The 66,243-nt window shown below is 48.3% G+C and overlaps 5 protein-coding genes across 5 annotated transcripts in view; 3 read left to right on the top strand and 2 right to left on the bottom strand.

Annotated features, from left to right (window-relative positions):
• The first annotated feature begins 13,285 nt into the window (after nucleotides 1-13,285).
• LOC135815383 (sphingomyelin phosphodiesterase-like) lies at nucleotides 13,286-15,211 on the top strand. The gene has a single exon (XM_065328673.1). The coding sequence runs from the start codon at nucleotides 13,568-13,570 to the stop codon at nucleotides 15,191-15,193; it is 1,626 nt and encodes a 541-aa protein (XP_065184745.1). The 5' UTR covers nucleotides 13,286-13,567; the 3' UTR covers nucleotides 15,194-15,211.
• A 30-nt stretch (nucleotides 15,212-15,241) lies between these two features.
• Nucleotides 15,242-24,188, bottom strand: LOC135815384 (DENN domain-containing protein 10-like). The gene is made up of 9 exons (XM_065328675.1): nucleotides 24,003-24,188; nucleotides 23,676-23,875; nucleotides 23,320-23,352; nucleotides 22,651-22,849; nucleotides 21,651-21,762; nucleotides 19,911-20,080; nucleotides 18,923-18,961; nucleotides 17,699-17,793; nucleotides 15,242-15,934 (listed from the first exon to the last, which is right to left on the bottom strand). Exons 1-9 carry the CDS (start codon nucleotides 24,043-24,045, stop codon nucleotides 15,758-15,760), a joined length of 1,068 nt encoding a protein of 355 aa, XP_065184747.1. The 5' UTR covers nucleotides 24,046-24,188; the 3' UTR covers nucleotides 15,242-15,757.
• A 204-nt stretch (nucleotides 24,189-24,392) lies between these two features.
• On the top strand, nucleotides 24,393-26,261 carry LOC135815382 (protein N-lysine methyltransferase METTL21A-like). Its single transcript, XM_065328672.1, has one exon. It carries the CDS (start codon nucleotides 25,030-25,032, stop codon nucleotides 25,750-25,752), a length of 723 nt encoding a protein of 240 aa, XP_065184744.1. The 5' UTR covers nucleotides 24,393-25,029; the 3' UTR covers nucleotides 25,753-26,261.
• A 137-nt stretch (nucleotides 26,262-26,398) lies between these two features.
• On the bottom strand, nucleotides 26,399-41,105 carry LOC135815381 (pleckstrin homology domain-containing family A member 2-like). Its single transcript, XM_065328671.1, has 11 exons — nucleotides 40,412-41,105; nucleotides 34,370-34,429; nucleotides 33,882-33,921; nucleotides 33,472-33,563; nucleotides 32,415-32,588; nucleotides 31,575-31,793; nucleotides 30,455-30,523; nucleotides 29,540-29,601; nucleotides 28,857-28,917; nucleotides 28,288-28,386; nucleotides 26,399-27,712 (listed from the first exon to the last, which is right to left on the bottom strand). Exons 1-11 carry the CDS (start codon nucleotides 40,592-40,594, stop codon nucleotides 27,704-27,706), a joined length of 1,068 nt encoding a protein of 355 aa, XP_065184743.1. The 5' UTR covers nucleotides 40,595-41,105; the 3' UTR covers nucleotides 26,399-27,703.
• Nucleotides 41,106-61,412: 20,307 nt separating this feature from the next.
• Nucleotides 61,413-66,243, top strand: part of LOC135815379 (B-cell linker protein-like) — a 15,469-nt gene continuing 10,638 nt past the window's right edge. The window contains exons 1-5 of the mRNA XM_065328670.1: nucleotides 61,413-62,563; nucleotides 62,734-62,796; nucleotides 64,489-64,541; nucleotides 65,248-65,319; nucleotides 65,578-65,606. Coding sequence (XP_065184742.1) covers nucleotides 62,507-62,563; nucleotides 62,734-62,796; nucleotides 64,489-64,541; nucleotides 65,248-65,319; nucleotides 65,578-65,606 — 274 coding nt within the window. The 5' untranslated portion in view covers nucleotides 61,413-62,506. The remainder of the gene's footprint in view (nucleotides 62,564-62,733; nucleotides 62,797-64,488; nucleotides 64,542-65,247; nucleotides 65,320-65,577; nucleotides 65,607-66,243) is intronic.

Raw genomic sequence — 66,243 nt, 5'->3', positions numbered from 1 at the left:
TTCAAAACTATAGACGCGTAGGGTTTTTGAAATATTTCAAATTTGGCTGGACCTTTTTGAGAATAGTTTTCGGAATATTGCTCAGGATCGCTCCACAATTACTCTCATATAGTTTCTAAAGGATTGGATAACAGACGCCCAATTTGGAAAAATGTATGCACAAAGTGATCACAGATTTTATGTGGTATAGATGCTGGCATAACGGTTTTTGCCTAGGTACGCGTCTATAGTTTTGAAATGGACTGTAGTGCTACTACAGCTAGTAGTAGTCTAGGCACTTCAGGCGATTTTTTCAAAACGAGAAATACGCGTATTTCTTTTTTGTATCCGATTCAGATAGGTTTAGGAAGACTCCACAGAAAATTTGAAGCAAAAAGAATAACTAACTAACTTGGCACAGAGATATAGCCACCCAAAGTCGGAGAATTGAATAACGGCATTTTCAGTATTTCGACGGCACCAGCAGCATATCAGAAATTGGCAGAACTTGCTTCAGTGTCTATAGTGGCAAAATACCAGGCTCGCTGGAAGCAGGTCAAAATAACCAGATGAATGCAGAAACAGCATGGTTTGGAGAAACTTCGGATTTTTCATCTGTCCGGCAGCTCCGACGAAGATATCGGGTGTGGTCACCATGGCAACTCCATAGCAACAGCATAGCAACTCCATCGCAACAGCATGAAAACAGTGCAGAGAAGCCTTTGGAAAAGCATAAAATGAGACTTTGAGGTAAGATAAAGTAACTACAATAATTCAGTGCCAGAACACATTGTTGCTACATGTACAGTACAGTACTGACGTGGTGACGAGTACGGAAGAACAATGAGCCGAAGACTGAGAAAAATACCGGGTATTTGACGGAAAGAAATGACAAACTATTACATGTAGAACATCGTCTGCAAATTTTTGGGACTACTGAAACTTCAGCAACTCCAGCATGAGAGATTTTGTGCATAGAGTGTGTGCTGGATTCTTGGTACAATATCACCGTCAATGCTTTTCTTGGTCGCTGGAAGCCACCTGCTGATCAGCTGACGATTTGTTCCGAGCAGGCCGTTTTGATGTCAGCTCTCTTGGTCCAGTCGCCGAAGTATATACTGTCCCACTCGTCGCCTGCAGGAGAGGACGACTGCTCCGATGCGACTCCAATAACACCTGGCAATATTTCTTCTTGCGCAGCCATGCGCATGGGCTCCGACGAACAAGGACTATTGCCGGGAGGACGCCTGTCGCGGTTCGCTTCCAATAACACCTCGCATTATTTCTCCTTGCGCAGCAATGCGCAAAGTGTTGGACGAACGAAGACAACTGATTCCGAAAGGAAATACGACGCTGAAGACGATGAGCTACATGGCAAATGCGTGCAACCAAGTGAAATGCCCGAAAAATCCTTGCCGATTTTACTCGAACTGTACGTGAGTTCAAAAAATTGCCGCATCATGACGTATGTGGGCTCAAACGAAAGCTGAGGGCCTCAGCTACATGCTGCGCCACACGAGAAGGCCCTGTGCAGCTTCCGTGTAGCTACAGATCGATCTATGCATGCGCCTTTCCTTGGTGCCATCATATCAAGAGTACATAACCCCCCAGAGTGTGCAACTCCACTATGGGTGCTGTCCCGACAGAATTTCAAGTTGACGTCATTTTGATGATGCAATGCGCACTGTACACGGATTATCAGACGAATCCGGAACCTGTGGTTGACCGAAGCCGATCGATCCTGTACAAATTATTGCAAAGAAAAACGTGTGATGCGTTGACACCCGTACACATGTTGTAAATCACTGCTGCAAGGAGCATTGCGTCATAAATAATGACGTCAACTTGAAATTCTGTCGGGACAACAGGGTACGAATCCGGAACCTGTGGTTGACCGAAGCCGATCGATCCTGTACAAATTATTGCAAAGAAAAACGTGTGATGCGTTGACACCCGTACACATGTTGTAAATCACTGCTGCAAGGAGCATTGCGTCATAAATAATGACGTCAACTTGAAATTCTGTCGGGACAACAGGGTAAGTATGTTAGTCCGTGGGCCAAACCTGAAAAAAGGCCTCCTAGAAAAATCTCGTTCCGACTTTTGGGCACCGCAATTTTATTGGCCACGTCTACTCTAGATACCTTACTGAGCAGGATTCCGGTTGTTGTCACTCTGACAACTTTCTGAAAGGTATTCAAAAATCGGCTTTTCCATGTTGAAAATTTCTCTCTCGGCGGCCATTGTTTTGTATGCATTCATCAGTGCATGCACGTTGTGTGTGGTGCTGTGAAATGTGATTATGCACCAGAATAGACGAAAGTACACGAATTCAGTGTTACCTGTCATGTCAAGTCGTGATCTGGTACGATCTGGTACACTGCACACTCTCTGCAGGTGTGCACCCGGACCCACAATTCTTTCTCTCTGCACTGCAGCACGGTGCAGGCGTGCACCCACTATACTTGGCATCTTCCTTCTCAGTTTGAACTTTCATTTCGAGATTGGTTTTTGGTTTCAGTTTGTACTAGTATGTCTGTGGTCAAGTAGCACTAGAAGTAAGCGTCGTGATGAGTTTAAAGTGTCTCATTCAAGTTCCGGAGTGCGGTGAGGAGGTGAAGCCCTTCACCCAGACAACGTGGAAGAAGGTGTGTGAAATATGCACTAGTGAAGCTGTTGCCGTAGAAAATTTAGCTGAGCTCAGGGAGTTATGTCGTAGTGATGTTTGGCCTGAAAACGGAGGCTTCCACAGAAAATGTTACCAGAAAATAACGAATATAACCCTCCGACGAAGGCAGAGTACCCCTCATCTAGCCATTCGGAAGAACTGTCTGTGCCGGAGTCGATAGAGCCAGAAGCCAAGCGCCGCCCCAGCACGCGCGCCGCACTAGCCGCGCCCGTCGTAGCTCCAGGCATGAAGGGCTGCATATTTTGTGGGAAGGAGAGACGCCAGCAACCTGGCCGGAAGAATTGAAGTCCAGTCCACAAGCAGGTGTGAATACGCACACGCTGCAGCGAAGCTGTTATGTACATGTTATACGCAGTAAACGTCAGAAAAGACGAAAAGGTCCAAGTTGCAATTGGTCAATCCGTCTCTGGAATGTTTGCGCGCGAGGTTAACTACCATAAACAATGCTACAGGAATTACACGAGAGCTTAGTGCCCCTGTTTGCGAAGCCATGGTGGGGATGCATGCCTATACAGGTTGTGACACAACCAGTGCCTTCAGTGGCAGAGGGAAGAAGCTAGCATTTCAGCTGATCACCAAGCAAACCCCAAAAGGCGAGCTGGCTCGAAAGGCTATGGCAGCACTCAGTGCATCATTTGACGCACTACCAGCTGACATTTTCGCTTGCATCGAGCAGTTCACTTGCGGTATATACGGCTTCAACACCGCCACATCTATCAACGAAGTGCGATACCAGATGTTCTGCTCTCGCTCGACGCAATCCAGCTCCCTTCCTCCTTGCCAAGATGCGCTGCGCAAGCATGCTGCAAGAGCAAATTACCAGGCCAGTATCTGGCACCGTGCTCTGGAAGCTTCCGCGGATGTCCCACCACCGCATAGCCCTGGTCAAGGGTGGACCATTGATTCTGGCGGTGGTTTGGAAGTGGACTGGCTCAGCTTGGCACCAGCACCATTGAGCCTGATGGAATTTGTTTCATGCGGTTGCACGACAGGCTGCAAGCACGGACATTGCTCCTGCCGGAGACAGCACCTCAATTGCACGGATGCTTGCAAGTGCTCTCACTCGGGCCAGGAGTGTGGGAATGGGCAACCACTGGAGCTTCAAGTAACTGCAGAACTCAGTGAAGACGAGGATGAATAAGAAAAAGAATGCCCATCCTGACAGGTATGTATAATGTGATTGAAGATTGAGTGTTCATTAGAGTTCAGTGATGCACATTGTACAATCATGAACATGTACGTGACTGTACATCATGCCCAATTCAAGTCCTTCTGATGTTTGCCCAGTGTTCAGTATCAATATCACATGTGGACTAAAATCAATGTGGGAGATATAAAAATGCACGGGAATGATCATTGCGATTATTTTTCATTGCCATCGGCTTCGGCCTCATTTCCTCTGTGCTGCGCTGATGAGTCCACAGAGGACGAACTAGTTCTGTCCACACGTTGGGTGATCATTGGAATTGGAATTGTGTATTTTCTGTGACCTGATTATTCTCTACAGGTCGACCTTTTTTGGCAACATAAGTCAGTGTTATGATGACGAAGTCTCCCTCGTACACAGCTGCAACAAACGTAGTCTTCTGGGGTCACGCGGTCCTTCAGGTCTGGTCTGTCAGTGACCTGTGCTGATGGTCACAGTGTTGTGATCCTTTCTCTGGACTTTCAGATTATTCTGCAACCCATATAATAACTATGCAATGCATAAATGCGGCTGTGTGTTCTGCCTTATATCTGTATAATGTACACCATTTTTGTATTGAACGGTCTGAGATATTCTTAGATCAGACATAGTATTCTGCAATGTACAGTACCTGCATGCCACAGCCAGTCCTATTATGACCTGATAAAATGGTATACAATGACTCGAATGATGTTTCGAAGTAGTTACAGTATTGTGCTCGACACACGCGGTCTTCTTGCACACGTCTGTGTACATGAACAATATGGACGTGTTGGGCATTTTGTTTTTCTTTATTTTTCATGTTATATCATATTTTTCTCTTTCCAGTTGAATCTGGGAAGGAGGCACTCTGGATATATGACCCTGTGGAAAAATAATAATACCAAAAACATTGTAATTAGCCAGAAAATCCAATTTTAGGTTCTGGTTACCATGGCAACCGGTGCTGATTTGTATTTCACTCGCCGTGCAACCCTTGGACAAATTCAGGAATGACAACAAACGGGTTTTCAATGTATGCCAGTCCATCTATCGACTGGGCCAAAAAAATTGCGGTGCCCTCTTACTCGGAACGAGAATTCACATTTTTGTCACTTGGCCCACAGACTATGTGGGAGTTGCACACTCTGGGGGGTTATGTACTCTTGGTGCCATGCATGTACGCGATTCAGCGTTAGCACTTTTTGACAGGTCATGTCACGTGACTGAAGTGCCTACTACTACTGTACTAGTACAGTTGCTGCTGCTGCTGGTGCGACTACTGGCAGTACTGCTGCTGACATGACACCGCGTGGCCAGGCTGTGTGTGCTTGTGCATGTGCATGTGGAAGCAGTTCACCCCACGGTGCGTGTACATGTGAGTTACCTAGTACTAGTGATGACAGTGATTATGTGGCGTGTGGTGTTGAACCCAATCTACCGACTGTAGAAAACGCCACCAACACTGATGCTGAGCAGTACAACCTGGAAGATGAGCTGCTGCCCAAGGAGATTAGTGATGTAACGGAGGAGTTGGAGAAGAGGTATCGTGCAGAGGTCGTGGCCGACATGGCACAGCGACAATGCCTCCCTAATCCAACAAAAAAGCATGTACAAAATAAATTATTATACAGTGTTACCGCCATGGTCAACTCTCAGCTCAAGCTTGTGCGTCGCCGGCCATTTCCTGATGGTGAGGCGTCGCTCCATGAGATCAATTGCCTCGTGTATGCTGGTGCTTGCGTTTGCATATCGACTATCCAAGGCAGTCAGAATCATCCGACTGGCAATGCCAAGCAAAACGGAAGTGACAAGGACCATCCGCCGCAGTGGCAGATCCGATTGACAAAGGAAATCGATCAACTCCGCTCGGATGTTTCCCGACTCACCAGCCTGCTACGATATCCATGACTTCTGGAGGAGATATGGAGGAGATATGAAGTTGAAGTACTATACGTCGGAAACACAGACGAGTTGGAAATGAAGCTACAGTACAGGGAAAGAAAGATCGACTTCTTGCGCTAGCAGCCAGGATGCGTCGATACCGAGAAATTAGAAAATGAAAAGGCCAAAAAAGCCAACAAAATGTTCCAAATGAATGAGCGTGCTTTCTACCGGACGCTTCGGGAGCCTGCACACTCTAGTGGTGCTTCAAATCGATTGGAGACGCCGCAATTTCCAGAGGCGGGTGAAGTCACCGAATTCTGGAGAGATCTTCTGTCTACACCTGCGCCGTTCACCGCTGGTGAGTGGTATGTAAGGCAAGCAGAATATTATGAAGAACACGTCCCTGTGCAGAGTAGCGCAGTTATCACCCAGGAGTCAGGACATCCTGGCTGACTGCCTGCGCAAACTAGCCTTGTGGAGGGCTCCGGGCCATGACAAGTTGCATGGGTACTGGTGGAAGAGGCTGACAAGCCTGCACTCTTACCTTCGGAGAGCCTTCCAGAGGGTGATAGATGGCCACAGTGACATTCCGGGATGGTTGACGTCTGGCGCTACTACTCTCCTTCCTAAGACTTCTCCACCATCGGCAATGCCCAAAGATTACAGACCAATTACGTGTCTTCCGATACAGTACAAGCTCTTTACCGCCGCCATATCGAAGATTATGTGGCAGCACATCAATCAACATGAAATACTTGCACCGGAGCAGCGCGGTTGTGCAGCAGCTGGTCTTGATTGCAAGGAGCACCTGATGGTGGATAAGATGGCCCAACTTCTGCGAAAACCAGGCTTAGGGTGAAAATCATTTTTTGAGAAAAATGATGTTTTGTAAAAAGGTTGTGTCGCGTGGACTCTCGAGTGCAGTGAAGTGGAACCAAACAGAATCTCGCTTGTTTGAAGAAGTAGCAGTCATGGCAGGAAGGGTTTCAGCAGTCAGGGAAGTCAAAGGGCTTCCGGTAGAATATTCCCTGCTACTCCTCTAGTCACAACGAAGAGTTTTTGAGCTGATCGAACGGATTCCATCTCCTTCAGTGAGGCTTCACTCAGGGATGGCGAAATGTTTGCGCTAACTGCTGCTTGTGGAAAATGGTGAAGAAATCGTCTCCAGTTAGAGTCATGATGGCGATAGCGAGGAGAACCTGGACCCAGCCGACAGAAGTACGGAGGTACTAGCTTTTTTTTGGGCTTCACGCGAAGGGAACACGGGCAGCAGAGCTCGTACGTTTGCAGCAAGTTCACGAGGAAAAAGGCTAGAAGCGCAGTGTGAAAACTGTTTTGAATTGAAGTCCTTGGCGATGAAGTGCTACTGAATGCCAAGCGAATGAGCGAGCAGATCGAGAGGCCTCCACTCGAGACTTTCCTCGCTCGCGCTGGACAACTAGCTGCAAGGGATTGTACGCGTATATGGCGTGCCGAGATTTCACTTGCTGGTCAGCACCAAGCAGACACTGCAGCATGCCAGCACATTATGCGCATACTAGGAACAGTGGAACGTTTGAAAGGCCGTATTCTTGCTTGTTTTTGAATAGTTGTGCTAGATTCACCCTTCAAAAGGTGCCATCTCAACTGGAGTCGGGTTTCATTGTGGTGTGTAGCGCCAGAACATTCCAGTAGATGTATGCAGCCCCAGAATGTGCTGTGTAATAAGGAGCAAACAAAATTCCTGCAGAACTTTGCATGGCCAGTACAGCCTGCAGCACCAAGGGGCCACAACAAGCCTGTCCCCACATGCCTACCTTGTCACGTCACCTCAACAAAAATCATCCATGTCTCTTCATTCACTCTGGTGGATCTCTCTTCATTTCTTTCCTGTGAAAACAATTTGGTTTTTTTTCGATTTTTTAACACAATACCCTGGTGTGTTTGAGATACTTTTAATACCACTATGAGTCGACCCACACCTGTAATATTTTGTCTCCTGACCTCCCATGCCCAGTAGAAGCTGAAAATGGGAAAAAGTCATTTTGTGAAATTTCACCCTAAGCCTGGTTTTCGCAGATTCTGGGCCAGATGATTCTGGAGGATGCCCATACGAAAGGGCGAAATCTGGTCATGGCATACCTGGACTTCAAAAAGGCGTTTGATAGCGTGTCGCATGAATGGATTCTACATGCTTTGACGATGTATCGATTCCACCCGTCTTTGGTCACAACTATTGCTCGTAGCATGCAGAACTGGAGAACGACAATGCACAAATGCGACCAGGGAAGATGCAGGGTCACTACCGGCAACATTTCTATAAGAAGAGGCATATTTCAAGGCCCTGTGACAGATTATCCCCGTTACTGTTTTGCCTGGCGCTAAACCCAATCAGTTTTGAGCTCAACCGATTGCCTTTGGGATACAGAGTGAGCTGCAGAGACGCCGAGTTGTCTATCAATCACTCTTGGTACATGGACGACATTAAACTCTACGGGAAAACTACAAAGGATGTGACTACCCTCGTGTCTACCGTGTGTGGCGTTGGTGGTGACATCGGCATGAATCTCAACCCGGCCAAGTGTGCCGTGCTGCACGTCAGGAGAGGAAAACCAGATGAAGGCTGCTCTATCCAGGTTGACGATGAGACCATTGCAGAGTCGCTACGACTCAATGAAACATACAAGTACCTTGGAGTAGTGCAAGCAGCCATGATACCTCACCCGCAGCTCAAGACGCAACTCGCTGCAGAATACAAAAAGAGATTGTATTTGCTTCTTAACAGTGGATTGAATGCGCGAAACTTGATCAAGGCCATCAATACGTATGCTCTGCCTGTTATGACATATAGTTATGGAATCGTAAATTGGACCGAGGCTGAAATCAAGACCACAGATCGAGCGACAAGATCAGCCTTGACTGCGTCTGGATTTCACCACCCCAAAGCCTCAGTCAACAGGCTCTACATGAAGAGGGGAGATGGAGGCCGGGGCTTGGTCTCTTGTGAGGATATGCACGGCCGGAGCATGTGTGGCCTGGCCCGCTACATGAGTACCAGCCCAATAGACAGAATAAACCTGCTTTATCAGTATCATCAACAAAAACCTACAACAAAAAGCCACTCAATAACTGCAAAGGCCGCTAAGTTCCTGTCGAGTTTGGATCTGCCAGCAGCTGGACCAGCTTTACCCAATAAGCATACCATTAAACAAGCGTGCGCTGAGCGAAAATCCAAAACACTTTCCACTATGCCGCTGCATGGGAGATATTGGAGCCGATTGGAGGAGAATCGCCTAGATAAGGAGCTTACCTTCATGTGGTTGAAATCAAGGACACTGAAACCTTCAACTGAAGGCATGATTATGGCAGCACAAGACCAATCCCTCAAAACGAAAAATTACCAATACAGTCAGACCTCGCTTATCCGGTCCTCTTTTATCCGGATACCTCGCCATCCGGAAGAAAATCACTGGTTACGGATTTACAGCATATGCCATGCATACATACAGTGTGTGTGTTCGATTATCCGGTTCCCTCGCCTATCCGGATATTTTTGTGGAAAACGGATGTGTGCGGTTAAGCGAGGTCTGACTGTACGCCATAATGAAGTCAATTGCTCGAACAGATGCCAATTGCAGGCTTTGCAAGGGCAGCTTAGAAACAATTGACCACATTGTCAGTGCCTGCCCAGTTCTTGCTCGGACCAGCTACATTGAACGACATAACCGGATACATGTAGTAAAGTATGTGCACTTCGAAATGTGTAGAGCACGAGATCTACCTACTGGTGCTTCACGATTCGACCACCAGCTCAAGGCATTGGTCAAGAGTGATCGGTATCGCCTCTATTGGGAGTATTCGGTCCCAACTGACCTGAAACTATCAGCAAACCGGCCCGATCTGCTCCTTGTTGATGACAAAGAGCGCATCGCCTACATTATAGACATCAGCGTTCCTGGTGAGAACAACATCAATAAGAAAATGGCTGAAAAGCGCTCGAAATATTATGATTTGAAGCGGGAGATTTCAAGGATTTGGTCCCTCACCCAGGTTGACGTGGTCCCTGTGGTTGTCGGTGCCCTGGGAGGCTTGGTGGGGGAGACTCCTCAATGCCTTCGGACTGTGCAGGGAGGAGACCTGGCTATTGTGCAACAGGAGGCTATACAAGGTTCGATTAAAATACTATCCTTAACATGTAGATGCACCTCTGCTGCGTTTGCATGTTCAATAGCTAAGAGACTTGAATAACGACCGTCTAAAGACTGATATTTCCTTTGTTACTACTCCCTTCATTGGTTGATGTATTTTGCCTGTCGCTGCAAATTCTTTATTATTGTTTTGATGTTGGAGTTCGGATTGAGTTTCTTTCCTTTCTTCCTCTTCCTTCAACTATTTCTTGTCCCTTTGGTTTTTAGGTTTTATTTATTTATTTATTTTTGTTTTAGTTTTTTCACTTTCTTTTTGCTGTCCCACCCATGGAAATATTTCCCGGTGGGTCTGGCTTATCGCCTTCGAAAGAAGTGAATAAAGGAGAAATAATAATAATAATAATAATAATAATAATAATAATAATAATACCACAGCACGCGTAATAATATAATTATGTGGGTATAATTATACGTTCCGCTTCTGTCCTATCTCCTATGATCAAATTCCATTATCAAGATAATTATTAACGCGGCGCAATGATGACCTGTGACGCCAGATCATGGGTTGTCGGTCAGATTTCTCCATGTAGGCTTGTCCAGAGCGATGGCCCTCACATTCCCCAGCTGACTGCTGCGCTTCAAGCTGATGTTCCTCCTCTGTAAGTCGCTTGTGATGCGCGTCGCAATGGATGTCCTTGGACGTCCACGCCCAGCCTTGGCATCTCCTGCAAAATAGCCCGTCAGCGCGATCCATGGCGGCGCATCCCTGTCCATACGGAGAATATGGCCGGTTAGCTGCAATCTTCTCCTGTCCACGATGTCAGATGTATAGTGGTTCCGTGTTGCACCTCTCATACAGCTCAGTATTTGATATCCTGGCTGGGTAGACTATGCCAATGAGCCGTCGGAGCTGCTTCCGGTGGAAAACGTTAGCGATTCTGCTTGTGCTGCCGTGATCCCCCATGCGCCGCAGTTATACAAAAGAACGGGCAGTACCAGGGCATCATACAGTCGGATGCGCCTCTGCTCACTGACCTTCCCACGCCTCAGCCAGAGGCTATACATCCTGCAGTATGCACTCGAAGCGAGGTCTTTCCTCCGCTCCAGGTCCTCACTGTCGCCAATGAGGGACCCTAGCTGCCTGCCGGACCGCCAGGAGTCTGAAGTTGATGTCAGATGCAAGAATTCGGTCTTGGTCTCGTTTACTGTAAGGGACCAATACCCGAGTTCTGCGCTAATGATGGGGAGGCTTCGCTTCAGCCACTCCTCACTGGTTGAGTACAACGTCACATCATCGGCGTAACCTGTTTCTCCGGGTATGTGACGGTCGGCGAAAGGGCGTTCGGGAAGGTTTGCTCTCACTTGGCGCAGTGCTGCCTCCAGGTAACAAATAAAAAGAACAGAGCTCAGGCCATCTCCCTGGGGGGTGCCGATGGTGCTGAGAAACGGATTGGCAGTTGCCTTTCCTACTTTCACTGATATTTGTGTGTGGAACAGTAGGTGCTGGATCATGCGCACTTCATCGGGGCCAGTAGCTAATGCCATGACGTCTAACAGTTTGGTGCGATCGATCGTGTCGAACGCACGGGACATGTCAATCCCCAGCATGTGGCATTCCCAGTTGTATCGAGTCGCCTTGGCCGCAATCCAGCGCTGTGTCCATACCACATCTGTTGTACTTCGGCCTTGTCTGAAGCCAGATTGAGTTGGACCAACATAACGAGCAACGTCCTTTGCGATTCGGCAGAGCACTACAAGGGAGAAAACTTTTTCGGATGGTGTTCAGGAGGACAATGGGACGCAGGCTAGTCACGGGTCCTCTAGGTTTTTTTTGGTTTTTGTAAAGGAATCAGTGTGCCAAGTCCGATGAACGATGACATGTCGGCACCCTCTGCTACGCTTTGGTTGATGATGTCTGCCGCTACGATGGATAGCTGTGATGTTCCATACTTCAGTAATAAACTTGGGCATGGTCGACTGAAAACCTTGACCCACAGGGACAGGATACTGGCAGTGGCAGGTTGTCCAGGGCCGGAGCCGGATATGGTCGTGCTAGTACATACACAAATAGGAGATCCCCCAGATAGGCGTTAGCCTTTGGGTAATCCTGAAATAAAGATTATTATTATTATTAAAGTCCGCCTTCACATCAAAGGTGAAACCGTGCTCAGCCATAGGGACGGTGGTCAGGGCACTGGACCCGCCGGCCTTCTCGCGTGCCAAGGACATTGCTTGCTGTTGACTGTTGTGGCTGCGGCAGGCGGTCTTGGATGTCGGTATACATGTATATAGCAGCTGTTGCTTTCAGCATTGCTCGGTGGCGAATCCGCATTGCCGATTTGGTAGCCTGGTCTAGCCGAACGCTCTCCAGCAACTCCGATCCGCCAGGTGGGTAGTGCACTCCAAACACGCAGCGTGCTTGCGCGGAGAGTCCTCAACAGGGTTGCCTCCATGTCGAGCAGGCAGAGCCACCATCTCCATCTCTCTTGACGCGCTTTGTCTGTGCAGACGCCGAGACCACCAAGGTCGGCTGAGCAGCAGGGCCCCGCCACCACTTCCGCATTCATTCGGACTTAGTAAAAAAATCTCCAAATCGCTCACTTCATGCTTGGTCAGAGCTGGGTACCATGCCATGCGTCCAATGGTACATGGTGGGGATGTCGCGTCGTAGACCTACCAAGACTGGCAAGAGGGGTAACTTATGTACTCTTGGTCGTACTCGTACAGTCATGTACATGTAGATCTACGATCGTGTTCACAACAAAAATAATATTAGAATTATTGTTGTCATGACAAATGGCGCAGGAAAGAACACGTGCCGGTTGGTTTCGCCCAAAATAATAATATAATTATATTATTGGCAAAAACGAGGACATAATTGCATACTAGTTATATTACTACACTAGTATACTAGTACTACTAGACTGCTGTCTGTACATTATGGTATTAGTATCTAGACTAGACTAAAGCGTACATTACAAAGACAAGCGTAGAGTCTACCAGGTCTACTAGTACGCGTTTTGTGTACGGGGACTAACTGGCCTGGTTCTGGCTATCAGTAGATCTACGTAGTACATGTATCACCAAGACGGCAAGAGTATCATCAGCACTCAGCAGTATCTGCATGCAGTGATGACTGATGTGTGCGGGTGGTCGGCCACACTGCACGGAGGCGCGACTCGGCTGTCGACAAAACCAGGCGAGGCTGGCATATGTACGGTACGGGGTACGGTACCGTCACCGCGTACCGGTGTATGTGTACATTCGTGCACGTGTAGGTCTACGCATATGTGTGCGACAAGTCACGTCATCTGGTCAGCTGTCATCAGAGCGTTGGACTATCGCCGTATCGGTAAATCAGTAGATCTATGTTGGCTTGCGGAAAAGTCAGAAACAACATCACCTTGCCATTTCCGCAATAAAGCACTCTATCTATATCTATGATCAAAAAGACTTGGGTACGAGTCGAGTACAGTCGACTACTAAAGTTGATCGTAGTTCTTTTGCTTTTTCGTTCACGTCGCAGATGATTTGATTGTCTTGGGAATTTGTGGCATAGAGCGAAGATGAAAGCTGTATAATCCTTGTGGAGTACTAGTACATCAGTTACAGTTTGTCGCTTGCTTGTCGCCGTGTGCGGTGGTGCAGGTCAAGTAGTGTTTGTTTGTTACTTTTTCCACCAGTAGGACAATTACTAGCTGGCCGTCTTGGACGACTAAAATGGCACACATTAGGTTTTGGGCGTTGGCCTTCATTGCCTTGAGCATTTCTGCCACATGCTCGGGATTCAGTCTGCCATGCGATATGTGTGAAGGCGTGTTAAAATTAATTCACGAAGGAGGCGAGCACAATTCCAGCGAGAAATTTGTTGTGGATGCAGTTGAGGTGATATGCGTCTTGTCGGGGCTATCAACGCACCGGATATGCCGTGCTGGTGTCGAGGAGTTCTACCCGTCTCTCAGAGCTGTCATGCGCCGTACTCGTCTGGACAGCAAGGCGATTTGCTCGGAAATCCTTGACAAGTCGTGCGGTAGCACATTCACATCGAACTGGACTGTGAATATCCCTCCGGGTCGAACAGCGTACGTTCCTCCTCAGTTACCCAAAACAGGCTCGCCAGTTGTGCGCGTCCTACATTTAGCTGATCCACACATTGATCATCACTATGCTCCAGGTTCTGCTGTAGATTGTGGTGAGCCCCAGTGCTGCCGTGCGTGGCTCGGCAAGGGAAACGCCGGCAAGTGGGGAGAGCCGGAATGCGACGTGCCGCAAGCTCTTGTTGAGAATATGCTGCAGCACATAAATCGAGCAGACAAGTTTGACTACACAATCTGGACAGGTGACATTCCTCCCCATGACGTATGGAATCAGACCAAAGACGGCCAAATATCGATGATTGTGTCGATAACCAAGCTAATCCAGCAGTACCTGCCGGATAGGCCAGTCTATCCGGCTGTGGGTAACCATGAAAGTGTGCCTGTCAATGTGTTTGCCCCCGAGTCGGAGAAAGGAGAGTTCTCGTCACAGTGGTTATACAATACCCTTGCCGAGACCTGGAAGGACTGGCTCCCGGCAAGCGCACTGGACACCGTTCGCCACGGTGGCTTCTACTCACTGCTGCACTCCGCAGACCTGCGGATCATTTCAATGAACTTCAACTTCTGTGGGGTTCTGAATTTCTGGTTATACGTGGAGGATCGAGACCCGTACGGTCAGTTAGAGTGGCTGGTTGGCGAGCTGGAACAAGCGGAGAAACGTGGAGAGAAAGTGCACATCATCGGTCACATTCCACCGGGTGGCTTTAGCTGCATGAGAAGCTGGAGCAAGGTGTACAACTTGATTATCCGCCGTTTCCAGAACACAGTGAAAGCACAGTTCTATGGTCACACGCACAAGGATGAGATGGAAGTATTCTTCACCGAGGACGATCCCAAGATAGCCCAGCCCAATAGCATTGCGTACATTGCCCCGAGTGTGACTACGTACACCGGCCACTTCCCAACGTATCGTATTTATGACGTTGATGGCGGCTATGCCAATAGTAGCTGGACAGTGCTTGACCATCACAACTACATGTGTAACCTGACGGAGGCCAACATATCCAACGAGCCCAAATGGGAACTGGAGTACAGTGCCCGCGAGGCGTACGGTATGAAGTCGGTGTTCCCGCGCGACTGGCTTGAGTTTGCCAGGCGACTGACTTTGGACGATGATCTATTCAGCCTGTACGTCAAACACTATACGCATGGTCCAAAGCCAATTCCCTGTGACTCCAAGTGCAGACAGAAGTTTATATGCAAAATTCTAACGTCTTCATACGGCGACTATAGCCACTGTTTCATTTGAAGTTGTTCAAACCTCCCTGTCTGTGTTTGGACATATGCTGACATACCGTAAAGGACTACAAGACTTATAATCCAACAAGATAGTTTCCAGAGTAGTACAGTATAATATTTGGTGGCGATGAACGCGAGTGGGAAATCATGTCTTCTAGTGAACAATTAATTCGAAGTAGAAGTATTTCAATGCAAATCTAGTCTGTAACTTTCTTTTCTCTTACCATGTCTGGTTGCAGCGGGCTTCTTGTACCCTGGTTTTTTTTAATCTATTTCATAGGTGTTCAAAAATATTGTCTATAGTATATTCCAATTCTTGTATGTTGAAGTCGTAAACATGTGATCAATTTGAAATAAAGAGGATGACCGGAGGGTGCAATTCGAAATATAGAGGATGTAAAAGTTCAGTCCTAAGAGATACTATTGATGTGTTGGTATGTACAGTGGTAGCATTTCGCTCGCACGGCATAAAGTAGAAAGATATGTAATTGTTGCGCAAGTCTCTTCCTTCTTCTGTATTTTACCCTTGATATTAGCTGATTTAGCTCTGTGGATGTGCACCTCTTGCGGGCAGTCAGAATTTGACCAGGCCCTCCGCAGAAGCCAGGTGATACAGGAAGTTCTCCATTGCTGGTGTGAGCTTGCGGCCTCGCAGGGCATCGGGTGTGACGACCGGCTCTCCCGTCTCCTCATCTTCCACCGCCAGGCTTTTCAAGTTATTGATCAGGTCCTTGGTCTTCAGGGCAATCTCCTGTACGGATCAAACATGGTACGTAGAGCAGCAGCATGGTGTGAGTTAGGGAATACGGGTCTAATGTTGAAATGACACGCTGTGGAGAAAACCAACCCTGTATATTGTGTACAGCCATTGCATTAGAGATAGGTAGTTTCAGTTCAAGGACCCTAAAGTTGAGAAAGTTGGGTTGGTTACATGTAGCACACGATTGTGAATCGATCTGATTCCTTGCGCAGTACACACATTGCACTGTGCCCAAAACACCTCTCACATGACACCACCATAGGCATGAGAGCTACACACACACGCACATGTACCACTATAAGAAAGGAGCGCACTTTTTTAGATTTCCTGTACTTGATTTACACCGACTAATGGAAATATCGCACACTGGCGTAGTGGGTAGCCTACACTATGCAAGGCAACAGCAGATCACACTAAAGGGCAGATACCGTATATTCTCTATTATAAGCGCTGTGCTTGTATTCTTTCAACACCCCTCTACCCCGTGCTTATATTGGAGACCGCGCTTATATTTTTTCAACCAATACATCCATACAGAACAAGAAGAAATACATGCTACAGTCTGTTTCAAAAAGATTAGCAATCAAGTTTAGGTCTTAAATAGTATGAAGATAAGGGAAATCTGGACAACAAAGTACATAAAACGGCTTGTTAGGGCACGGCAAATTGTTCTGTGAAGGTTTCGGAACAATTGGACCAACCGTTAAGGAGTTAGTATTTCGGCCAGGTTTCTGGCCTTTTCCCATGGTTTATAAATTGCCCTGGAAGCCAGTATCGATTTGTTATCAAAACCCACGATTTATCCCTTCCTTTTTGGCCTAGTGGTTATGAATGCTGTCTGCTGACCATGAAGTTGTGAGTTCAAATCCCAACAAATCTTCAAGTCAAACATTTTTTCTTCAATTTTTTTCATTGTTTTGGTACAAGACAAAGAAGGTGGCTGCGCCAAGCGACTTGTTGTTGGAGCTCGCGTTTCCTGCCGAACTGACTGACACTTGAATGACTGGCTCACGCCATGTGAAGTTGTGAACACACACAACACTGAAACCGTGTGAGTGAACACGGAAGTCATTGCGCTGTAGCTACGTGTTGTTGAATAAACCGGCACATCGCGATCGATCGATTTCTGTTTGAGAATTATTTTAGTATTTGAAGATCGCCAATTTATTTGAATTTAGGAGTCAACGCCGTCTTCTATCAGCTTTCACAGGCGTCTGCTTTCTCAAAATGTCGTCGAAGTCACACGGATAACTTTGCCACTTCAAGGCCTTGGGAATGAGTCTGTCGATGCCGTTTTCGTCACATCGTGAGAGTAAATTGCATCCGCGGCAGCTCAAAGAATCTATTTGGTCACAAAACGGACGCATCCCGCTCGTCAAAATTTACCACACTTTCGACATGTCCTCTCTGACTCCACATCGATGCGAGGAAGATCGTCAGTGAGTTGTCATTTTTCATGCTTTCGCGCGGAATATTTCTTCGAGTTCACAGTGAGTTTTTCCAGGCAGCGCTCGAGCGCTCATACGGTAAGACGGCAAACTCCCCGGGCGATCACCAGGATTGCTAATCTTTTTGAAACTGACTATAGATATCATGCATGCAGCATTGATTTCCACCAAGACCGTGCTAATAATAGAGACTGTGCTTATAATGTTTCAAAAGGTGCTCAGAGTGTGCTAGTATTAGAGACTGTGCTAGTAATGGAGACCTGTGCTTATAATAGAGAATATACGGTATTATGGATTGCTCATTCACCTTGATCATGGCTTGATCGGTCATGTCTTCATCCTCGGAGCACTGGACCATTCTTGTTGCAATGTCCTTGTGGATCTTACCCATCCCAAACGCCTCTGCAGTACCGCACCAGGAAAGCAATCACCAACAGAAAGGAGCTGAGTGCAAACTTCGCTGTATCAAAGGCTCCCATTACAAATAAACCATTCAAATGATACAGTGGAGTCGCGCATCCAAGAACGTTGTTTCCAAAGGATTAATCTGGGGCATTTTTATTTTTCAGCAACCTGGCTGCGTTCTTATAGCACGTTCTTAGAAACAATTCGCACAGCATCATATGTATCCCAAAAGCTGCTGGAAAACCAACACCGCCGGTTTTAACTTTAGGCTGTGGCGTTCTTTCAGCCTGGACGTTCTCCGGCTCAACGTTCTTCGGCGCGCGACTCTACTGTATGAGCAGAGGTGTACACTGTACAGGCCCTGGCAAAGGGGAGTTTTCCGAAGGTTCCTCACGTATAAAAAACAAAAAAAAGAGAAAGCGGGAATCAGCCAGATGCTACAAACGTTTCAAGAGTAGGCAGATAGCAAGACAAAGAACACTCCAGTACAAATTGTACACACCTTATCCTACTTCAGAGTGTGTCTGAACTCTGTATGTCTTCCATCCGTATAATATTAAGTGAATGCTCTCACTCACATGCCCCATCTAGGCAACAACTACAGGCCCAGACAGATTCTGCTCCGGTCGCCTCGATATGTTGCCACAAAATGTTGCTGCGAAATCTTCGATATTTCGCCGACGAGCCTAGCACTAGAAACTCGATATTTTGCTCCATTTTGCGCCAAAAAACGTGTATCTTATCCACTTCCCGTACAACGTTTCATAAAAATCGCAGGGTCGGTCTCTCAACACGGGTTTCCACGCACGTGCCCCTGAGTTCTTCCAAAAACATGTCGATCCACAGTGAATCACAGTGATATTTCGGTGACACGATCTAGTCCTGGGCAGTGTATCATGCTGAACGGGTAAGAAACAAGGACATCCAAGTATCAGGCATCGATTTTACCCAACATCTTGATATTTTGCTCCGATTTTGCCGGCAATTCTGCTCTTTCAATTCTTCGATATTTTGCCGAAAGAATTGCCGGCAGGATCTGTGTGGGCGTAGTGGTAACCCAAAACGGGTAATTGTGTACGCTAAAATAAGGAGAGTGCATAGAGCATCACTACAATGATGATCTTACCTTTGGCATGTGGAGCTACTGTGATTGCACCACCGGCCACTACACAAAGAAGAAGAAGAGAGAGAGAGAGAGGAGAAAGAGTCTTCAAGTTTCCAGACAGCACAACCTTAGTCAAACAGTGCTACAACCGCTGTGAGCACTCTCAAGCAGTAAATACTAAATAATAAATAATAAATACGGATACTAGTAGCATATTCAAGAAAAAAAACATTACAGGCATTGATCGACTTAGGGACCATCGCAAAAGTTCGCAGAAGCCCCCGAAACGAAGACCGTGAGTTTCGGGCCTGACCCCCCTCCCTCCCCCCTCAAACGAAACGACATTCACAATATGGGCTTCATTATTTCACTTGGATGCTGCACACATAATAATTATTATAATAATTATACTACACAGCAGGGGTTCATAAACCCTATCATATCATCGGCCTATGAACCCCTGCTACTAGTGCTAGTAGTACTAGTACTAGTACTAGCAAGAGTCCATAAACCACGCGTTTTATGCCAAATTATGGACTCTTGGTACTAGACTACACACAGTGTACAGGCAGCCAGCTACGCGACACGCGCATGACTACGCGTCCTGACAAGCGATCTACGCCGGCTGTGATGGCATGCTAATCTATATCAGCTCCTACATGTCGTCAATACTTTTTTGAATTGAAGCCCGGTTTGCGATTTTCGACACGACTCCCTCCCCCCCAAACGTATGCTCTTCGTTTCAGGGGCTTCTGCGAACTTTTGCGATGGTCCCTTAGATGCAAAATGACTCCCTATTGCTGATAAGGAGGAAAGCAGTGGGGTGCAAGTTATGCATTAGAATCTACTAACTACAACTAAACCAGATCTTGATCTCGTTTTCATCTAAATATTTCCTTGGCTCACATGCACCTGAGTTCATACTGCCGCAGACCTACCATTGACAAACATGTCGTACAGATTGGCATGGCTGACCATGCACCTGAGTTCATGCAAATAGCAAACCTACCGTTGACGAACACGTCGTACAGATTGGCATGGCTCTCCACACTGCTGTCGGTGAAGCCGGCGACGTAGGATGACGTCGAGGCGAGATCCTCCAGCTCATCTTCAACCAGATGTACATGGGGATAGACAATCGACCAGTTCTGGCGATGCCACACCAGAGTGGGTAGTGCTCTGCAGATAGAACAAAGAAATAGGACAATGGTCACCCTTCTACAACACATTGCCAAAACGATAAAATTGCTTATCACCCGTGCTCGGTCAAGAGGCAACATCTTTCACGAATGAATGTGTGTAAGTAATACTTCAAGGTTTACATGTACAGAGGAACCTGGCAAAGAACACTGATAAAACACACTTGCGCTTTAGAGTTTAGACTACTGTACTATCTATAAATGTATGACTAAATCTCTGCATATGAACTGTGTGTACAACAAAGATCAGAAAAAAACTCTCATTTATATACTGTATGTCCGCGCCTCTAAAGCCATGGAGGTATTCGAATATGAAGCCAGTCTCAGTTATAAAGCCATGGGCTTCATAAAATGAAATGACATTCGAAGTATGTTAAAAAAAATGAAGGAATAAGTATTATACTAACAAACTTACAGCCCAGCAGGAATGGTGAACAAGTGGATTTAGAGTGAAATTTCTGTGTGGACGTTGACTTTTATGGTATGGTGTAGTGAGCGAGTCATTTTGCATCTAAAATAGCTAGGAAAGCAGCGGTGTTTTGAATATAAGGCCATGGCTTTAAAGGCGCTGACATACGGTAATACTAGAGAGGTTCCGCACTACGTAAAGTTGAGCAACTTTACGTTAGTGGGCGGGAAAAACCCGTGAATTCGCGAGTTTGCACTCCACTTACGGAAAGTTGTCTACGGAGAGTACGTAGATAGGGCTCTGATAATGTAGCTGGTCCGTAAGTGGATTGGGGTACAAATTTATGACTCTCTCCCCAGGTCGATCTGGTCGTACACTGCCGCGTTCGGAGTTGCCAAGGGCAGCTACGTGATTTGAAAACTCTGTATGGCGGAACCCAGATGCGCATGCAGTTTATGTAAGACTTTCCGTAGATCGACTACGTTCTGCTGTGGTCCCGAGGATCTCAAGCGCCACACTCTGAACTGCAAAGCAAGCAGATAGTCCCTTCGCTATTATTGCCGTTGGCAATGGGCATGTTCAAGGTTCAAGGTGTGTGTGTGTGTGTGTGTGTGTGTGTGTGTGTGTGTATGCATGTATATATGTGTGGTGTGGTGTGTGTGTGTGTGTGTGTAAAGCGTGTAAAGTGTGTTCTCTTCGGTGAACTACATGCGCCGCGCCCGGCGTATGGCCCACACAAGAGGTGGAGAGACGTCGTTGTGGATGACTTCGCGTCGGTTGAACCACCGGTACAAACATGTGGATGGTACGATGCAGCCCAGAACCGTCCGGAGTGGCGTACCATAGCCCCTCTGGTGCTAGCTACAGTTGCGGCCGCATGTTCCATCGAAGCGGCGACCTGAAACGCCATCAGTCATTCTGTCGTGGACTGGAGAAATAACACTGCGCTATCGTCGCTACGCAATGGTCAAGGTGTGTGTGTGTGTGTGTGTGTGTGTGTGTGTGTGTGTGTGTGTGTGTGTGTGTGTGTGTGTGTGTGTGTGTGTGTGTGTGCGTGTGTGTGTGTGTTTAACACAGTGAGGCTGACCGCACAGTCGCCTCAAATGTTGGCATGGCCGCTATTCTTACAGCCAGAACTAACCTGACAATATTCAGCAGTTGTTGTATGTCTGGGTGGTAGACAGCCACGCGCTTCTTCAGCAGCAGGGCAGTATACACCAAGATTGCCTCAATGCCCAGCTGCTGTATGACATCTATGAGACGCGCACAGTGTGAAAAATGGCAGCAGCACTGCATAAGAGTTGAGATTTGATACTATATGTCTTCATATGCTCGTGCAGCCAAGACTGGAAGAAGCCTATACTCTACTCTCTCCAACTCTCTCTCACACACACACACCATGTACCATGTACCATGTATACGCCCGTCACAAGAGAAGCACGCAAATCTGCAAATGCACTGGATGTGCACCCACAGATTTTCTCTTATAGCAACGATAGCGAACAAGATCTGAATGAGACAGATCAAGACTTGCGCCAGATAACTGTCTAATCTCACACACACACACACGCACACACACACACACACACACACACACACACACACACGTGCATACACACAAATGTAGAATATTACTCTACTAAACATAGAAGCGCGACCTAGTGCATGTTTCCTCGCCACTTCACTGCCAATACGCTGTATAAATTGGCATTGTTAACATTGCTTCGTCATATCATTAATACTGTAAAACCGGGAATTTTCGGTGGTGTAATATTTTCGGTATTTCCCAAAACCAACGGTTCGTTAGCGCGAAAATTTCGGTAAACCAGTTTTCCAGATCCAAAAATGCATTTTGCACACTGTGTGGCATGGCATGGTTGAATTCTAGGTCGCGTTTTATGTTAGATAAAAATTACCTGTACCGAAGTTACCGAAAATATATCTCACAGACAGAGAGCCACAGTACTATGTACTGGTTTGAGAAGTAATGGTACAAAAGGCCTCATCAAATATACGACTGGCTTCGTCACTACTTCCAAAAGAAGTACATGTACATGCGAAAACATGGTTCCCTCTAACTAAATCCCAATTCAAACATAGAAGCAAATTCATTGTCCTGGCGCAAAGAAACGGAAGGCTACCTTTGATGGATGACGCAATGTATGCCTTCCGCACGTCATACGATTTGACGGCAAAGTCCTCGATATCGCCAACGCCAGAACACACACCACGCGTGACCACGCTAAGGTAGTTCTCTAGCAGCCGAGCGGCGTTACCGGTTGTGCGATACGTCTCCGCCAAGATAGAAGCCAAATGTTGATACTTTTCTGGATTGAAGTCCTAAAAAAAGAACAATGGTAAACCAAGAGACACAGCAGTCACTGTAAATGTAGAAAATTGCCCACAAAGTTGCTATTCCTTTCTGAAGCTACAGAACGTACAGGAGCTAGGAAACGAGGACATACTATACGATGCGTAGCCACGTGTCAGGGGTTTGGTACAGTAGTGAGATCTGCGACGATGCCTTGTCAAGTGACTGGCCCCAGGTCTTTCCACACACATCCAAAGTACATTGAAGTGCGGTTGGATGCCTGCTACGACCGATCTTTTAACACGGGCGGTCACATTGAAGCGAGTAGAGCTGAACGCCACCTCGGCAGCCTCCACTGCATCCACCTCAAACACACACACACGCACTGATCACACAAGTTCTCATGCCGAAACAAACTAAGTTTGCTGAAATGCCGAGCACTGATCGTTGGACATGAAGTTTGTTCAAAGGACAGACCTAGCATCATGCAGCAGCTTACCTTAGCATGGACAATCACCGTAAAATGGGTCACCTGTGCAAGACCATAGACACAAGGTGAGAGAGTGAACAAGGTGTCAACACAGAAAACCGCCATGCGCCCTGTTCTGCATTGCTTACACAGGGTATTCCTGCTGCTGCTGAGCCATTCATCCCGCTACTTACTAGCCCCCCCCCCCCCCCAGATTGCATAGTAGGTGACAAGTGCATTACCCAAAAGGAATTCTGAAATCTGATTAATGCTCGCAAATTGTCACAAAAAATATTGACTACGAACACCGACTAACAATAAAGTCATACAGTCATACAGTCGTGTAGACTACTGTGTGACATGTTTGCTAATAAAATAGAATATACCTGTGCTAATGGTTCACTATCACCAGCCGCTACCGTCAGAACGTAATACCACATTCGGCCAAAGTGCCCAAACGAGAAAGGGACTATTTCATTGCTGTCCTTCTCAGCCAGACAGGTTTTTCGCAGTAACAGCTCTCGCAGCCCCTCGTCAACGCTCGGGTAAGTCCACGTCCAAAGAGTATCACCATTCTTGTCCTTCTCTGAACACAATCAGAACAAATATTCGTAGTATGAAATCCGGACGGCATGCTCACCACAATCTGAAAAAGGCACAACGTCATGACATTGTAATGTCTATTGTAATGATAAAAAATATTTAATTCTTACCAACGAGAGACGCAGCTAGCAAATTATTCGGACCAGCCGACATGACTATCCTGATGAACCTAAGTTGCTCTAGTCTTGTGAATTACTACTTCACTCGTCTGTTAATAGGTGCACGATTTCCTTCCTCAAAAGTGGTCCAGACAAGTAAAGGAGAAAGCACACAGACAGCCGAAATGTTCACAGTGAGAAGATTTTCCTTCACGATTCGGACAAAAGTCAAGAAAAGATGCTATCCGTAGCTTGGGCGTAGCCAGGGTTACTGCTGACTGACGTCATGACGTGCATGCCACGCGTACGCAACTACGCATGCGCGGATTATGCCCGGCCGGGCCGTGTTATAATAATTTATAGGAGGAAAAGATTTTTTTTCAAATTCAAATACATGTACCTGAATGTACAAATGAGGAGGTCGATCGAGAACTATTTGCAACGACTAGTCGACTGTAGTTCTAGACACATTCTTTTCACTCCAGTAATCAAGTCTTCTGAGCTTTCACTGTTCTCCTCTCAGTCAGAGTCTTGAATTTGTTTTCTGCTTGTGTGTGATGTCTATTTTCTTCCATGATTTCTTCATGCAATGTACATGTGTGAAAATATTTTTCAAAATACAGTAGATATAGATGTTCTACCGTATACGCGTAGAAGTTTACAAGTGAACTGACTCTAGTTAGTAGTACATGTACTGGGATAAGCCATGGATAACAGACTGACAGTCAAGGTAATTGCTGATGCGTGTAATGGTGATACGTGACATATGCAACTCGTGAAGGACCTGGAACTGCCCTCTGGACTGGACATCTACAAGTATCTGCATGACTGATTGTACTGCATAGCTGGTAAGCAACTGGCTGTTGTTCTGCAGACGTGCACAGTAGTATAGAAGTAGCAGCACCTGCTGAGAAACTAAGTACTTGCTAGACGTGGGTTGGGTAGCATCTCATCGCTGGCAGTGACCCAGTGCTGTGTACAAGGCAGCACGTGTAAGCTGCTGTTAGCATAAAGACCTGCAGGACTGCCCAACACCACAATGGCCGTTGTCCTGTGGAAGTACTCAAACCCGTACGCAGCTCGTTCCGAGCAGCCAACGCGCCAGTTCACCTTCAAAGGACACCGAGTGGACATTGCCCAGAACCTGGGCGTGAAAGTAGATGCACATCACAACACATCGGAGAAGCTGTGGGACGGATCGTTTCTGCTCGCCAGCTTCCTGGAGAGTGCATACTTCCGGCCGGGATTCTGGCATGGGAAGCGGTGTGTTGAGCTCGGTTGTGGTACTGGGTTAGTGGGCATTGTGGCGTGGCTGCACGGCGCACGAGTCGCGCTTACCGACCAAGAAGCGGCGCTGGAGAGAGCACGCCAGAACGTGACGGCCAACGTGGGCCGTGTGAGTGCGGCCGATGACACACTCTCGCCGTCCAACATCACCGTCGAGCCGTTGGACTGGTGCAAGGTGCAGACCAAGTGCGTCACTTCCTGTGAGGAGAAGAAGTATGATGTCATCCTCGGCTCCGAAGTAGTTTATCTTCCTGAGATGTCAGTCCATCTTCTTGCCACCATAGAGAGACTTTCAAAACCCGGCACAGACATTTTCATTTGTTACAAAGAGCGTGGCCTTGGTGAGGATAACTTCTGGAAGATGTTGGCCGAGAAAGGAGTCACTGTTGAAACTATGCCATCCAAATATTTCCCAGAGGACTTCGCACATTCTTCATATAGGATTTTGAAGTTTCAACTTGCGAACACATGCTGAGCAAGGCAGGAAAGAAGATAATTTGTTTGGAACCCTTGGCTTGGGTCGGTCAGGAGTTTGTTGTGTGGTGTGCCATTACACCAGGTCACATAGTCCTCTGCGTAAAAGCTCTCTCTCTCTCTCTGTCTCTGTCTCTCTCTCTCTCTCTCTCTGTCTCTCTCTCTCTCTCTCTGTCTCTCTCTGTCAGGATTACTGGCAAATTAACCCCCTCAACCCAATAACTCAATAGAAATAGATGGCCTCGAAAACGTTCAAGGAACGTACATGTAAATGACAAGTAGTTTTGCTCATGGTTTGGAGTGCGCAACTTGCCCTATTCATTGCGTTAATTACATAGCTCTCTTCGCCCTATTACTAGAGCATCTCTGTTAAATTAGGTAATAGACCGCAATCCAGTGAGGTGCGATCAGAGTAATTATTTTTACACTTCCCAGTACAAACCAGAACTGGTTTCAATCTGAATTGATTGCATGTCCCAGGAATGGATAAACTGTCAGCACCCAATCACACACTCGTGCGTGATTGCATGTCCCAGGAATGGATAAACTGTCAGCACCCAACCACACACTCATGCGTGCACACACGCACACACACACACACACACACACACACACACACACACACACACACACATGCAAACGGGCCATTGGGTTACCTGCAGAGTACAGGCCCAAGGACAGCCAGCCACTGTCAAAGTTCTATCAAAGACTTGTCTGGGCATTCCGCCCTGTATGTCCTGGAAACAGTGGGCGGTAGCAAAGGAAATAATCAGAGAATAGCAGCAGCTTTCTTGCAAATGGGACATCTTTCACTCGTGGAAATTCTTTGGGTAAGTGCGCAGGGGGACACTGCGGCAGAATTGAACAGGGGCACACTCTACAAATATCTGTGTGTGGAGCCTAGTTGAGTAATAATAGAGATTGGATACACAAATTGTAATAGTATGTATGCTATAATACAGGGAATGAGTAGAAATTCGAAAATGGGCCGTGCCCAAAGGAAATCGGTGGCGAGCAAAGTCCTTCAAACTAGCAGTGGCACGCTAGTGCCAAACTGCCCTAAAGGGGATAGGAGCAGATATTAGACACCCTTAGCAAAAAACGTTATGTTGTAACGGTATTATCGTAAGGGGGAAAATACCGTGATTTGGGTTCGACCTTTAGCAAGATGCACGCTATTTTTAGTACGCTGTTGCCACGAGAGTAGCTTTGATTTCGCGCGGTACAACCATTTTTGTCACCATATACGCGATACAAGGTGAAATGCGTACGGACTATGCAATATTTGGCCAAAACACGTACCGTTGGTCACAACGATAAATCAGCCCCCATAACGTTTATACGCTGCAGCTTCAACGCTATTTGGGTGATCAAGGTACGAGTACCGTAAAAAATAGCGTTACCGTTGTTTGCTAAGGGTGTCTAATGGCAGAAACACGCACGCATACTTGCCACCAGTTACAGATATCCCATTGCCTACTGGCAGGGTCAAAATTGGAAACGGTTCCGGTTGGCTAGCTCACTCAGCAACGAATGCAAACACACATCAGTCGCAGAGTGGACAGGTGGAACACTTAAGACGATGTAAATACTAATGAAATAGCTGGGTTCAAGTTCGGACAATTGTCATTATGTGTGCTTATAACCACTTGCATGCTATCCACGCAAGTGTTGCAGTGCATCGAGGTAGTCTGTGCGCGTCGTAGATGCCAGGCATGATTGGACAAGTTCCGGGCCACGTCGAAAGCCGCCGCATGTGTACTCCACTACTCAAGACTCCATGCATTGTAGTTGCGTGGCTCGTAGAACATATGCGGTGACGTTACACCCGGCCATGTGCATGCTGTGGAGCAGGAGTGATGGCAACACACTGGCGTGGCTGCCATGCGCCGCCTCTGAACCCACGCATTGTGCAAGGCCTAGCATCTGCACGCCTTCTTGGCACAGACGGCTCACATTCTCTGCAAACACAGAAAACAAACGCAGAAAACAAAACGGGAGAGCCACCACAGTGACCAGACTATAGCATTATACCAATCACGACGCACACACAGTGACCAAAGTCTAATCTACAAAGGTGACGCGCAGTTACCAGGTACGCCACGACAACTTGTTCTCCACCATTCCAACACAGTCACGTTCTTCATGCAAGACACCTTTAGGAGCTGCATCTGATCCTTGAAGATGATGGCATTCCCTACAGATGTAAACAAAAAAGGCTGCCTAACTGCCCCTCATGAGAACGGTGAAATTATATTTTCCAGGCTCAGCATTTATTCATAGGGTATGGAGCCAAGAGGATTGTCAGTAATTCATACAAACACTCTAGCAATGCTGCAACGTACCACATGATGGCATGCATTATCCCCCCCCCCCCTTCCATGCATTATCCCCCCCCCCCCCCCTGCCATGCATTATCCCCCCCCCCCCCCCTGCCATGCATTATCCCCCCCCCCCCTGCCATGCATTATCCCCCCCCCCTGCCATGCATTATGACGATGTATACACTGCCAGCGTGCCTTTACAGTGTGCTTACCAATGACCTGCGGTTGCCTTTCTCGGGACTTTTCGTCACTCCGTGCAGTTCGCCCTGAACTGCGGCTATCCACTCCCGCATGTCCCTCTCAGTCGGTGCCTGGGTGAGAAGCGGCAGAAGAGAACACTAAACTTGCCAAAACGAACGCCTACACGTAAAAACCGTAAAAGGGGATTACATGGGATCCCGTGCACAGCCGCGCGCAAGTATATGGCTGGCTATAATCGCCCTCACCTCCTCCTTGATTGGCCTTGGCCATGAGTGTGTGCGTAATATTAATAATAATAATAAACTCCACCGTGGGATCTAGACTGTTAACAGACCAACACTACATGCAGGCACCCACCAGGCAGCAGCTGCCTAGATATACACACCCACCCACTTGCATGTACATGTACTGTGCCTTTTCAGGCCAATACACAGAACCCTGACTGCCTGAGGCCGTTTCTTCAGAACAGGATTCACTGATTTGTTATCACCTCAGTGAAAGTGAGCCTTTTATTCAGAAACCCTTCAGGTGCACACAGCCTAACTGGAACACAGAACATCAGAACTCCAGCCGTCCTTACCTGGATATAGTATATGCAACCATTTGTTACCAGCTGGAAGACGTTGCCTCTGCTACTGAAACTGTTACAGATAACACGGGGAGAGGGAAAGGTAGAATAATAGTAAATACCAGTAGGCGAGGGAATCGGATAATCCCAAAAAGTGCTGTACTCCGCTCCAAATGTTTTCTGCGGATCTACTTCAACTGATTTCCTACTGACTGGGGAGGTAACTGGATAAAAGAGGACCGGATAAGCGAGCGAGGTCTTTCTGTACGAAAAGTGTCACTACTCAGTCTCATGCCAAGAGAGCAACTTGGAGGAGTGCAGTCATGTAGAGTACCTACACACATGTACCTGTCACGGACACTAGCAAGCCTAAACTAAAGAACAACTGCACACACCCCATTGCTACCAAACATACATGTATATCATCTGCTCGAAGCAATCTAAAATGTCTCTTTGTGATATCTAGAGGTGAGTAGCATGCATCATCAAGCAGGATGTAGGACTGCAGGTATGGCATGATAGTGACCAGGGATTTTGACGAGCAATGGATGGTTGCAATGCATCGTAAAGGAAACTGGATGAGAGGGTCCTTCTTGTCACCACGTGTTGTGCAAGCCCCGAAATTCTTACAGCGCCCAGCCATGCAGATATTCAGTCGGAGATCAAACCCCGGTGGCGACAAGATGCTCACTTACCTGGTGCATTCGTTCACTGCCAGTATTTCCGTGATGGCAATGTTCCTGATGGGTTCTTTATCCTACCAAGTGGGAACAGAAGGAGCACCAGAAGCCACAACAACAACAACGTAATTAGAACACAGTGGCTTTTTCTATCGGTAGCTGGTGAACATTGACTATTTGAGGTAGTGCACTATACATAATAACAGCCTGAACATCAACAAGCTTTCCCACGTTACTGACAAAGAATACTATCTGACGATGTAGAACTAGTTGCTCCATTCACCCAATTAACACAGCAGATTAACCCGGGTCCGAGAGCATGATGGTTTTGACGACCGTCATGCTAGTGCCAGGAGATTTTTAGGCGAGCTGTGAAGTTTCATGGCATATCTGGTTTCAGAGATAATCATTCGGCCACACATATCTTTGGTCTACTATCCAAACTCGTCTGCAGCAGTAATTCAACATGAATGAGGGAAGCTACCAGGTTTGAGCTAGGTAACAGGGAAATGTTTGTAGATATTGTATATGTGCACATTCATGTATCCTGTTGGATCAACTTTCCTGTACGGTTGCTTTTGACACATTATACTTTCTCGATTAGGTCCAGACCATGGCTCCTCCGCAGGCATTACAAGAGTAAAAAAATCAGTTGTGTATCAATTTTCAATGAAAACTCCAATTCTAAATTTGCGTGTTTTCTTGGCTCAGATCATGTACTGCTGACATCAGTCAGCTGTGACCTTTTCCAGAGCCTGGTGCATGTGAAGCAGGTATGCAGGCGATAACATACTCATGCTGGTATACACACACTCAAATCTTAGCTGAGTCCTACTGAAAACGATAGCAGGCAACCCATCCATAAACATCTAAAAGGTGTCTCTGGGTAAACGTTCCAAGACAAAAACAGGAATCACACTGACTGCTTACCGTTTCCGACGAGTAGTATGCGAAACCAAACGGGTCAAGCAGGAAAAAGCGCTTTTTCCAGTTCTTCCTCTGTGCAGTCATAAGAGCATAGATATACCATACACGTATGTACTGTAGTGTCAGCCAAACGGCGAGCGGTATTTCGGTAGTGGACATTATACATCCGGGCAAATACGATGCATTGCTGTGGCTACAAACCATACGGGGGGGGGGGGGGGTATTCTCCGAATGGTGTTGACTCGTGGTGCAAATGCTCTACACTTACAACACGTGTGCGTGTATGGCATGACATACTAATGAACCAAACAAACGAGCAACCAAGCAGGCATACCACACACCACATGTCTCGTACTGTATAAGTACAAAGTTTCGTTTGGAATTAACGTTCGCTATATTCGTCAGGGGGCACAAATTAACCAAAGTGACCCCTTCTGAACGTTCAGGGTGACAGACCTCAACCAAAAACGAGATTTAGTACGTAACGAACCTACTGGTGGAGTGATCTAACGAAAGAATTCATGAACCGTCGGAAAATGTGTACTTATCAGCGGCGCTCCAGCAAATATCTACAGGGGGTTCCAAACCGAACAGCTGATACATGTACATGGACACGCATGTGGTTGCCAGTAGTACATTTACGAAATTTAGGGGTTCCGTGGAACCCCTGGAACCCCTCCTGGATCCGCCCCTGCGTATACAGTACTCAAGACGACAAGAGCACTGTACACCCACAGGTAGCATGCAGTTATACACCCCGCATGCTGTTGAGGTAAGCAAATACCACAAGTCACCTTTTGGAGGCGCAATGTGGGTCAAGGGAATGACAAGTGTGGTGCATTTGTGTGTGTGTGTGTGTGTTTGTTTGTTTGTTTGTTTTTTTTTACTATTATTCACAAACCCAACTCGTAAAATAAATAATTATGTGGACAAAAACAAACAGCTACTGAGCAGGGGCTGCACTGGGCAGCAGTGATGGTGAGGTACCAGGGGCTCCACCGACCAAAGGTCTCGGCTTCAATGCCACAAGCACGCACGTGTGTGTGTGTGTTTGTGGGTGGGTCTTTCAAAGACTAATGGCCGCCGAGAAGCTCTCGTCCTATTGATCAGGAATGCAACTTACAACGTGTCCCTGCTTGACGCAATACCCGCTCTTCACCACTCGCCCTCCCTCACGCCGATGGCCGACACCAAGGGACGAGCCACTGGTAGCGCTGCTCATTCCCTGCTGTGGCGGAGCGTTGGCACCTAACGTACTGCTGCCTAGAGACATCACACGGTCAGGATGGGAGACATCAGTGTCGCTTGTTCTTTCCGGAGGGGCAGAGCCATCGCCATCCGACTGTTGGAAAGACATGAAATCAGAAGAAACGAGTACTAAGAGCTGTGTACTCATTTAGAATCCAACCATTGCCGATATAATATATCGGCATTGAATGGTTAGATTTTAACGTGGAAATATAGAAGCTGCAACGAACTAGGCCACGTTTCGGATACGCAACATCTACCCAAGATTGAATTTCCTCAATATGGTGGTGTGCATGGGGGCTAATAGCGCAGTGTGGAGTGGTGGAGTGTTTATAAGCTGGGAAGGTATATTATACCTCCCCAGCTATACCGATTGTGACAGAGTGGCAGCCCCGCGACTACAGTCCAAGTAGATTAGTTTTCTATCGAGCATGCCTTGTTGAAATGTCGGCAGCACCGCATGTACAAGACGACACTGTGTGTACATGCGTCAATGATGGAAGTCGCCGAAATCATAATTATAGAGGAACAATACTCATACGCTGCATGGTCACAGAGCTTGTGTACAGGCACTGGTACAGGCTCGCCTAGGAATTCCGGCATTAGCTGTACAGTGGTTCATTGATGCACAGTACACGTCCTACCAGTATACATAGCAAGCTCATACACAGCAGTGCAGTAGGAGTACACAGGGCGGGTGCTGACATGCACGCACCTTCATGGGCAGTCGTACCACCACCCCAGCGACTACATGCGTTTTCGTTCCTGAGGTAGTGTCAGTCTTGCTAGGGGCCGTTGCCGAACAACTTGATCTGTCTTGCAAGCTGAGACTTTCTACACCATGCTGCATAACTGGATCAGTGCTGGCTGAGGATTGCATAGTCAAGCGCTGTACACACCGAGAGAAACAGTAGAAGTGAATCAGAGTGAGTGAGAGAGTGAGTGAGACAGTGAGTGAGTGAGAGAGTGAGAGAGCGAGTGAGTGAGTGGGTACATGTATGTGCATGCGTGAAACCATTGTGTGTGTGTCAATAAATTGAATCCGAACTGATGAGCACTGGTGCATGCAGTGCTAAAGGCCGCAGCTCGGCTTCGCACACATCCATGATATAACCGCAATCACCCAATGGCACACTCACAGCATACATGTACAGTCCGTATCGCCTATAAGGTTGGCGGCTATAGTAATATACCGGATATAGTGATCAATTTCTCAAATTCATTTTCATTTGCCATAACCAAGTATACACAGTTATCGCGTATAGTAATAATCGCCTATAGTGATCAAATTCATATTGCAAAAGACCTTTATTACATTATTTTTGCATCGGCTATAGTGATTTATGAAAAATCAAGCAATGTCAGAGGAGAACAGGGCATTACTTCTTCGTGAAGAACTTGTCCAGTGAGTGTTGTTTGGTGAGTTTTGCTCGTACAAGTGACCAAAATATGCCTCCATCGTGAGGAAATGCTGATTTTGTGTGTCAGGAGCTACAGCCAGCTACATGACATTGTACATGTATGTAGTGCGTATGTGCACGGCGCGCTGAGTCGTTTGACACCCCACTCGCATACATTGCATGCAGTACCGGTCATAGTAATATATCGCTTATAGTGATAAAATGCTCAAAATCAAACACCAACGCTATAGGCGATACTAACTGTACATCGGTGCGGAGTTCACATGCCACACCCGTAGTCTGCTCAGCATGTCTATTGCATACCGTGCAGTCCGCCAGCAGAGCCTGAACCAAACGCATGGCCTTACTTACCCGACAGGCAAGTCTGATCTGGTCGATCCACTTTGACCGCTCCTCGTCCGAGTATGCAGCCAGATAGATTGGCCCACCGACGGTTTGGATTTCTGCACAACAACCAGCCCAAGCGACAGCCGATCACACTTGACCCAGTCATAATCTTTACAGCCTGTACATAAAATGTGTCAACGCCTGCTTGGGCTTTCAACGGAGATTGGCAAGGGCTGGAAAAAAGGATACGGAATATTGTTCGTTGCGGGTGGGGGGTCGTGCAGAGCGGGAGCTTCAAGGTTTTCTGAGTGCAAGAAATGGGTCTTGATCGCACCATAGTAATGGGTCTTGATCGCACCATGGTAATGGGTCTTGATCGCACCATGATCTGATGAATTTCAGCAGTGGGTTTGGTGCTAAGTGACCTTACGTACCTAAACATGATCGATGATCCTTGACTGTCGTTGTATCGACCTGATTGCCATAGAGTAAAGTAAACAAAAGTTACAAAACATCAAGTTCATCAGTCAACCAGTCCTCGGTGCTAATGCCAGTATACATTCTAATCGAGTTCATCAGTCAGCCAGTCCTCAGTGCTATTGCCAGTCTAAAGTCGTGGTGGCCAAAGAAATCCGACCAACGACCGGAAAGCAGCGCCAAAGCCGTCGGAGGTTCGGATAGGTTTTTTCAACTGTGCGGAATGTAATTGAAATGGAAACACAGCACTACTTGACTCGTGGGTCGGATTTTTGGCCACGGCTGTTGCAGAATAGAGAAGTAAGTCCGAATGCGACCCTGTCCAAAGACTGCCACACACACATACATACACACACACACACACGCGCGCACGCACGACCACACACACACAAACACACACACACGCGGCAGCACACACACACAAGTAGCAAAGGACTTGACTTACACCTAGCACCCTCTTTAGGCGAATTTCTCCACGACTTTGCCGCTCTTCCTCAGGAAGGTTCTGCAAGCAACACCACCACAATACGAACAAAAACGACAAACAAAGTCAGAACTTGGTCTGGATTTGCACAGCTGTGCAATTGACATGACACTCTACCTTCCTCTGTTCGTGACTGCGTTGCAAGACAGATAAAGCCCTTGAGCAGCAGAAGTTCAACTTTTTCACAAAACACACGCGTGCGCACACACACACAAACACAAACAGACACATACCCACACAAACACACACGCCGACATACACACACTATACTTCAGTACATGTATAGTCCGTTCTTGCCAGCACATGGCATGATCCAACACACACACACACACAAACAAGTGAGACAATGAGGACCTGGGGAAGTGATGCAAGGTGTTGTGTACCATACACTCTAAGGTTCCAAGAACTGAGACCGACCAGTATTTATTTACATGGCACGAACGATTACAGAGGATGCAAGATAGAAAAGGAAACGAAAGAAATTACATGACTGTGTTGAAGCAAGAGAGAAGAAGAACTGCCTAGAAACCAGGTAAGACAAACTGTCGAAAGCACTAGCGCCAAAATGAAAACAACTGTCAAAAGCACTAGCGCCAAAATGTAGCCAGATCGATACTCGATCACGCCCGAGTACAGTTCGTACAGTCCGAGTAGCCAAATTAGTACCTCACGACGTCACTAAAACTAAACACAAAAAATACGCCGTGCGTGCACTCAAGAAATTCAAACTACGAGTGCGAAGCGAAATAAAGGAACGTAACTACGTCGTCAAACAGTGCAGCAGAGCAGTCTACTGACTAATCCAGCATGGATGTTATGACATCTGGGCACTTATCTAACACAACGATCAAGGATACTGCACAGCAAGTTACGTAGACACAGGTAAGACAGGTCAAATACAAATCAATAAATTCAAAGCTCCAGAAAGAATTCAAACAAATCAAGCATAGCATAGCCTAGCATAGAAGCACCTAGCCAGGGAATCAAGTAGGAGTTACAGTCATGACGAGATCTGACACACATTCACTGAAGACCTTTCCCACGACAACACCATTCACAACACAAGGTATAGTAGCACCAGCACGGCAGCAGCAAGCAGCAGTACAGAACAGGGCTCCATGCCCTTGAAAGGAGTTTTAACTATGTTAGCACGTCCATTCGTACGGAGAGAGCATTGGCATTGTAGAATATTGTGACAAATCCATACATGGGATAGACGGGTACAAATACACACACACTGCCAACAATCAATTTCCTTGCCACGTGCTGCCGGCAGCTTACTGAGCAGCAGGTAGCGACAGTGTGGTACAACAATGGCTATGCCAAGCAAAGCCGTGCAAAGCCACCAGTGCATGCAAAGGCATCCTGTTTGCACGCCCGGAACACAGACAGTGCACGGCATGCACGTGTCTCCTCCACTGTTCCAGATCTGACATGCACCGCAGCGGCTGTGGAGCTTCGCAGTTCACACAGGAAGGGCACGCCTGCAGCACCAGCATTAGCAGCAGCAGCCGTTGATCTAGCAGTGGTCAGATTGCGTCTGGCGTGCACAGATCGATCTGTGCACGCCAGACGCAATGTGACCACTGCTGCACACGGTGCGTTGTTTGTCACAGAATGAGTACACACTGCGTACACCGTAGGCTACGACACAATACTCCTGGCGTGCCACACGGCGTTTTATAGCATTGTTGTGTATGCCTCACAGGCAGCTGTTTCATTCTGCTGCACTGTAGCAACTAGCAGTAGTTGCCATACATGGCTTGTGCCAATGCACAGATGAAGTGCACCTAGGACTGGTAGCTGCTGCGGAAGTGGAGCTGTCTGTTTCTGCGTATCACACTGCACACACCCCACACAATCAGCTGATGTTCGTCCTAGTTTCTACAAGTATATGTAGCCGTGTGTCCGATGTAATAGAGCGTGCACGCGCATGTAACACACAATGTTCCTCCGCTCATCGGAATGCTACAGGAACACGGTGGAACTGCACTGCGGTCTGGCCAAGGACACACTGACACCTCTAAGAACCACGTTGTTCACGTCACTTACATGTACCGTCCCGGGATATACATTACACGTACACCAATGCCCCCCCCCCCCCCCCCGGGCCAAGGGTGGGGATCCCCTGATTTCCCTAGTGCCCTGCATGTACTGGATTGTTTTTGTAAAATCCACCCCAAAACAACGATGGGAAGGGGTATTTCAACCTATATCACGGTAAATAGCAGGTAACAGAATCGGATAGACCTTCAAAAATCAAGCAAGATGCAATGACACGCAGCGCACTGACGAATGCCTTAGTGCACACACCATCCCTTAGTGCACACACCATCCGTCTGCAGCGGCGCTATTTTAAAACTGTTATACTGCGGCGGCGGCCACAGGCACAGGAAACTTCACCCGAACTGTCCATTCTCTATTTTCCTGCTTGGTGTAGTAATACAACTCCGCATGCAAGCGCACATTCTGGTCATTCCACTGAAGCAGATATTGAGGTCATAGCCATGGCTGTTGCACCGCTCCTAAAATAAAAATACTCCTAAAATACACCCGGCCACCACACCCTAGAGGGCCACAAGAAATTAAGGCTGACAGGAGCATGCTGGTAAAACCACTACAAAACACTAATCAGATTCTACCTGTAGGTGTTTACATGGCACAACTTTGAAAAGCACAATGGGTATATGCCGCCCAGAGGCATACGTGTGTTTACCAGCAGCGCATCTACTTCTACTTCCCTGAATACATTACTATGGCTTTTCCTGCAGCTCTGGTGTGCACTGCAGCCCTGGTTGGTGACTGGCAGGCTCCACTGCACACTCAACACCCTGCTCATTGTTTGCTGCCCGCATTGTTTATCAATTTGAAGGTTTCTCCAAAGCAAATCGGGATGCTTGTACAGGCTGCAATACCTTAAACTAAGGAAGCATTTCGAACACAATTGCACCTGCCAAACCGATCCTGAATGATAGGGCAAACGACACCAGCCCATCAGCCATGAACATCTGCTCTCCATTGCCTCAGCATCAACCTATATAACAATCTCTTATTTTACCTGCGAATCCCTCGGCTACATGTCTTTCAACTTCATGCCGTGATCTGATTTTCTGCACTTCATTTCCTATACTATTCTGAGCACCAGGCTCACTTCTCTGTGCTGGCTGCGCCAAAGAACTCCACAAAGGCTGAAACAATACTCTCAGTGCAACAGTACTAGAATGGTTGATTATAGCACGAGTCCCTCGTATACATATACATGTGCATGAAGTGGATCGTCCAGACACACTAGTATTATCGCCAGTTGTCCTGGACCCCTAATGAAAGAGGTCAGGATATGTGAGGTCTAACTGTACATGTACATGATATGCATACACTAGGCTCCGACTTCCAAGACCGTATCATAGGCAACTCCAGGCTGGCTCACTCCTATTAAAGTTCGAGGGGCCCACGGCCATTGAGTAGTCAGCTTTGATATGTTTGGACCCGTTTCTGTTTTTCCAAGCCGGACATTGGTGGGCGGCGCATTCTTGGAACCCGATGACCTCAGTGAAACAAACAATTTGCATTGCCCTCAAAGAAACTGGGGGTAGACATCATTATGCAGGTGACAAGTTTCTTGCAGTGAGCAACTTAAGTACACTGAGTACAGTGTGCACATGTGTGTATGTGTGTGTGTATGTGTATGTGTGTGTGTGCACGTGAATGTGGCACTTGCGTGCATAAACAGTATACAGCAGGGTGTCGTAGCATCCACGTCAGAGATAACATAAGACCAATGTACCAGCAACTATGGGTATTTCGACCCCTGATTGCCAACTTCTACCTGGTCTGCAGTCTACGCGACAAGAAATCGCTGCTGAAATAGCCGTCCACCGATCCAAAATCCGGCCCAGACCAGTGGTGAAACGCATACCGCACAGCGTGCACACATACACACACACTGGTCCAACGGAGACTGGAACAGACAGCACGGGAGTGCTAACATTAGTTCATGTATCACCTGTCCATGTTATCTCCCTGCATGGCTGACACGACTCCCTGCTACTCCAGCTCAGATTACCAAGACTACACACAACAGAGTGGGCAAGTCTGCTTGATTTGGGTCATGGCATATTTTTTGGACGTCAACCATCTCCAGATGCCACCAGTCACTAGTGGGATTCACAACTTCGAAAACTTACTTCTTACATCCAACCCCTTGAGTGACCCCAGCTGTGTTTTACAAAATTGGATGCAAACCCCTAGTCCCGAAGCAAAGAGCTAGCCTAGCCCCCCCCCCCCCCCCCCAGGTACAAATCCCGCTGAAGTCTCTCGCTTGCAGCCACGCTACGCACCTTTCGTATGAACTTTGGTTGGTGATGATTCAAGACTACTGGAGAACTTGGAATCAACAGATAATTGGGCTAGGGGTCAGCCTGACCAGCTGAAGTGCTGCATACTCCCATGTTTGTGTACTCTCACTACCGGTAATACCATAAGGAACTCAACACATAGTCATGACTTATAGAGCCAATGTATGTATACAAATATATGCATGTGCACAGGCACAAGCACCGGTACATGTGCGCACGTGCACAAACACATACAATATACCGGTATGTGTGTTTGTGTGCGCGCGCACACCCACACGCATGTTCATGCATGAGGGCACTCAACACTGGTCATGTCATGTGTGTGCGTGGCTGCTGGACACACAGTCCTGATTCCATATCTCAGTTCTAACAAACACAGTCATGTCACTGGGGTGCTGACTGCTGATTCCATTACACATGCCGAGGCTGTGGCTAGAGCTGTACAAAACTCCTGTCTTCTATCCTGGACCACCCTCTGCCACTCCCTGGCCAGGACTACTAGTACTTCAGTGTTCACATAAAAGTAACTGAACTACAATGACATTTCACTCCTCTCCTCAGTCTCTGCTTCTGCCGCACTCAGGACATGTGCACATGAACTGATTAGTACGAATACTAATTATACTATCAGTGTCACTGTATCAGGGCAGGTCTTGAAATCGTACACCCAGGGAATGGTGAAAACGGTGCACATTCAGACTTTTATACTGGGAAGAAAAGGACCCACAACTTGGCACAAGTAATTCATAGTAATACGCTATAAATTCCACTATAACAAGTAATTCATAGTAATACGCTATAAATTCCACTATAATAACTATGATATCCACTAACACCACCAGTTACTTGACATGTGATAACATTGCACGACACTGACGTAACGGTACCGACCTTCTACACCTAAGTAACTGGCAATCAGCTCTAGCACTTCAGACGTTCAGACTTTTGATCATCAATTGCCAAGAACATTGAATGTTATAATTTCGTCAGAGGAAATCAATGGCAACCCCACAGAGCCCCATCACTACTCGGTGTGTTTCTTCATTATGTGAGCGGGTCATCTGGCATGGACCGCATTCCACAATCCCACCACAGTCTCAGTCTCACTCCATGATCCACACGTCTTGGACTTGGTCCACACACTACAACAGTACACAAGACTGCTGCCCTTTCCCTTCAGCTTTTTCTGTGCGTGAGTGTGCCTACTTCGCGTAGATCTACCTTGCGGCCGATAACGCTGCCATGTTATCTGGAACACTGCTACTAGCCGTGTCCATTGCCATTCTCTACTCATATCATCAGCCCACAAGCCACACGACGAACGACAAATCGGTTCTCGCAGTCAAACAAAGCAGCGGTTGGCACATGACCGCAAGCAGCCCTGAGCCCAGGCCCGAAGAGCGGATCGGAGGGGAAGGACTGTCCGACTGAAGTAACGATGTGTGAAATTAGGCACATCCCGTGTGAGTGAACTCATCAAAGGAAAACACGTTTTCAGTCTCTCTACCACGATGGGGCCAGAAACCAAGCTCGTCAGCTTCCAACTCTAGTAGAGGTCTGGGCACACGCAAGATGCGTGGTAGATCTATTAGTAGGTCTACACACTAGTACTACGTCTTCTTCACTGACACTCCTAGACTAGACTTACCGCTGGTTTGTCCTTATAGTAACGTAGGCAGGCATGTTCCAGGACGAAGTAGCGCCGATTCCACTTGCTGTTCTTCGACTCCTTGTCCAAATAGCCCTCCTGGCCGAGCGGCAAGCCTTGGCCAGTGGCTGCGCCTTTCGTTGCAGTGCCATCTTTGGACTGCTGGCCCTCTGCTGTCGACATCTCTATTGGGAATCTCACCAGCACTCTTCTATTCAAGCGCACGATATTATAATCGCCAGTGGCAAACAATCGTCGAATCCTGGGGTCTACTAAGAGTTGTGCTGGAAAGGTAACAACTAACCCAGCGCACACTGGTGTTGACCTCTGCTGCTGCTGCTGCTGCCTAGCGGATCGCCTCTCTGGCACAGATCTGGGGAGCTCGCTCGCCTCGAGCAGGGCAAGCCGGGAGTTTGTCAAACTTTGATTGTGCACGCAGCTAAAATACTCTCGAGTGCTGAATGATAGAGCAGCAGCAGCAGCACTGCATGCCACTGGTGTTTCCGCTCCAATGCCAGGTCACTCCAACAAATCACTGACACAACCAACCATACAAGTTACAACGCTACTATCTACTCGTTGAGCTACACGTCTACTCTCAAGTCTCAGGCCAGGACAAGTAACAGTTACGAGTTAGTTCTGCTACTGCTACTAAAATACGCACGAGTTGGTTACTTGAGACATCTAAACTTTTAGTGCTAGCGAGCCGATGTTGTGCGTGCGATCCTACTGGAGCTGTGCGTGCTGCTTTATTTTGTGCAACGACAGTTTTCTCTGCTTCCGTACTTGGTGTACAGCGATCACCATGATCAGTGAGCATGCAAGTAACCTCTAACATAGTCTAACTCTAACTAAAAGTCTAACTCTAAGTCTAAAAATGCGCTCTACCTGCGAATGCGGCCTTCACTTCAGTACATGGTCTAGTCAGCACGTCACGCATACAGCTACAGTACAGAGTCAGTGCAGGTTACTGAGGTATGCTGGGCATGCCAATCATTGTGTTCGACTACTACATACTACATGTAGTACCTGTCAGTAGTAGACCTACTCAGTACTGCCCCACGCAGCGCTAGCGCACGCTGCACCGAGTCCGTCCGGCCGTGGACTTGTAATTGTACGAGGTGCAGGTGATTCGTCATTATTTTAACACGAACGTAAAAAAGCCTTCCGTAGGGTTCGAGGTGTGAATCTTTCCATTTCTTCCTCTAAAATTAATGTAATACTGATGTCCTTGGATTGCAATGTTGGGTTTGTCATTCACATAATCCTTGGTGTTGGGAAGCAGGTGGCAGTTGAAAAATGGCAATTTCCGCATATTATTTTGTTGTGGTCATTTCTCTTAACATCATGGTAAAATACATGTAGGCCTTAGCAGCACAAATTCAAGTCAGCTTTCAATAGAAGGAGACCCTACGTATCCAGGATGGTCCAGCAAGACTGGATCAAGATCATGTTCATCCAAATACAAGCCATTCAAGCTTGCCGCAATATGTATCACCCTGATTTCATGTGCAATTTTGATCAACATCTGTTAGTAAATTCAGTAATTGCCAATGTTTGGCCATTACCAGGGCCAACACACCGACATTCCTCCTTCCCAGGCGTCGTTTCCAGTATGTAGCTATCATTATGCTTCCTCTTCAGCTAATATGTTGTCACTGGAGGTTGAAACCAGCGGCTATGACTCTCTTATACAACTGTACTTTATTTTACCGTAAACATCGCGCACATGCAGACTGAAAGCTCTTGCAATGTCACTTCCTGAAGGAATATCAGTCTCAATTAATTATTTTGGAGGCGAACTTGACAGAACATTGGCAATGGCAATGGCAAAAAGAAATTTGACGTGACTTTTTGCAGGCGCTGGCAATGAGATATTTTGCCGATTTGTTAAAGGGGAAGTATACCCTACAATCAAATTTTCACTAGTTGTAGTCTTCTGGGTGCTGAGTCGAATGGTCTTGGTCCGAGGAAGCTGCGGCGCTCCCTTCCTACTTGAATCCCAATCGAACTCGCGCACTTCCACCGAAACTGGGTGACTGCGCCCTACTACATGTAGATGGGGATTTGTATGCAAAATGTCACTAAAAGCGCCATTTCGTTCTTATAAAAGCACGGATGACCGCGATTGGCCCATAATATGTTGTAGTCTTTTGGACGCTGAGTCGACTGGTTTTGGTCCGAAAAGGCTGCGATGCAGCGTTCCTCCCTTATTCCCAATCGAACATGGTTGAACAAGCGGTCACGTGCTCCTGGGTGCCCAAATCACCTGGTCACCGCGCCAGCAGGCGACAACTTTCACACCAAGGTTCAACTCGAGTTCAACTCGAGTTCAACTCGAGTGACAGGACTGCACCCAAAAAAGGTCAAACAGGCTAGTAAGTAATTAGTTGTACCCTGCAGGCACGGTGACCAGGTGATTGGTGTACGCAGGAGCACGTGACCGCTTGTTCAACCATGTTCGATTGGGAATAAAGGAGGAACACTGCATCGCAGCCTTTTCGGACCAAAACCAGTCGACTCAGCGTCCAAAAGATTACAACATATGGGCCAATCGCGGTCATCCGTGCTTTTATAAGAACGAAATGGCGCTTTTAGTGACATTTTGCATACAAATCCCCATCTAGTAGGGCGCAGTCACCCAGTTTCGGTGGAAGTGCGCGAGTTCGATTGGGAATAAAGGAGGAAGGGAGCGTCTCAGCTTCCTCGGACCAAGACCATTCGACTCAGCACCCCGAAGACTACAACCACCACTACAAAATATTAATGGTGAACATTTGATTTTAGGGTATACTTCCCCTTTAAGAAAAAATTACGAATCACCTCGTACAGTGCTGGCAACTGAAATCCGACCCCCCTAGCGGTGCGCTAGCCACGTTAGCGATTCGTACGAGACGCTAGGGGGTCGGATTTCAATTGCCAGCACTGTAGTACAGTCTGTATCGGCCAGGGAGTCGTAAAATACAATAATTTTACGACTCCCTGGTATCGGCCATACCCTTTTGTCTTGATTTCCATGATTTTATCACTACCGTACCGATGCATCACTGCACTTCAATATGCGATACGATCGATTTTTTTCGATCTACATGCAGCAGGTTTTCTTCCCACACGTGTGCCAACACGGCAACAGAGTTACTTTCTTTTGCCATTTATGATTATTTTCTTGTCCTTCGCTTGTTCTTCGCTTTCTTGTTATTGGGCAACCTGCCTGTTAGAATCTGCGAAGCAAAATAAACAACAACGACCACCACCACCACCACCACCACCACCACCACCACCACCACCACCACCACCACCACCACCACCACCACCACCACCACCACCACCACCACCACCACCACCACCACCACCACCACCACCACCACCACCACCACCACCACCACCACCACCACCACCACCACCACCACCACCACCACCACCACCACCACCACCACCACCACCACCACCACCACCACCACCACCACCACCACCACCACCACCACCACCACCACCACCACCACCACCACCACCACCACCACCACCACCACCACCACCACCACCACCACCACCACCACCACCACCACCACCACCACCACCACCACCACCACCACCACCACCACCACCACCACCACCACCACCACCACCACCACCACCACCACCACCACCACCACCACCACCACCACCACCACCACCACCACCACCACCACCACCACCACCACCACCACCACCACCACCACCACCACCACCACCACCACCACCACCACCACCACCACCACCACCACCACCACCACCACCACCACCACCACCACCACCACCACCACCACCACCACCACCACCACCACCACCACCACCACCACCACCACCACCACCACCACCACCACCACCACCACCACCACCACCACCACCACCACCACCACCACCACCACCACCACCACCACCACCACCACCACCACCACCACCACCACCACCACCACCACCACCACCACCACCACCACCACCACCACCACCACCACCACCACCACCACCACCACCACCACCACCACCACCACCACCACCACCACCACCACCACCACCACCACCACCACCACCACCACCACCACCACCACCACCACCACCACCACCACCACCACCACCACCACCACCACCACCACCACCACCACCACCACCACCACCACCACCACCACCACCACCACCACCACCACCACCACCACCACCACCACCACCACCACCACCACCACCACCACCACCACCACCACCACCACCACCACCACCACCACCACCACCACCACCACCACCACCACCACCACCACCACCACCACCACCACCACCACCACCACCACCACCACCACCACCACCACCACCACCACCACCACCACCACCACCACCACCACCACCACCACCACCACCACCACCACCACCACCACCACCACCACCACCACCACCACCACCACCACCACCACCACCACCACCACCACCACCACCACCACCACCACCACCACCACCACCACCACCACCACCACCACCACCACCACCACCACCACCACCACCACCACCACCACCACCACCACCACCACCACCACCACCACCACCACCACCACCACCACCACCACCACCACCACCACCACCACCACCACCACCACCACCACCACCACCACCACCACCACCACCACCACCACCACCACCACCACCACCACCACCACCACCACCACCACCACCACCACCACCACCACCACCACCACCACCACCACCACCACCACCACCACCACCACCACCACCACCACCACCACCACCACCACCACCACCACCACCACCACCACCACCACCACCACCACCACCACCACCACCACCACCACCACCACCACCACCACCACCACCACCACCACCACCACCACCACCACCACCACCACCACCACCACCACCACCACCACCACCACCACCACCACCACCACCACCACCACCACCACCACCACCACCACCACCACCACCACCACCACCACCACCACCACCACCACCACCACCACCACCACCACCACCACCACCACCACCACCACCACCACCACCACCACCACCACCACCACCACCACCACCACCACCACCACCACCACCACCACCACCACCACCACCACCACCACCACCACCACCACCACCACCACCACCACCACCACCACCACCACCACCACCACCACCACCACCACCACCACCACCACCACCACCACCACCACCACCACCACCACCACCACCACCACCACCACCACCACCACCACCACCACCACCACCACCACCACCACCACCACCACCACCACCACCACCACCACCACCACCACCACCACCACCACCACCACCACCACCACCACCACCACCACCACCACCACCACCACCACCACCACCACCACCACCACCACCACCACCACCACCACCACCACCACCACCACCACCACCACCACCACCACCACCACCACCACCACCACCACCACCACCACCACCACCACCACCACCACCACCACCACCACCACCACCACCACCACCACCACCACCACCACCACCACCACCACCACCACCACCACCACCACCACCACCACCACCACCACCACCACCACCACCACCACCACCACCACCACCACCACCACCACCACCACCACCACCACCACCACCACCACCACCACCACCACCACCACCACCACCACCACCACCACCACCACCACCACCACCACCACCACCACCACCACCACCACCACCACCACCACCACCACCACCACCACCACCACCACCACCACCACCACCACCACCACCACCACCACCACCACCACCACCACCACCACCACCACCACCACCACCACCACCACCACCACCACCACCACCACCACCACCACCACCACCACCACCACCACCACCACCACCACCACCACCACCACCACCACCACCACCACCACCACCACCACCACCACCACCACCACCACCACCACCACCACCACCACCACCACCACCACCACCACCACCACCACCACCACCACCACCACCACCACCACCACCACCACCACCACCACCACCACCACCACCACCACCACCACCACCACCACCACCACCACCACCACCACCACCACCACCACCACCACCACCACCACCACCACCACCACCACCACCACCACCACCACCACCACCACCACCACCACCACCACCACCACCACCACCACCACCACCACCACCACCACCACCACCACCACCACCACCACCACCACCACCACCACCACCACCACCACCACCACCACCACCACCACCACCACCACCACCACCACCACCACCACCACCACCACCACCACCACCACCACCACCACCACCACCACCACCACCACCACCACCACCACCACCACCACCACCACCACCACCACCACCACCACCACCACCACCACCACCACCACCACCACCACCACCACCACCACCACCACCACCACCACCACCACCACCACCACCACCACCACCACCACCACCACCACCACCACCACCACCACCACCACCACCACCACCACCACCACCACCACCACCACCACCACCACCACCACCACCACCACCACCACCACCACCACCACCACCACCACCACCACCACCACCACCACCACCACCACCACCACCACCACCACCACCACCACCACCACCACCACCACCACCACCACCACCACCACCACCACCACCACCACCACCACCACCACCACCACCACCACCACCACCACCACCACCACCACCACCACCACCACCACCACCACCACCACCACCACCACCACCACCACCACCACCACCACCACCACCACCACCACCACCACCACCACCACCACCACCACCACCACCACCACCACCACCACCACCACCACCACCACCACCACCACCACCACCACCAGCAGCAGCAGCAGCAGCAGCAGCAGCAGCAGCAGCAGCAGCAGCAGCAGCAGCAGCAGCAGCAGCAGCAGCAGCAGCAGCAGCAGCAGCAGCAGCAGCAGCAGCAGCAGCAGCAGCAGCAGCAGCAGCAGCAGCAGCAGCTATTAAACTACTTACTACTAGCAGTAGCACACTGTCTGTAGTCTGTACTAGTGTGACTAGTAGACTACTACAGTAGTCTGTAGTCTAGCTCTGCTGCACTTACAACAAGCATACGTACACGCATGCGCTAGGTAACCACTCACGTGTGGCAAGGTCACGTGCAAGACCATGATATACATGTCACCAAGGCAAGAGTCCATACCATGATAACCCCTGGGGTTATACTCTTGATGTCACTCATTGTCAGCAATGAATTCAACTAAGTTAGTTACATGTACTTACATGTACATGTTACAAGTACAATGTACAATGGTTATTCACACACAAATAAAAAAGGTCCATTGGAATCTTGTCTCTACTCGCGACTCCGAGTTTCTTGGAATCTTGCTCTACGCAATCATCAGAGACTGATTTCAAAAGAATGGACTGCATGCATATAATGGTATTACAATTATATCATGGGCCTATAGAGAAAGACAATGCCGGTACTAGTACCCATAAAAGGCCTTGACACCTTCGCGGGGGAAGTGGTGCATCGTAGAAGGCACGAATGTTGCAGTGATTAGCTTGATAGTCGATCACTACCTGTGAACACTAGTACATGTACAGTAGAATCATCGGCTGATTATCCAAACGCCAACCATCCGACCGGTCAGTTATCCGAAATACCTGTTTGCAGCTTCACCCATATTTATAGACACAATAAATCTGGTCAACTGCTAGTGCCTCCCCCCCCCCCCCCCCCCGCCTCCTGCAGCAGGACAGCAGGGAGATTATACATTCCGAGGAGAGGAGCATTCATATAGCCAGCAATAGAACAAACTTGTACTTTCTTTGTTAAACGTTATAACTTTATAAGCAGAGAAGAAGTAGCAACTTTATAAGCAGAGAAGAAGTAGCAACTTTATAAGCAGAGAAGAAGTAGCAACTTTATAAGCAGAGAAGAAGTAGCAACTTTATAAGCAGAGAAGAAGTAGCAACTTTATAAGCAGAGAAGAAGTAGCAACTTTATAAGCAGCTTGATTATAGGAACTGCATGTATATTTTTACGTGATACCTCAAAAGAAATCAGGAAAGGGAAAGCAAAACAAGCATGTAAGGGACCACAGTAGGACAGATCAACAACACAGATCAACAAAACAGATCAACAAAACAGATCAACAACACAGATGCCGATCATGTCGCCATGCAACGTAGGATCAAGGAGTACAGTGAGTCGTCTCTTGCACCGGTAGTCAGGAAATGCTCACATCAGTTGTAGATAGGTGGTCGACTGGGTGGCACCGGTGGAGTTATGATTTTGCAGGTGGGCTGTGCGACTGTCAGTGTGTTTAAAGCCCTCTTCCAGGAGCAGAATGTTCGGCTCAACGTATGTACCCGTTTCCGGCAAGGTACTCTGGCAGGGTTCGCTGACATGGCTGCGCATGGCCACTGGTGGCCCGACTGTCGGTGTGGGTGTGTATTGTGGGCACGAGCCAGCGCGTCTCTGCCGATGTAGCCCACCGCCTGTCTTGGTTGGCAGAGGTGGTGGCACGGCATGTTGCTGTGGGCCGGGTATGGATGGCAGAGGTGGCCGGCTACCCGTGCCCGACGGCTGATGACTGGGCGACGTCAAACCAGAGGTCTGCCGGCCAGGACTTACTTTCCGAGATGGCAAGGGAGGTGGCTGGTCGCCGGCTACCTCGGGTACTGATTGCAGCAAAGAGGTTTGCAGGCTTGTCTCTGGATGAGGTTGTGGATCAGTGACACTCGCCCCTTTTTCGAAACTATCAGATCGCTTCACCCAGGAGTACGGATCGATTTGTTTCACAACCGAAGCAGCCAAGATATTGCCTGGTAAACTGTTCCCCCTACCTGGCCGTCCATGCTGTGTGTGATCTGAAGCAGGATGTCCAGAGTCGGAAGTAGTTGCTGAAGCAGCCTGCATGTTACGTGATGTCTTTGGAGTGCCCGGAGGAGTTGGCGTGAACACCGTACCCATCAGATCAACAGATGATAGGGACTGACTGAGTGACGTCACGGAGCTTGCCGACACACTGTGGGGAGAGGATGTGCGTGCTGGCCGCGTCGACAGCTGCAAACCAAGTGCTTGCTCGCACACGATCAGTGGCAAGTCGCCGCCATTATCGATAGCACTGCGGATCACATCCAGAGGCATTGAGAGCAGCAGCCTGGCCAGAGGCAGTGCCGACTGCTGCCATGTATAGGCCAGTGACTGGCTGCTGCTGCTGCTATCGACCGAGTTGCCGAGGAGCTGCACGGCACAATGCACATTACCACTAATCAGGACACACTCGCCGTGCAGCGTGGCCAGTAGAAATGGCCGCAAGCTGACCGATGTAGCATCCAGTGGCAACAGCGGGAGCTCGTGTGTGGCGTGCTGGGATGTGAGCTGCAGCGCACTGAAGCAGAGCGGCAGGCTTTTCCGACGGACCGGAACGGCGCGCACAATGTTCTTTGGTGATGCGCTGCCTACTGGCGAAACGCTGTCGCTGCCACTGCTGCTGCCGTCACCGTCGATGGAACTTTCCGCTTGGTTGTTAGTGAAGAGGCTGATCGCTAGCTGACCCGCTGTCAGGTAATCGGCATTGATACATGCTTTCCATCTTCTATTTTCAGTGTTCAGGGCCACATCCTCGGCTTGAAGGAGGCCATGACCGGAGTTATAGATCAATTTCCATACCCGAACAACCTCCGAACCAGTCGGCACCACAACCCAGCTGTTTTCTTTTGCATTGCTTTGCACTCCATTGTTGCTGTCCTGGGATAGAAACACGGAGTTGGGAAATACTATGAAATCCTCGAATTTCGGTACTGCCGGCCGCTTGTCACTCGAAGGTGACGCCGACAGGTTTTCAGCTCTTACCCTCAACGCCGTTCGGTCTGATACCGGCTGGCGTCCTTCTGCCGAACACTGTGACTTGATCAGTAAACGTAGAGAGGAGAAGATCCGACTGTCATACTGGTAACCCCCCGTGTCACCGCTGACCAGCGAGCTAGTACTGGTCGGACTAGCTGATGTCGCCACGTGGCTGCCTTTGCGCGTATTGTTAGATAGGTCTCCGATTCTCTCGAAGAGCACTGATTCATCCTGGAGTGAGATAGAACAGCTTCTCCTGGAGCCGATATGCTCATGTCCGTTCGAGCCAGTGCGAGCTGTCGGTGGCCGAAGGTTCAACACACGACAATTTGTCAACCCGTGGACAACGAGTGTGTCCGAAGGGGCAGCGCCGTTGGCGCTGCTGGGCGGTGAAGCGGGAGAGTCCGGTGCGATCTTGCACACGGCCGGCCACTCTCCGCCATCAGCGATATCGAACAGCTCCGGAAGGTCCATGGTGGGAGTGGGTTTACTGCCCTTGCGGGCGTTGCGGAAACCGATAGGCATTGCTCCGGCCAGTGAGCAGTCGAACTAGGCGCTGGTGATGCCCTTCAAAGATCAAACCAACTACACTTCATATGATAATATTATAGCACCTTTATTTCCTCTTTTCACGTTTCCCTTGCCGTCCTTCTCGAAGCTGACGTACATCTACGGTTCAGGCAGCCTGTCACATCCGACACCGGTCCGTAACTAATCTAACTTTCTAGTAGTGCTGACTGTAGATCTACTCTGCAGTGTATGGACCTAGTATGGACCTGTTCCCCACATCTCCTTGACTCTGAGGCTTGACGCTCTTTAGTACTTTACTTCACTCTTCAGCAGGTAGAATAACAATAAGTGCTCGAGCGTTGCGACACCGATCTACCCGTAGATCTGCCCGAAACACAAATCACTGCGATGCCGATGGTGCAGGCCATGCTTGTCCGGTCGTCAGTGCTCGCGCTCATCACTATCACCAAGACTAGCAAGAGTACATAAACCATGATTGTCGTACTCTTGGCTTTTAATAGTTGTAACTAACTAACTTGTAGTATCACTCAGTAGATCTAATACAAGTAAGTGTATCGGCGATAGCCTCTAGTACTCGACAGTAGGTCTACTACTAGTAGATCTACTAGCCTAAAAATGGGGAGCTGGGTGGGGATTTTGCTCAGCATTTCCGTACTGGGGAATTCCAACTCCAAGCACTACTACTGACTGTACTATTGAGTGATCGTGTTGGCCCTGTTGAATCCCACATCAATGATTAATTTTGATTACTAGTATGTATCATCTACTGATGATGATTGATGTAGCCCGCGCTGGACATCAAGTGAGTGGAAGCAAGTACTTAAAAGTCTTTAGAAACTCAAGTTCGGCGCGGCCCCTCTTGCACATCCGGTCCGCGAGAACCTACATGTAGTACATTGTATTTTGATATTCGCCGTATACCGTCCATTCGTTCATCAAAGATCTCTTTCAAGTTAGTTTCCTTTCTTTTTCGTCTTTGTTTCTTTCCTATCATATCCGCCTTTTTATTATGTTGTGTGAGTTCCAATCAATTATCTTGTCAGTCGCAGCCCGGTAGTATAGTATTAGTAATAAACGCCTGACATAATGGGTGTACGTGTCAGCATCGTTGTCACACGAGGCTCGCGTGGCCTGAGTGGCCCGAGAAGGCGAGAACTCATCGATATGTAGACTCTACCCTGTAAGGCTGTAGGTCTACCATCAGGCGGTACAAGAAGAAGCGACCACTGCCGACCAGGCCATAGCCTAGGAAGGCCAATGGAATGTCGTGCGCGAAGAGTCACGATGTCGGTGTCCCGTGAGACGGGAGAGTAGATCTACTGTAGTCTGAGTGTAGAGGTCTACAACTATACTAGTATTACTTAGAGCGGCGAGCTACGGCCAGTAGATCTACGGGCACAGAGTAGACCTGTCCGTGACCGGCTGACCGCGGATCCGACGAGACGTATGCTGATACATGCACATGCTCCGTGCGCCAAGTCCGCGCCAGGCAGATGTCCTTCCCCGTTGCCGTTGGCGTCGAGTCTCATGCTACGACTCTGTACTGATGACAGCGATGTCATTGCCTCCTCTGCTGATCCTGGCCACATCACTGCTGCCCATACTAACAAAGGTCTTGGAGAAGGTTGCTCATAATACTGTATCAGCAGCAGCTCGTCAGCCACCTTGAAACTATCCACGGACTACCAGATACACCATGTAGCAGTTTGCTTTTCAGAAACACCACTCCACTGAAGATGCACTCCGGGTACTGTACTTCTCAGTGACCACATGACGGGGCCAGCATGAGGTGCTGGCAGTACATTTCCTTGACATGTCCTTCAGCAAGGTTCACCACCAAGCCCACATTGATGACTAAGAGGTGTTTGTGTTTCTGTTTCGGTACATTTCGTATTTCAAGGCATATCCCGAGGCTATAGGTATCATTGATTAAAGGACCATTCTGGAACATTCAGCATAATTGTATTTCTCTTGCTAGGCTGTTCATTACGAATTATTAGCCCTCCACTGTCTGCTATCTCAACCCTACAGCCTCCCATTATAATGGAACTCCCTTCAATTTAGACTACGTCTTTGGGAAATCCTCAAATATATAATAATAATAATAATAATAAAATCTCTCCAGCCTACTTTGTAGGAATCATTGGCGCATCTTTCATTTGGTTCATGAGCTACTTGAGCAACAGAATGCAATGTTGTGTCCATCGGCAGTATAACACAGAATTCGCCTCTACCACCATGCACCAGGGACGACCCCATGGCCCAGCGCAAGGCTCAGTGCTGGATTCAGTCTTGCTCAGCAGACATACATGTACAAGTACATTGTACATGTTGACTTTGTCTTTATTTGAGGGATGACCCAGAGGCGGGTAGCCTATCGAGAGGTTACATGTACATGTACACTCTCGAAGTTGCCTCTGTGGCAAGGCCAGTGCCAACCGTGCAGTTTGCTGACGATATTGCAATATACTGTACTACTACTATACTAGTGAACCCACCACAGAAGCAGTACCTGAGGCACTCTCTTCCACCGCCACATCACTAGCAACTTGGTTGAAAGACAGACGTCTCCTTCTGAATGAGAAAAAGAGTCAAGTTGTGACGCGGGCCATCAGTTCTGCCAGAGGAGACGACTCCGTCACAGTAGTAGCTACCGCTAGATGCCATCAAGCCAGTCTTCCTTGCAGCTCGTCCGCACAGTACCTCGGTGTCACTATTGATGGGCGCCTCAGTTTTGACGAACATGTTGCAGCCATCGTAACCAACTGGGTCTCCCAAAAGGTTGGCGCCCTTTGGCGACTCTGACTAGTCTGAGCCCGACGGTGTCTGACCCTCACAGCCCGAATCGCCTTCACGCGGGCCATGATACTCATGCCCAACATGCTCTATGGTTCGAACAGCTCCTACTCTGCACTGTCTGCCCTGAAGAAGGAATGAATGCCTACAGTATGATCTGGCGAGAAATGAACAAAATGTAATGTCGTCTTGAGAAACCGATGTTACGGATTAACCCTTATTATAGCTTGGTGATAATCAAGATGAGCTAGCAGCAAAACTGGAACAACTATTGGTTGAAATGTTTTCTAACCTGGAGACTTCAGATTGGTCCGATCCGTGCGGAACTAAAAGTCGTGATCTGTCGTGAGGGTGATGGCTGAAGCTGCTATCACGTCCTAAGGTTTTTGTTCGGTGCCGAAGGCCGGTCACTCAGCCTGCTTTTTTCTCTCTCTTTCTATGGGGCTCTCCCACCAGTTGTGAGGTTATGTGAATGATTTCATTTGGTGCAGGGCTGGTTGTGTCAGTCAGCGGAACTCAGTGCTTCTTGGCACTCAGTACGAGTATACAGGCTTACAGCGTGAGTCAGCGGATTCGCTTGTGGGCGCTACATGTACATGTACATGTACATGTATGGAGCGTGAGCTGCTACTTGCTAGTGCATCGCTAGCACGTGGCGGATAATGCCGGCAGAAAAATTGGCAGAATTGATGACTTGCACAAAGATTGTCTGGGTTCGAGACGGGGCAAGTGGACCTTCTGACTCTGACTTCCCCACCTTTTGAGTTCGTGACTTTCGAAGTTTCGCTTTTTGCCTGACGAACACTGAGCTAGTTTTTTTGGCTAGAGAGTAGAGTTGTTTTGATTCGACTTGTATCGTCATGCCGAAGCGCTGCTGCGCTCCTGAATGAACTAGCAGACGAGAGATGGAACTGAGGCTCCCATTCCATACGTTCCTTTCCGAGCCGGCCGGGCGGGAGGCAGAACAATGAGGGAATATTATTTTAGTATCATTGATGTAGGCTGTAACAAGCACGTCGTGGTCCTGAAGTGTGACTACTTTCCCGCAGTGGAAGCGAAGTCAAGCACAACGAAAGTTTGTGGACGTCTGAGAAAGAACTCGATTCCCTTTCAATCGGCTGCACTAGCTCCAGAGCGACCCTCTCCTGAGGACAGACTGCGGAGAGGCCAGGAACCCGCCGAGTCACGAGTGGAAGCCTAAACCACGAAAATGAAGGGTGGAAGGACTGAGTATGAGAGCCAGATGGCCTTTAGTAGTACTTCAAGTAGTATCTGAGTTGAAGGAGAGAACAAGTGTGCTGGAGAAACGCTGCGAAGTCCTCAGGCCTGATGTGTACTAGCTACTGTTGAAGTCTCACTTGTTCCGATATGAACATTTCATCAGCCCTGGCTCTGAGCAGCTGTATCTAGACTTGGATCTAGACCAGAGACATAGCATTGTAAACCTTACTGAAGCCATTATTATGTATCCGATGCCTGGCTCTAGTGAGAATGCAGTTTGTCGCAGGCTCGCAAACTATGATTGAATCAGGGAGTGGTGGAAAGTCACATTATACCTCTTCATGATTAGCTGGTAATGACGACGATGCGGCTCCGGCTGGGTCTCATGTGAAAGTAACTTGCATACCTGCTTAGTTGCAACGAGGCAACGGTACCCATGTACTGAAGACATGATTGAACTACATTTTATCTCCTGGGAGAATGTGGAACAAATAATGCCAGAGTGTGTCTGCTGAGTATGTTCATTATTGTGGACGTAACAGAACTGCGCTGTGAGGTACCTTTTGCGTTGGACCTACAGTTGAGCCACTACTCTTCTTACAAATTCCATACAACGGTGAAAGGATTTGTTGGAGCATCATCAAACAGTGCATTCGCCTTCATCATACACTGGCTCCATTGCCTACAGTAGTTCACATCTTGACGGGGCGCGCTGGGACGATACGGAAGGAGCGGCGGGAACCATTGGAGCGCTCATGATGCTGGTTAGCGGAGACGGATGTGAGTGCCAGGAACAGGAACGCAACCGCACTACTGTACAGATCAGGAAGCGATGGAAGAGTTGAATCTGTTCAGCCTTCCATGCTGTGTACAGGGACACAAGCATAAAAATGGCTACATTTCGAATGTGAACTGGCGATGGCATTGTGTGGCGACGAACACAACTGCAACTGTTCATATTTCAGCATTTCGAACATTATGCTTCCCATGATAACTCACCGAATGGCTCACATGACGGAGTTGGACATTACCAGGCTAGGATTATCATTTGCTGTATTTATGGATAGTCCTTGAGTTTTCAGATGAAGTGCTTTATCTTTTACCTGTCGTTCCTTTAGTGTGGCACAATGTCCATGGCTGCTTTCTTGTCTTCATAACTGAGACTGGTATAATCAGCATGATTCTGCTTTATTTAATAGATAAGAAATAAAAATTTCCTTTCGGAATGGAAGCCCAGAAACGTCAACCCCCATGGACTGTGCTTTATGACTCTCGTCCATCGACGTTAACCGTCGCAATAACTGCTGCATGTATGTTGTGCTGTGCGAACCGTACAAGATTTTACAGCTCACCCACGCCTTCCCAACAGGCTCCTATATCCCGTACCGATAGCGTTACATTGAATATGAGCTAGGCTAGCACAGGTATCCTTCGTTCTTTTGATGGCGGCGGGTAGCATGGAACTTGATGTGTACTTGGGATCCTCGTGCAACACTTGCTGTTCCCGGATGCCATATTATTGGGTGCATCGAGGTTGCTTCTATGCTCACTGTTGTTTAGTAAGACAATTTTTTAATAACTATTTCACCGAAGAATATGGCAAGAGTATTTTGGGTTGGTTTGGACGCCTGGCTTCTCTTCACATAATACAATAATGTACTTCCACTAACCCTACAAGTGCACATGACACATGAGCTTCTGAAGACAGTGACGGTACTACTACTAGTACTGATCATGTACATGTACATCATGTACATGCAGTGCACCGTTCATTCTTGCTGACAAAAAAAGTACACTACAGACGGTGTAGGGTGCCCGCAGTGTAGCCTGCCACGGGGTGCACTTGCCCCGTCTCACTCGCGGCTCGGATCTTTGTGCAAGTCATCTATTTGGAACTTCTTCTGGTATGTTTCATGCATGTTTAACGTTTGGTGCCTGGAAAAAGGAATGAAGGAAGGAAGGGTTAGGAAAAATTAGACCTTAGGGTTAGGGTTGGTGCCCGCCATAAGGTTTATATACATGTAGTTTGGCCAATTATTTCGCTCCTTTTCGAGCAGAATTTGCCAATTTTCGAGCATTATCTGCCAAGGGCTAGTGCAACTGCAGCGCTGTGTCCTGTGCATGTGTCCAAGTTCGCGACTTCGCTGAAGCATTCCAACTAGGCATACATGTATGCGGATAATGCCGGCAGAGAAATTGGCAGAATTTCTTATTCGGTACTTTTTCTGGTAAACAGTTAAGTAGTAGAGCCCACACGCTCTCTTCCATTAACACTGCAACAGTTCAACTCATTGTGAACCTGATGAAGGCAATTTGCCGAAACGTTGTAATAATATTACTGTGAAATGAGTTGAACTGTTGCAGTGTGAATGGAAGAGAGCGTGTGGGCTCTACTACTTAACTGTTTATGAAACTGCAGGAAGCCTCCCACTTTTACTTTTTCTGGTAAGTTTCATGCATGTTTGGTATGTGGATAAAGAAATGGAGCAGAATTCGAGAAATTGCCCGCCATAAGATTTGTATGGTTCTGCCAATTTCACTGCTCTTCGAGCAGAATCTGCCACCGTTTCGAGCATTATCCGCTCGATGTAGTAATCGCATAATCTCTATTTCCCCTTTCCTCCTTTGACTTTAATACCGTAATTCCGCGCATATAAGCCCATGGGCCTATATCCGGATGTAAGCTCACCTCCGTTTACATGTATAAGCCCATGGGCTAATAAACAGACACAAATGCAACTCACGTGACGTTCAAGTAGAATTTTTCACAAGATGGACTCTTCCTACCTTGGTACAGCAGGTCAGTGCAGTTTACCAGTAGAGTATGGTAGACTGACCATGAGCACGGACTTGTACTTTTTCGTGAACCTTCAAAATTCGAATACTGGCCCATGGGCTAAAAAACGAACATGTTTTACTGGATATTTTATCCCCAAACTGCATTGTTTCACATATGCCAATGGGCTTATACCGTATTATATTCTCTATTACAAGCGCCGTGCTTATATTTTTTCAACACCCCTCTACCCCGTGCTTATATTGGAGACCGTGCTTATATTGGAGACCGTGCTTACATTTTTTCAACCAATGCATCCAAACAGAGCGAGAAGAAATACATGCTAGATATCATGCATGCAGCATTGATTTCCACCAAGACCGTGCTAATAATAGAGACTGTGCTTATAATGTTTCGAAAGGTGCTCACAGTGTGCTAGTATTAGAGACTGTGCTAGTAATGGAGACCTTTGCTTATAATTGAGAATATACGGTATGCGTGGAATTACGGTATGGGGGTCGCCATGGCAAATAATAATGGAAAAACCAAGATCAATCGTGCACGCAACACAAGTAAAAGAAGAAGAAAAATGGAGCAGAGGATCAGAAGTGGCATTCTGCTGCGGCCAGCACAGCGGGTATGTCAGCCAAAGCTCGGTTAGATGTGGTACTACATGTACATATAATAGCCCTTGGCGGTCCTGGCGGATAATGCTCGAAAAAAATGGCAGATTTACAATGTACATGTATACAATCATGTAATATGCTCGAATTGAATTGGAAGAATCATGACATTTACATTTAATGTACATGTACATGACTGTACAGTGTACACACCTTAATAGGGTATTCACACGACAGGTAAATCCACGTGCACCGGAAAGTTGCTATGGTATTTTTTTACTATTTTACCTGTGAACGAGAGCCTGAAAGTGGGTGAAAAGTGAAAGCGAGCTGGGGCCCACTTTCACGATAATCGTGGCGTGCACGAGTACATTTACACCAAAAAGCGCGAAACAAGACTTGATTTTTACGCGGCTCTTTAGAGCATGATAAAATATCGTATGTGTGTTTTGAAAATTTGAAATACCCATGGCTACTGGTCGGTGAAGCATTCAAAAATGCAAACGTGCCTGTCGTCGAGTGCAGCTGTGTGAATCCACACAGTCACTTTTCTCGTATGTCACTCCCTGTAAAACGTGCAAGTGCCTGTCGTGTGAATACCCCATTATGGCAGGCACTTGCTCCATTTCATGATTTTTACACATGTACACCAACGCATATGTCCGATTGGTTTGCAGGCCTGCCTGCGAATAGGGTCCGGCGGATTCTGCCGGCAGAAAAATTGGCAGAATTCGGTACTTTTTCTGGTAAGTTTCATGCATGTTTGGTATGTGGATAAAAAAATGGAGCAGAATTCGAGTGCCCGCCATAAGGTTTGTATGGTTCTGCCAATTTCACTGCTTTTCGAGCAGAATCCGCCGGTCTCTACCTGCGAATCATGAGGTCCCTGCGAATCATGAGCAGTCACGTGCCTGCAGAGTACAATTTTCACATCAAGATTCAACTCAAAGGTTCAAAGCAGGGAGTCGTAAGAGGCTTTTACGACTCCCTGGTTCAAAGGTTCAACTTGAGTGACATAAACGGGCCCAAACAGGCTGTAAATGAGCACGTGACCGCTTACTCAACCGTGTTCGATTGGGAATAAGGGCCGAATGCTGCATCGCAGCCTTTTCGGACCAAAACCAGTCGACTCAGCGCGATCAGCGGCCAAAAGACTACAACATATGGACCAATCGCGGTCATCCGCGCTTTTATAAGAACGAAACGGCGTTTTTAGTGACTTTTTCCATACACATCCCTATCTAGTAGGGCGCAGTCACCCAGTTTCGGTGGAAGTGCGCGACTTCGATTGGGAATAAAGGAGGAAGGGAGCGTCTCAGCTTCCTCGGACCAAGACCATTAGACTCAGCACCCCGAAAACTACAACTGGTGAAATTTTGATTTTAGGGTATACTTCCCCTTTAAGGTTTTAATATGTACTTTTGATAAGAGCAAGAGTACATAAACTTTTATGTACTCTTGATAAGAGTCATACCAGGGAGTCGTCAAATACCATATGGTATTTGACGACTCCCTGAGTCATACTGTAGCTCAGTTGGTTAGAGCCAGGGAGTCGTCAAATATTGACGACTCCCTGGTTAGAGCTTTGCTCGCGAATAGCAAGGTCCCTGGTTCGAGTCCCAGCGTTGTGACTGATGATTTTTTCTTTCTTTCATATGTGGCTCAGTTGCAAGTGTTGAGTTTCGGAGAGAAAAGAGGGTACGCTTTCCAACGGCCAAAGAGAGTTGGAAAGCTTGTGTCTTTGTAACTTGAACATTTGGGGCTCATGTAAAATCGCACTGATTTTGGGATTTCCCTGCAACTTTTGCGTCAGCAAAAATGTTGTGCTTGACCGCATTCCTGTCACTTCGCAGTGGCTTTTCGTTGGTGCAGTTTGTATACCACCCTCCCACCCCTGACTTCTGGGTGTGTGTTTATCGATATAATCTTATCGGCTTTCTTATTGGCCATGTGGCTGTGGCAGTTACGACTGCATTTCTTTTTTAGTTTAAAAAACGTAGGGGTGGTGTGTGCGTCGCGGGCCTTTGTATGGTTACGTACAGCTTCAGATTGTATAGCTAGTGCCAGGGGAGTTCAATTGAATCTGCATGGGAAGAATACTACTGTATTGTGATTGAACTGAAGCTGGATGATGACCGTGTGGTGAGTGTGTGGGTTTTTTCAAGATACCGTCCTGGGGCAGGGATGTAGGTCCTTTAGCTTGGACGGGTGTTGTTACATTCATTGTAACATCTTGTCGTTTCTGTGTGCTTTGCTGTGCGACTAGCAGCAGTGTCTTGTGCTTATTTTTCTTATCTCTATGCATCCAATTATTTAAAAAAAAAAATCAGGAAGAGGATATAATATCAATAAATAAAGCCATTGCCGAGCCACCGTGCTCACAGCAGAGACTTCTGTGTGTGTTATTGTCGTGAAAGTGGACCACAAAGACCAGTAGATCTACGTGGCATGTGGCCTCTAATTTCCTAATGCACGAAACTTACCAGAATAAGAACGGTGGGTATTTTCTGCTGGCAATATTATCCGGCAAGCCAGGAAGGGCTAATTTGTCGGTTTGTGGTGGGCAAAAATCCACTCCCTGCTTCCAACACACCAAGTGTCCCTCACCACTGCAGTCTGGGTTTGTACTACTGGTATGTGGACAAAAACATAATCGTCCTGCGGAACTGTTTTGGTTTTGGAAAAAGACCATTTCCATGAACTGTACTCGAGTCGTAGATCTACGATGATAGAGGTGTAACTGACCACACATTTTTCTTTCTTTTTCGAAGTGGACACTGCATTCGCACAGCAGAAAAGCAACCAACAGAAAATCACGGACCACACTCTACTACGTAGATCGAGACTACTGTATTCCTACTTCTGTACTACTGGTATGGCACTCGACTCTCCTTTTCGGCACGAATCTATCCAGCCAAAAATGTCTCCCACCCCGGCCCGGCCCCTGTGACTCGTATGGCATATCCAGCCCAAAAGGGAGAGATCAGGGATCAAGATCCATTCAAGGAAGTCGCTCAAGCTATTATAGCGCTACCATCCTACACAATAGTACACAATGCAATAATCATATGCACGCATGACGAATGCGTACATTTTTGTACACCCGCGATTTTTTTGATATCTGCAGAGTTCGCAACACTGCATGCAAAAGTCTCTTGCTGGACACTGTCATGTAAGTTCGTTTTGTAGCTGATGCCTTCTCACTCTCATGCTCAGGCTAGCAGATCGGAGTTGTTTCTGTATGATGCCGAGAGTTTGGTATCTCGTCATCAAAGACCTGGTGTCTTCTAACGTGTGCACCTGATTTGCTCGAGGAAGGCGTGGGTAGACTCGTACGACAATACGAAACAACCACACGTGTTTTGTAATTTTCAAAACGAGTCATTTCTGTAGCAGGAGAATAGTCGGGGAAAACGAGAGCCTCCTGTTACCTTTACCAGTATTGGTTTGTGGTTTCTCTTCTGGCAAACCTGGAAGGGAGCTGGAAGGCTTCCGCTGCTGACAATCCACTTTCCTCTCCATTCGTGGCCTGGTTCGAGGTTGAGGCCGTTGCTTGGGTGCTGTGTTGTTGATTTGCCGGGTGCACCGGCTCAGTCACACGACTCACACCTTTGAGTTTGACTGGACTGCTGCTACTGACAGTAGATCTACTAGACTGTGAGGGTGAAGCTGTCACCCATCCTGGCTGTAGATCACCCTTCTGCGTCCCTTCTCACTCTCAGCTGAGCCTTCTGAAGTTGTGTGACGAAAGGTTCAGCAGGTCTACGACCGTACCCTATTTAGCTCGAATCTGTTGAGTTTATGGCACTTGCTACACGTTGTGAGCCGAGCCGCAAAGTTTGAACTGAGATCATCGACGCTTGCTGCTAGTTCGAGTAAGCCGAGCAGCCGGTCTTCAACCATCACCAAAACCTTAGCTTCGTTGCCTGGCCGGTTAGCCCACTCCCCAGCCGGTGCTGAGAGTGCCCAGTCGAGGTTTTACATCAAAGCCTAGTTGCGTGAGAGAGGGAAGAGCTGAGCTGCTTCTGCACACCTGTCGAACCCATTGAATCTCGACGAGTACCCTCCCATTGCATGCCACTACACACGGCTTAGTGAGTTACTGTGCCACCGTGTAGCCGAGCTTGAAGTGGTGCTGTTCGTATCGAGGCAGATCACATAGGACGACGCTCAGTCGAATTATTTATTCGCCTCTAGGTGGAGAGACCTGCGTTCATCTTCAGTGCTTGGACGCTGTACTAGCTGCTGTCAGTTGAACGAACTCTTTACCTGGCGGTATGGCGCAGAAATTAGCTGGCTTGAACACACACGGTCTGTGCGATTGGCTGACGAAGGTGAGACGACTAGCGAAGTAAATAATTTGGTGATAGTGAAATAATTGTATCTTTTATCACAATGTCCGTTTCGCCGCGTATGCTGCTTTCTTTAGACTAGCTCTGTCGATGATTCTTAGGTCATTCGCCTTGTTTTCAGCTCTGTGTATCACTCATTTTTCTGCCTGCAGAAAGGCATAACTGACTTCGTCTCCCACATCCAAGCATGGAATTACGATGGACAACAACTTGTGGTATGTAACACATGACTATCGCTGCCAAAATAGCGATGGTCTTTCTGTAGCTCCGGCTGTCTTTGTCTGCTGCATTTTCAGTTTTGAGTTGCGATGAGCACATAATGTGAAACAACAACGGATTCAGCCTTGACCAGTTTTGTGTGTCAGGTGGCACGAAAAGGAAGCATGCAGAGTGCAAAGGAAGGCTTTCCGTGACACGCTAGCGCTGCCTGCGCAAGTGCAGAGGCAGTGTGTCTGTCTGTGCTATGGAGTAGGGTACCGGGTGCACCTGGTGTACTTTGGTACGGAAACTGTTTATCCAAGACATAACTTAGCCACACTACTTGTAGTTACAACTGAACACTTCCTCACCACACTAGCTACGTAGCGATCTCCTATCGATCTCCTCCTAGCTATGGCTGTACATGTATAAGCAAATCTTGACTCCTGCCCTGGTTTTTGAACTCAACACCTCTGCTAATCTCCAGCCCAGGCAGTAGATGCTGAGAGCGAAGGACTTTGTTTTCTTGTTGGGGGTGCTGTGATTGACAAGATTTGCTCAGGAAGTTCTTGACAGAACAAACCTATTTTCTGACAGGTGTAGCAAGGTACACTGTTAGAGACATGCACCACTTGAACTGAGCTTGAGCCCATTTTGAAACATTTCCTTTTTCTGTGTGTGTGTGTGTAGGGGGGGGTACTGTATAATCAAGACAACTATTTCTTTCCAGTGAAATCAGAACCTATTGTCTGTTGGTCATGAAACGTCTTGAATCTTGGACGTTGGGACACTGTCCTGGTGAAAGTGGGGGCAATCCCTTTCTCCCCTAGTAATTTCCGGGCCTTTCATGATCTCTATGCTAGTCAGTTGTACTTTGGGTTAGTTACCTGTTGTTCCCCACCTGATTAGGGTTTTGACATCATTGTTACTTTTCTTCTATTGTTTCGATTGATGCTTTTTCTCCTGGTTCTGAGGGTACTGTGCTTTGTTGCAGAACCTGTTCTACCCATGTAGAAATAAATAGACTGACAGCGCATGTATACAAAAAGCATGCAAGCACAGGGAAATGACAAAGGATTTAGAAACTGCCAGATATGTTTGGCTGAGACCCTCTTTTGCAGCCTCACAGGACGGAACATGCACACACACACACACACACACACACACACACACACACACACACACACACACACACACACACACACACCACACCACACCACACCACACCTCACCTCACCTCAGACATGCCCATTGGGGAAGCTATGATAGCGAACAGCTACGTTAGACATAGCAACTTGTGCTGGGATTACACCATTCAACAGCTTGCAAGGCTGATGAATTGACCGCCACTATTTTTTAGCCTGGTATCCACCACACAGCTGATTGAAGTGGCTTTTTCTGGCCAGTGAATCCTTATTTTCCACACACACACATGCACACACACACACACACACACACACACACACCACCACCACCACCACCACCACCACCACCACCACCACCACCACCACCGCACACACACCACGCACACACGCACATGCACAGAGAAAGACAGAGATAAAGACAGAGACAAAGACAGAGAGACAGACAGAGAAAGAGAGGTACACATGCATGCTAGTTTCGGTTCATCCAGCTCCACGTTTATATCTAAACGTTGCTGTTATAACTTATTGTTCTGATGTTTATTTGCCATTTGCTGTGCTGCATAGGCTTTGACAGAAGAACAAATTGTTGGTCTTGAGATATGCGAAGCAAGCAGAAAGTAAGTGCATGTTTTTCGTGCAGAAGCTGTGCGTGTTGTGCGAAAAAGTTGAAATTTTCATTTTGAAAACGGCAAAAGAACTACCTTGCAATGAAGGTCGGCGCCCAACTCATGCCGTGTGCATGCTGTGTACGTCATACGTCATGCATTCTGGACCAGTTGCGGTCACCGAAACATTCCGTTTGGACCAGACCAGCTGCAGAGCTGCACATACTGGCTTGTGTACTGTTGGACGACTGTGTAGCTATCAATCATGCACGGGGTGCATGCAGTTCATACATCCCACAGGCTTGTCACGTGCTGTGGAATCTTGCCATCGTAGACGCCTTATATAGTCGTGTGCAGACATATGCTTTTGGGGTCCTGTGCTCTTGATACTACTGTACATCATGTTCAGTGCACTGGGTTTAGTGGGTGTCCATTGGGGGAAGAATACAGTCTATTTTTTGATGGAACAGGTTTGATTTGCTTTTAATTCATGAACATTTCCTTAAAAGGTGTGCAAGCTCCACTGTAGCCACTTCATAACGTGGAAACCCTACACACACCATCCTCAAAACAAGTGGTCTCTTCGCTGCAAATTACTAATTTCTCAATCAAATTTCGGCCAGAAGCCATCATCAGCTGTAGCCTGTAGGGTTTCCATTTTAATTCATGGAATCAAATCAACTGTAGTATGTGTCTTGCTTGGCTGCTGATGTTACAGAAAATTGCTCAAGGCAATATACCCAAACTCAAAGGCAATGAGCGACAAATCGGGCCTCCTTTCTCGTTTTCGGTAAGTGAAACATGCCGGGGAAAGCAAAAAAATCACGCTATTCGTGCCCGTAGTTCTATATCGGGTGTGCGCGTGGGCTTCGTGTTTATTTTGCTGCACGTGATAGATGATAGTTCCATGCAGAGTGTGCGTGTTGGTTCTGTGTTCGTGTTGTTGTGTGCGCCTGTGTTCAGGCATGCGTCCACACTGATTTTTACATGGATATTGGGCATGTTACTGTATTTATTGACTGGTATCTATTTCTACTGTGCTATGCAGGAAAAAGTCTGATGGACCAGCAGGACATAGTAAGTTGTAATAGTCACACACTCTCTCTCTCTCTCTCTCTCTCAACTACCCCCGCACACAACCTCGTGGCAGACCAGCCAACACACACGGCTCTGGGTTGTAATGAATAGTTACGATAAAGGCTTAGAGTAAAGAGCAAAAAACCGCCAACCGGCAACACCTCGATCAAACCATCAAGAACCTCATGTCTCTCCCAACTGCAACTACTAGAACCACTTGTCCACTTGTCACGCATGCAAGCTTAGCATTGTCAACATCATTGGCGCGCGCGCGAGCGCGCGCATGGTAAACCGTATTTGGCGCGCAATAACGTCATGCTAGGAAGTAATGAACTAATGATCATTCATGACACAGACAAGCAGACAAGTAAACATGCATGAGAATGTCCACAATGCACACAGCGAGGAACAACAGCACACAGCAAGGAACAACAGCACACATCACACTGAGATGTCACCTCAGGACAGTCATATTGATTATTACAAAGTCACTAGGTGTCAGTAGTGCAGTGGAATCTCCATTCGAAGAAATTGTTCTAGCTCAGCAGGGTTTCGATCCTGGTAGTGGTGTGTGTGTGTGTGTGTGTGTGTGTGTGTGTGTGTGTGTGTGTGTGTGTGTGTGTGTGTGTGTGTGTGT

This window comes from Sycon ciliatum, chromosome 4, assembly GCF_964019385.1.
Source record: "Sycon ciliatum chromosome 4, ocSycCili1.1, whole genome shotgun sequence".
Lineage (NCBI taxonomy): Eukaryota > Metazoa > Porifera > Calcarea > Leucosolenida > Sycettidae > Sycon > Sycon ciliatum.
This window is presented reverse-complemented; position numbering and strand designations above follow the sequence as displayed.

Bases quoted from the DNA above. Each gene is read 5' to 3' on its own strand.
- LOC135815383 (XM_065328673.1), top strand. From the start codon at position 13,568: ATGGCACACATTAGGTTTTGGGCGTTGGCCTTCATTGCCTTGAGCATT.
- LOC135815384 (XM_065328675.1), bottom strand. From the start codon at position 24,045: ATGTCGGCTGGTCCGAATAATTTGCTAGCTGCGTCTCTCGTTG. The intron at 18,962-19,910 runs GTAGGTTTGCTA...TTCTTTGTGTAG, and splicing joins GTACGACGTGTTCGTCAACG to TGGCCGGTGGTGCAATCACA. The intron at 15,935-17,698 runs GTGAATGAGCAA...TGATCCGTACAG, and splicing joins CCGATCAAGCCATGATCAAG to GAGATTGCCCTGAAGACCAA.
- LOC135815382 (XM_065328672.1), top strand. From the start codon at position 25,030: ATGGCCGTTGTCCTGTGGAAGTACTCAAACCCGTACGCAGCTCGTTCC.
- LOC135815381 (XM_065328671.1), bottom strand. From the start codon at position 40,594: ATGTCGACAGCAGAGGGCCAGCAGTCCAAAGATGGCACTGCAACGAAA. The intron at 33,922-34,369 runs GTAAGTCAAGTC...TATGGCAATCAG, and splicing joins GCCTAAAGAGGGTGCTAGGT to GTCGATACAACGACAGTCAA. The intron at 28,918-29,539 runs GTAAGTGAGCAT...TATCTGTAACAG, and splicing joins GCAGTGAACGAATGCACCAG to TTTCAGTAGCAGAGGCAACG.